Consider the following 72,089-nt stretch of genomic DNA (forward strand, 5'->3'; position numbering starts at 1 on the left):
ATAAACACAAATAACGATGTTTGTAAAATTTGGAGATCATACGTCGAAATCCTCGTTTTTACCAAAAACCGTAAAATCATCAAACCGACATTTCTACTTAGTAAAATTTCACAAATAAGTAGTTAAATTATACATAATAATGTAAACTAACTTTTTAGCAATTTAGTTTTCTAAAATAACTGTTGTAATCAAATTCCCCTTACCTTATACTCGAAATGAAACTTTGTACGAAAACGGTCCAAAACGACAACCCGAGATCCCAAAAACCTAAAACCATAGAACATAACCTTACTATGTTTTCTACTGCTATCCAAATATCCAATCAAAATTAGGATCAGATTCCTACCTCGATTCTTGGGAAAACCCGAAACTCTCCGAAATGACGATCCGATCCACTAAAAGTGTAGAGTTTCCTCTTCTGATCCACGCAGTACCCTCCGTTTTTGGAAACGGACGACGAATGACGAAGGATCTTAGAGAGAGAGAGAGAGAGAGAGAGAGAGAGAGAGAGAGAGAGAGAGAGAGAGAATGAGAGAGAGAGAGAATAAGAGAATTTATAGAATAAAACCTAACTTAGCCCTTAAGTAATCTAAATAAATATCTCCTCCACGATATTTATATATAAATATCTCAAAATATCTCTTTTCAAAATATCTTCTCCAAAATATCTCTTTATTTATTTTTTTATTTTATGTTTATTTATTATTTATTATTATTATTATTATTATTATTTATTTTATATTTTTTTAATTTTATTTATTTATTTTATTTTTTTTTCTCGGGGTCGGGTTACTACACTTTGGGCAAATCATCTCAACTTTTTAAAGAAGCATTCATCGACATATCTTGCAAGCAATCTGTGGTGATTGAGGTTTGATCAATAAGTGATTTATTCGTGGATTCTATAGATATATCAAAGGTTTTTCATCTCTCAAACTATTATATCTAATATTTTCATTGAGAAGAAAATCCTTATTTTATAACATAAAAAGTTTATTTGAGAAAAGTTTTTGCTAAAGTTTGAATCTTTGCAAATTTCAAGCTTATATTTTACACAAAGATTTCATCTTATAATATTATTGCAAAAACTTTTGATAAGCAAATCTTAAGGATTTTAAAATACATAGCCCTGAGAAATCATTCTGAAAAATACTAACTTGTGTTCAGATCTTTGAAGATATTTTATCATATATATATATATACAAAGATCATATATTTGTTGATACACAAATATCATTGAAAACATCTTACACACTCATGAGCTTCATGTTTTATCATATGAGTATGTACTAAAATATCTATTGTACTCATTAGTTTGATTAGAAGCATTTTGAGTTTTGCAAAAATTATAATTTGTATATTATATTCACGGTTAGGATTGTGAATCAGAGTTGAGGAGAAAGTTACGCCTCTTGTAAGCAGCAGGTTATAAAGGAAATTCTGTCCTAATTAAATGAGCAAATTTTTAGTGGAATCCTTGAGTGGGTTGCTCAAGGTGAGGACATAGGCTGGGATAGGCCGGACCTCGTAAAAATCGTGTTTGCCTTGTCTCTTCCCTTAACTTTTTAATTTTTGTTTGCATTTAAATTATCTACTGATTGTGTATGAATTGAGCATTTGATAAGGTTGTGAGTAATTGGGCAAAATTGTATGCTTGATTAAGACACGTTAAATTGATTAATTGTGAAACATTAAACTAGTTTGTAAGTAGCTTGCAAGTTTGTAATTGATTGATTTTAAAATTAGAACTTGTAAGACTTAATTTTTTAAAATAACCAAATCACCCCCCTCTTGGGATAACACCGAAATTCACAATGTATGTTGGCTAATCTCATGGCCAATCATCTGTTTTTGAAACAATAGTCACATTTCCATTTTGCAACTTCGTTCGATCTATCGTACTCATCAAGATTGGTGCTAATGGACGGAGGCTTGGGGCAGCTACAATCATTGGCTTGAGTTGTTTAAGTAGGCGATCCGCCTTCTCTGTGATTGGGGAAGGATATGTGCTACATTTTTATAGGCAACTTGAATTTTTGATTCATTTCATGACGGACTCCATCATTTGTTTGAAGCCTATTCAAAGGTCACTAAACATAGACCTCAATATAGTTGTTGTTTCTTGAGCAAGGAGCAGGAATGTGTTTTAGTTGTCCTCAAACATCTATTGCCAAATGGTCCAAAGTCGCTATAAAGGGCACTATTGAGGGGCATTTCCCTCATACTATTCAACCGCATTGTACCCTCTCTTAGCTATACAAGGATTGGATAAAAGCTTCAATGTTGAATGCTTCAAGTCCCATAAGGGTCAACCCTCTTTCGATCAAATGAGTTTGTTAATCTTCACATTAATGGAAGCTCCATTGATAATTCAAGAGCGTAAGTCTACAGAAACTCAAAATAAATCACTTCAATAAATGAATTGTACGATTTACATTTTGTTTTGGTTGTGCAACCAATGTGTCAAAAAGCTTCAAGAAATTTATAATGAATTTGTTTAATTGACTTTGAAAATAAGGTTTTAATAGATGGTTTAAGATCAGACTCCTAAAAAATATAATTAGCATTCAAATAATTGAAAGAGAAGATTAGATCACCCTAATTTAGCTCTAATTTTATATATAAAATCCTTACAATCCTTATTCAAAGGCACTAAAATAATGTGTTTATGATAACCAAAATGAATATAAAATAAGAGCCTCATGCGGCCTAATTATTTTTTTTCTCAAGAATTTATAATAATTGGCATATGCCATATTAGATTTGCAAGGACTTAGTGTGTTTCCTCATTATTCCCTTTGTGCAAAAAAACAAAAAAATCATTTGAAATTGACTCCTTGTTTCAAGTTGACCAAAGGGGCGTTGCATTGCCTGGCCCTGCCCCAGTTTAATCTTTCGAGTCTTTCTTCGACCCAAAGAAGGAAAAAAGAAAAGTCATGCCGGTGAACCACCGGCCGAATAGGTCACTGCCCGGACGAAAATGGGCATGTTGGTAAAATAAACACAGCCACAAGGGCATTTCAGTAAATAAACATAAATTTATATTCTCTCCACTACAAATACCAGAGACACGCCTTGGCGGCACTCCGCGTCTGCCGTGTTTTTGGATTTTTGTGCTCTCTCTCTCTCTCTCTCTCCCTCTCTGTGTTCGGGACTTTAGGGAGAGAGCGGTTTTCCGCTGCTTGTTTCTCACTCTACCACTGCCGTTCGCCTCCCCAAATGTGGAGTTTCAAACCCTAAAATCTCCATCTCTCTGCCAGTCCTTCTCGATCGCCTCAGCCATTTGCTCCCGCTACTCGTGCGGAGCAAGAATCACTCCTCACTTCGCCTGCAATCCATTGAAGATTTGGTCCACTTCGCGCCTGATTCTGCAATCTGTACCTTCTTGTTCTTTTTCTGCGTTTGTATTCTATGGTCTCGGTTTAATTTTCAGTTCTGCATGTGAATGCGCGACTGTCTGTGTGTGTTTTGGGGGGCGGGGGTTTTGGGGGTATTGGGAATGCTCGGTTTTACAAGCTTAAAGTAGGAGATTGGTTATATTATTACGCAAATGTTCAATGATTCGTGCTTGCTTCTGTCATCAGTGTGCGATTTTTAGTGTTCTATCTTCTTCACTGTGAGTGACGGTCCTATAATTTTCTGTATTGGGTTGCGACTAGGGATGCCTGCTTGGCTGCTTATAGTCTGTAATTGGATGTAATTCTTTTTTTTTTTTTTTGACTTTCAGGTTCAACTTCGTCTCTCCAAAAGCAGGTTGTGCATTCTTGGTTTTGAGTCATCATCTGTTAGTTTTAGGGCTCTGTATTCAACTATGGGTGGTGACGCTGGCGCGAGTCTTCTCAATGGCAATGGTAGTTCCCAACCTGATGTGCAGAGGACGTACCAAGTCGTCGTGGCTGCGGCTCAAAATATGGGTATTGGTAAGGATGGAAAATTACCCTGGAGATTGCCTTCTGACATGAAATTTTTCAAGGATATTACTGTGACTACGTCTGATCCTGTGAAAAAGAATGCAGTCATAATGGGTAGAAAAACATGGGAGAGCATTCCCCTTAAGGATCGGCCTCTAGCTGGTCGCCTCAATGTCGTGCTAACCCGTTCTGGGAGTTTTGATATTGCAACTGCAGAGAATGTTGTAATATGTGGAAGCATGACTTCTGCTTTAGAGTTATTAGCAGCATCTCCTTATTCCCTGTCAATTGAAAAAGTGTTTGTTATAGGAGGTGGCCAGATATTAAGGTTCGCGCTTTGTTTTTCATGGCTCTTATATGTAGTCTTTCTCTCATACCTTGTTTCTTTCTTTTGATTGATCATCTTTGCACTGCAGTGAATATCTCAACGCACCTGGATGTGATGCTATCCACATTACTGAAATTGAGATAGACATTGAATGCGACGCTTTCATCCCTGCTATCGATTGCTCTGTTTTTCAGCCGTGGTACTCGTCCTTTCCGGCTGTGGAAAACAATATTCGATATTCCTTCAATACGTTTGTTCGTGTGAGGAGTTCCGGAGTTGAACCCGCAAGACAGGACAATGGTTTGATAGTTGATACTAAGTCAGATTCTCTGAAGCTTGAGGTAAAGAACTTCTCTTTCCTGCCTAAGATGATTTTTGAGAGACATGAGGAGTACCTGTATCTGGATTTGGTTCAAGACATCATCTCAAACGGTGCTCTGAAGGATGACAGAACAGGCACTGGTACGCTCTCCAAATTTGGTTGCCAGGTAATGCTACTCTCAGATTATTTAGTCCTATCCTCTATCTAAAGGGGATAATTTCATTTTATTCCGTTGATGATCTCTCGTATCAGGTACTGATATACTGATATTTGTTGTTCTTTGCATTTTTATCCACAGATGCGATTCAATCTGCGCAAAACTTTTCCTCTTTTTACAACTAAGGCATGTATTAATGTAATGACATATTTATTTGCTAAATGCAATATATAATTAAATCAAATTTATGATGTCTTCTTGTGAATAATTTCTTTGAGCTTTAGCTTTTTGATGGACTAATGATGTAGTCCTTCCATGAGGTCAATAATTTATAAACATGGTATATTTTTAAATAATCTCAGATTATTTGGTTCTGTAGAAAGTATTTTGGCGAGGAGTAGTTGAAGAACTTTTGTGGTTCATCAGTGGTTCAACAAATGCTAAGGTAATAGTGTCTTGATTTAACCTTTTGGGACTTTGTACTTCAATTTCCATTTCCCTGCTCTTAGAGTATATTGAATTAGAATGGTGCCTGTTGATATTGTAGTTTGTTGACTAGTTTGGCTCATATAAATCTGTGAGAGACAGACTTTAGCCTGTTTGGCTCTCCTCTGTTTGGCTCATATAGCCTGTTGATATTTCCCTGCTCTTATTTAGGACTTATGCTCATACTATGAGATGCTCACGATGCACAAATATCATTCTCTGAGATTCTTAGACAAATTTTACATGCCTTGTATGCTTGTGCAGGGCTCCCATTGGGCTAGCCTTCACTGACTTGAAAATTCCAATCTCAAATGGGTCCAACAACAACAGGGCCATGCCTGAATTATTAAAATACTTTTAAGATGTCTATTGAAGGTGTCAATGACATAATCCTATGAAGAGATTGTTTTTCAGAGTCTCGGAAAGTTGAAAGAGACTAGAAGTTTTACATTCTTAGATGTTTGGACCCTTTATAAAAAACTTATTTGATAAATGATCAAAGGGAAATTGCGATACAAAAGAGAAGCCTCTATATTTGCATCTTTTATTCCCTATCAAGTGTATTTAAAATGAGGTAATCAAATTACTAATTGTTTGTGGATCTCCGAGTTTAAACAAGAGGATAAGGTTTATTGATACTAAATGAATTCAATCAATAGGATGTGTTCACAATTGAAATGCGGTTGACTAAATACGTCCATTAAATGTGGTTATTCTGATTTCTTTACGTATGGATCAAATGGTTATAATGCGAGCATCCTGAAGTTTATTGTTATTTGATATTATTTAATGTCTATGAAGCATGGTCATGGACACAGATTTCGAACACGATGTGTCAAACACTTTGACACAATATTAAAAGAACAAGATACGACACAGCAAGGACACATATTTATATTATATTTTTTAAATATATAATTATGTTAGTAGAAGGTTTTTTTATCCAATTGTGACCCATTTAGGGGAAAAAAGAAATTCAAACATTAAGATAATTATAGGAATAGTTTGAATTTTGAACTTGGAAGACAATAACTTGGTAAATGTTTCCTTTATTTTAATCATAATTTCAAATTTCAAATTTCAAATTTAGTATTTTGATAAATTGATGAGAATATTACTTGATAAGTATCATCTATTCTAAAAAGATATTTCTTAAAATTTGAAACTTTGATATTATTTCAACTTAATCCTTTCCTTCCCATTTTGATATTTTATTATTTAATACCCAAAAGTGTAGGATACTTCCATTTGCTGTGTCCAACACATTTCTGATGTTTTTGAAAAACTAAAAAGTGACTGGACAAGTCTCTCCCATGTCCAATGAATGTTGGGACTGTGTCAGAGCTGTAGCTATGTCTGACACATGTCCAACAGACATTTATTCCTGGTTGGAGTATCAGTGTTTTACGGTTTACAGTATCTTGTGTAAGCATTGAACTAATTTGACCTTACCTAGTTTGAGAATGATGGAACTTTTCCCTCCATATTCTATAATAAGTTTTCAGTGAAAAACAGTTTATATTGATTTATGGTGGATGCTGCTAAATATCTAGATTTCGAACTGCAGGGAAAATTCATTAGATTTTGTTTAACAATGTGGGATCTGTTTATTTAGTAGCCTTTGCCGGGTAATTTAGGATGTTTAAAGAAATGCAAGTACTATTTTAAAAAAATAATATGATTCCCTTTAGTTGTAGCTCCATTCATTTTATTGGTGCTGAGTTCTTTTCTTATATATGCATTGTTGCTCACAATTATTGATAAGCCAAAGGAGGGGGGTAATGCTTTCATTTTCATGAGGTGCCAAATGCCCCTCTGTAGGTTCCCTTATGCATTTGGTATTATATTTAAATATGGATAGTACTTCATTTAATAATGTTGATATTGTTAACAGGTCCTTCAGGAAAAGGGCATTCATATCTGGGATGGCAATGCATCTAGAGACTTTCTTGATAGGCAAGTAGCTGAACATTATTTTTTTTGGGTTTTAAAATGCTACTTTTTATACTATTTAAATTGAGACATGTATGGTTCCTTGTTCAGTATTGGTTTGGCAGATAGGGAAGAGGGTGATTTGGGTCCCATATATGGGTTCCAGTGGAGACACTTTGGTGCTAGGTTGGTGATTCTTTCTTTAAACAGCTAGATTCAGTTTTAATGAAGGACCTTTGCTTGAATTATTACTTACTCATCTTGCATTTGCACAGGTATACTGACATGCATGCTGACTATAGTGGCCAAGGATTTGATCAGTTGTTGGATGTTATTGACAAGATTAAAAATAAACCCAATGATCGGAGGATTATACTGTCAGCTTGGAATCCTTCTGATCTCAAATTGATGGCACTTCCACCTTGCCACATGTTTGCTCAGGTTTTTCAAAGAAGCTTTTTGTTTCTTTCGTCATTTCTTCCTTTCAAAGCATTGTTAATTTCTTTTTTTCATTTTTTTGCAGTTTTATGTGGCCAATGGGGAGTTATCTTGTCAAATGTATCAGCGCTCTGCTGACATGGGTCTTGGTGTACCATTTAACGTCGCATCTTATGCTCTTTTGACATGCATGATAGCCCATGTTTGTGGTATGCTGTTCTCCCAAAACCAAATCAACCAATAGTCAATTGTGTGCACATGTAAATCTGTTGGAATGTCAATATTTTTAGATGGGTTTGGACAAATTGTTAATTGAATAGTGTTCTTTAATACTGTATTCTGTGGTATTTTATTTGGGTTTGTGAGGATCAAGGTGCAGATGTCGCCATATGCACCCGATGGTTCATTCTGTGGGCAAGGACACTATATGTGCTAAAAAGCTTACTATAGCAAATAACTGGTTTAGTATTATTTCCGTGAATATGGCATTAAAAAATTTGTACAAAAGTAACAAGGACGATATAGTATCAAATCATTGATTTCCTGTGTCCAACTTCTTTGCTATATGCTGACTAGTCTTGGTGGCCTTGATCATCACTAATCATATTTTATGTTGTACAGATCTTGTTCCAGGTGATTTTATCCATGTGATTGGGGATGCTCATGTTTATCGTACACATGTTGTGCCTCTAAAGGAGCAGCTTCTGAATCTGCCAAAACCTTTCCCTGTAAGTCCTATGGTAGCAACATAATTTATGTTGAATTTAACTTCCAACTCCAGTGCAAATATATTGATAATTTGGAAGGAGCAAAGTTTTTTTTTTCTTTTCACATTCCCCAGTTTTCTGAACCTTGAACCCATATTTTTAATGCAGATTTTGAAGATTAATGCTGAAAAGAAGAATATAGATTCATTTGTGGCATCCGATTTTAAACTCATAGGTTATGATCCTCACCAGAAAATAGAAATGAAAATGGCGGTGTAGAGTTCCACTGTGTTAACATAAAGAAAACTTGGATCTGTTCCTCTTTTTCAGGCAATCTCTGCCCTTAATTCTGAGGCGAGTATTTGACTCTCCAGATTTTTTCACCTGAGATATCTTTCATAATTTGAAAATTCATTTACATGACTAGTATCTTCATTAGCTTAGATAAAGTTATTCAGTATGTATTTAAGAGCATATGCTTGGGGCTGTGCGTGTGGATATGACTAGTAACTTACCCTAGCCATGTAAATGGACCAACCATGCTGGCTAGTTGACCTTGTTCAGGCTTGGTTCAATGCAACTGTAAGAGTTTTCAACTGTGTTCAGCTTGAACTTTGTTCTTGGAAGTTTTCAAGGTTGGACTCAGCTTCTCGGATCAACTTGGATACCAATGCTCTCGTTGATGTAAGATGGGAAGCTGGCCATTGGATGGATTTATTTGACCCTATTTGGAGGCTGATTCCGAAGAATAGATCAAGGGCTTGTTGGGTCCTAAAATCAAAAGTATTATGTTTAGTTATTTAGTAGGCTTATATTTGTGTGGAGGGTTTATTTGTGATTAGTACGTCTAATGGATCTTTTTTTATTTATTTGGGGTTTTGTTTGTAATTTTCTTATCTGTCTTTTGTTAGACAACCTCTTACCTAAAAGCTCAAGCTGTTAGTTTGTGGGCCAACAATATATATCATACTTTAACACCCCCCCTGCACATGCAACCCTATAGGCTATAAGATGTGGAGAGATAAACACATGATAAATAACATCCATTATTGGGAATATAATAATTTTTAAACATCATGCGATAAACGTGGTTAGTGAGACTGGAACCCAGGATCTCCTGGCAACGAATTGTGGTACCATGTTAGAGAACCACTTTACCTTTAAGATTGAGCTATTAGGTTGTGGGCTAATAATGTAATCACCTTTAGCATCTTTCAGACAAACTAGCTGTAGGCACGCACTTTGTTTGTGCTCCGCTGCTTCTTTTTTAAATTTATATTTATTTTTTTGGAAGTAATTGTAGAAAAAATGAATAGGAGTTGAAGGGTATATACATTTTAGAAGGGCAGTTATGATTATTTATGAGGGTATTTAGGGATAGTTATGGGTGGTTATAAGGGTGTTTTGGGATGTTTAAAAACCAAGCTGTGATAGGAGAGTTCCCTTTCTTATAGTAGAGATACAAACTAGTTTGTTGTATCCCTTCATTTATCTTCTTCTTCTATCCCTCCCTTTTTTCTTTCTTCATCACTCATCTTCTAAAACAGGAACTTCGAAGGTGGATGTCTGTTCTAATTTTAACACAGAATTGCTTCACCTTTAGAGTCTTATATTAGTGCCCAAAGACAATGCTTTCTTATATTTTTAAAATGAAAGCCTTCTTTAGAAACGAAATGAATAGATCAAGCTTTACTAAGCAACTGAGTTTAGAATTTATGTTCATGTTTGGAATCTTTTGATTGGTATCTTTAATCAAGTTGAGAGTTCTTAAGTGGTTCATGATGTAGGATGGGTAAGGGTGGGCTAGTTTTACGGTTCCAACCCTCACACAAGCACATACACTCAAGACACTTTGATTTAAGAACTCAATTAACTAAACATAACACAATAAATCAAGCTTCATTTCACATGTTGAATTTTTAAACGGTGTATGATGCTGTTCAGATATAAGTTTCAAGAGTTCTATCACAAAGGAATCAAGTTATATGCAACAAATATGTTATTCAAAATTTCAAGAATTTATGCTTTATCGTTAGCAAGTAATATTTCCACAATTGATTTTAAACTAGCAAGTATCAATATTGAAGTCAATGGATTCGAATGTGGTATTCAAGTATGGAATTTTAGGCTTTCAAGCAAAGGCTTCAATATAAGCAAAGGTTTACAATATATAGCAAGGATTCAAATATAAGTACTGAAATTACCAAGAGAATTGTTTGGATGACTTGATGTTGTTCAACACTAGTCTTAGACCAAGCCAGAAAGTTCCTTGGAACAAGCTTTGAAACACCGAGACGAACGCAGCAATGTAATGGAGGGGAAGTGGCCGTGGGGGGGGGGGGTTTATTTTGGTGTGGCCGTGTGGATGCGCTGGAGGATAGTTAGAACTCGTCTGAAGTTCTTCGTGCACACTTTGAAATTTGGATATGTATGCAGCAAATGAAATGATGGATTGGTGGCCTTGGGGTGTAACTTGGTGATGGCCATGTGGGTGATGGAGGGAAGTCGTGAAGGTGGGATAGGGATGGAGTCGCTTGATAGAATAGTGGTTTCTCACCATCTGATCTCCGGGGAGAACGACGTAGCCTCTCACTACACAATCACAAGGATTAGACAAAGCTTAATAAGCTTCAACAAAGGAATTTCCTTTCAATATCAATACTTTTCTCTCTACATAGTTCTTACAATGAAGGGGTATATATATAGCTAGCATGGGGGGACAAAGACATTAAACAACTAACAATTCCCACACAAGCATGAGAGACACAAGTAATAAAGATACCAACTTACTAGAGACATTAATTACTCTTACAAGTTACTAACAAAATAAATGCTCCAACTTTCTAGACACAACAAATACTAAGCAAAACTTACTAACACTCCAACTCACTAGACATACTCACACAATTTCCTTACATACACATGCAAGCAAGTTGTCTTGCATGTTTACAAATTAAATACAAACAAAAGTCAAAGGGAGGCCCAATTTGTGTGGGCTCTCGATGGAGCTGTGTGGTGCCCACAAGATAGTGTGGGGCCCACATGGGTCTTGAGCTTGTACTTGCTTCGGCATCTCTAGTTGCGTCTTTCTTAGACTAGAAAGTCTTCAAAACAAGTCTTCAAATAATCCACTCAAAATCTACAAACAATTATGAACTGATGTGGACATCGAGAGGTCGTCCACGTGTCATCATGTCAACAAAGGAAATGTGGACATTGGGAGGCTGTCCACGTGTCACAATATCTGAAAATGACATATGTAGGGCATGCTGATCCCCATTAGTTTGGTTCCTTCAGTTCTACTTGTAGATTTTTGCATTACGTAGAGGAGAGTAGCATGTGTATATGTATGTATACATTGTTTTGGTTAATACGAACCAACCCCCCAGACAAAGCAAGAGAAGACTTTATGAGAAAGGCATGAAGGGTGCTTTTGTTTGATGGGCTACGAGTGGCTGGGCATGGCTAAGACACTCGTAGCCCATGTTTGGTGCAACAAAAAGTAGAGGAGTGTGTAAATTTTGGTTTGAATGCCCTTTCCATAGGGTTAGCTTTCATTATATAGAAGAGATTTACATAGTTGTTGCCATAGATTTACATTGTTGCAGGCATATTTTCAAGCAGGTTTTCAGCACCTAAATGTTGGCAGGTTTTCAGGAACATGCTGCCAGGTTTGCAGCATTATTTATAGTTGCTATATACAATATAAATATAAACAAAAATATTTTAACTAAGCTATTTACATCCTAAATTATCTCTGTTAACGTCCCCCCTCAAATTGATGTGGGTAGATCAAGAAGCATCAATTTGTCAACCAAGGACTGATGCTGGTGCCGAGATAGAGCTTTAGTGAAAATGTTTGTAGTTTGATGTTCGTTGGAAATGTGAGGAAGAGTAATCACTCGTTTGTCAAAGGATTCACGTATGGAATGACAATCGACTTCGATATGTTTCGTACGCTCATGGAAAACAAGATTAGCGGCTATTTGAATAGCACTAGTATTATCAGCATGAAGAGGAGTGGGATGAAGTTGAGAAAACCCAAGTTCACTTAGTAACCCGCGAAGCCATGTTATCTCAGAGCATGTAGAAGATATAGCACGATACTACTCAGTGGAGGACTTGGAAACTCTATCTTGCTTCTTACTATTCCAAGAAATGAGTGCATTGCCTAAGAACATGCACTAGCCAGTAACAGAGCGACGAGTATCCACACATCCGGCCCAATCAACATCACTATACCCCACCAACTGTAAGGAAGATTCCTTAGGAAATAACAACCCATGTGTAGTGGTGCCCTTTAGATATTGGATAATGTGGCGGACAACGGCTAAATGAAGATGTCGGGGAGCCTGCATAAATTGACTAACTTGTAGCACGACAAAAGAAATGTTAGGACGAGTAATGGTTAAGTAGTTCAAACTCCCAACAAGCTGTCGATACAAGGATGGAACTGTGATGGGGATTAGCATGCCCTACCTATGTCATTTTTAGGTGTTGTGACACGTGGACGGCCTCTCGATATTCACATTTCCTTTGGCGACATGATGACACGTAGATGACCTCTCGATATCCACATTGGTTTATAATTGTTTGTAGATTTTGAATGGATCATTTGAAGACTTGTTTTAAAGACTTTTCAGTGTGGGAAAGACCCAAGTAGAGATGCCGAAGCAAGCCTGAGTTCAAGACCCATGTGGACCCCACACGGTCTTGTGGGCCTCACACGACTCCATTGGGCTCACACAAATTGGGCCTCCTTTTTACATTTTTTGTATTTAATTTTTAAATATGCAAGACAACTTGCTTGCATGTGTTTGTCCTTAGTAAGTTGTGTGTTAGTAAGTTGTGTTTAGTATTTAATATGTTTTGTAAGTTGGAGAGTTGTAAGTTGTGTGAGTATTTATTATGTCTTGTAAGTTGATGTCTTTATTATTTGTCTCCTATGCTTGTATGAGAATTGTTAGTTGTTTAATGTTTTTGTCCCCCCATGCTAGCTAAGCTTATTAATGCTTTGTCCCCCCATGTTAGCTGTATATATCCCTTCATTGTAAGAACAAAAGCTATGTTTGTATATTGATATTGAAAGAAAATTCCTTTATTGAAGCTTGTTAGCTTTGTCCAATCATTTCGATTGTGTAGTGAGAGACTACGTCATTCTCTCCAGAGATCAGGTGGTGAGAGGTTACTAACCTACCTAGCAACTCCATCTCCATATCTTGCCTCCCTCACTCTCACGGCCACCACCAAAGTTACATCCACACGACCAACACTTTCATATTACCACACAGATACCATCAATCCTTTGCATTGTTGCGTTCAATTGGTATCTCACAAGCTTGATCTAAGGATCTACGGTGTGATCTAGCTGCGTGTTGAGCAACGTCTAGCATCCATTGAAACTCTTGGTAAATTATTTTCTGTTTGAACCTTTACTAAATCTTGTTAAAGCCCTATCTTCAATTTTCGAAATTTTATATTTGATAAGCCTTTGCATCCATAGACTTCAATATTTTTGCTTGCTAGCTTGAAATCAATTGTGGAATATTGCTGTGCTAAACTTAGAATTTTATTCTTGAAATAGTGAAATAACATCCTTGCGGCATCTAACTTGATACCTTTGTGAAAGACCCAATTGGGATTAAATTTTGGACAGCATCATACACCTTTTCAAAATTTCCCAACATGTGAAATTTCCTCTGTTTATGTTTGTTAATCTAATTCTTAATTTAAAGTGTTTCAAATGTATGTGCTTGTGAGGGTTGAACCGTAGGACATAGGCCACCCTTTACCACCCTACATCAATCTGATAGAAGCTTGCCTTCCTCCTGATGAAGCCTAAGATTTACCTCCAAATGGAATACGAATAGAGGTGTACCTGATTGGAGTCCAGCAAATGAAATCACTTCCTGCAAGTATTTGTGCTGGTGTTACAACATACCAGTTGGAGTAAGCTGCACCTCAATGCCAAGAAAGTACTATAGGGGACCAAGATCTTTCATGTGAAAAGAGGCCTTGAGATGCTGTTGTAATTGCTTAACCAATGCAGTATCAAAGCCAATAATTACAATGTCATCAACATATACTAGAAGCAATACAATTCCTCTAGAAGTCTTGTGAAGAAAAAGAGAGGAATCAAACTGACTTAGAGTAAACTGAAAATCAAGTAGAGTAGAGTGAAATTTATCAAACCATGCAGGCGGAGCTTGTTTCAGTTGATACAAGGATCGGCATAGCTGACAAACCTTTGAGGAAAGTGTAGCAAACATGCTGGGAGGTGGAGACATTCTTCACATCCATCTACTAGAGAGACCACCCTTGCGACGCAACAAGTGCCAAGATAGTCCGCACAGTAGTCATTTGGCAATAGGTGCAAAGGTCTCTTCATAATCAATACCATACTCGTGCCGGTTCCCAAGAGCCACGAGACAGGCCTTATATCTATCCAGTGACCCATCAGATCGAAATTTGACCGAGTACTCCCATTTACAACCAGTAAGTTTGACACCAGAGGGACAAGTTACAAGGTCCCCAGTGTGATTATCTCGAAGAGCTTGGATTTCTTCTTGCATGGCTTGTTGCCAACATGCTTGGTTGGCTACTTGGGTATATGAGTGAGGAACAAAAATAGTTTCGAGAGTGGCAGTAAGCGAGGTATGAGGAAAACCATACCCATTTGGTGGGAGTGTGACCCGAGTGGAGCGTCGAGGAACCACAAAATTAGATGACGGATTAGTGTTTGGAAGGGGCGTTGAAGGAGGAGGACGTCAATGATATACCACGCTTGGTTTAAATTGCTCAATAGAAGAAGACACATCATCAAAAGCAGGAACAAGAGTAATAGGAGTCTTAGAAATAACCTAAGACTGAAAGAAATAGAAAATCACATTTCGGGAGATCCAGAATTTATTTGCATGAGCATCATAACAAACAAATCCTTTCTGAGTAGGACTATATCCCATAAAGGCACACATGACAGACTGGGCAGCAAGCGTGTGACGCTCCACAGGTGGAAGATGAACAAAACAGACACACCCAAAAGTATGAAGTGTTTGATACTCAAGAGATATGCCAAATAATCGAAAATAGGGAGAATCATAATTTAGAGTGACATTGGGCAAACGATTGATCAAATAGACAACATTAGATAAAACTTCTACCCATAACTTAGAAGATATAGAAGATTCAATCAACAAAGTACGAGCGACATCTAAGAGATGATGATTCTTACGGTCAATGACTCCATTTTGTTAAGAGGTATAAGGACAAGAACGCTGGGAAATGATCCCTTTTTTGTTAAAGAAAATTCTGAAAAGGATGATATATGTACTCCCCCCCCCCCCCCCCCGAGTTAGAGCATAAAGTTTTGATGCAAGTACTGAGCTGTGTCTTGACAAACGCAACAAATTTTTGAAAGACAGAAAACATGTCAACTTTGGAGCGGAGAAAATATATCCAAGTGAAACGACTATAATCATCAATAAACGTCACAAAATAACGAAATTGGTGATGAAAAGTAACAGGATTCGCACCCCAAACATCAGTATGCACAAATCTCAAAGCAATTAGAAGCACGACTACCATGTGCAGGGAAAGGTAAAGTTTTACTTTTACCAAGACAAGTAGCACATTCAAAAGATACAGGAGAAGAAGAAAAGGAATCTTTGTTGCCCAAAAAACCATGTTTCATTAGATGAGCCAAGGCAACAGAATTAGGATGACCTAATTTCTTATGCCAAACTTCATTATTATTGGTAGTAGTTGTACAAGCAAGAGAAACAACATTAGGAATAGAAAACTGTAAATGAAATAAATGTCCCACTTTAGGCCCCTTCGCAAGCATCGTCCTTGACATCTGATCTTACACAAGACAACCACCACGAGAAAAATGAACATCATAGTTATTATCTACCAATTGTCCAATAGAAAGCAAATTGGTAGACAATATAGGAGACAACCAACAACAGTAATTGGAAGAGTACTACCATAAGCAATTTGAATATTTTGCGTGCCTTTATACTTATGAACATCATGGAGACCCGTCATATTACCAGTCATATGATTAGAAGCGCTCGAATCAACAATCCAAGAAGTTGACTTAGTAGTCGTACCTTGTAGGCCTAAGGCCGTAAAAGCAGACCCAATCATTTGTTTGGATCATTGCTGGTGTGAGAACAGATAAATTAGTGCTTACAGTGGGTGGCGCAGAAGAAGAAGAAGAGGATTGAAAAGCAGCCTGAAAAGCTTGGGATTGGTGATGTTGAGGCCGCACTCGGCATTCTTTGATGAAATGACTTACTTTCTTGCAGTAGTTACAAACTTTTTTAGGACAGTTACGAGCAATATGACCAAACTCCTTGCAACTGAAACACTGCAACTTGTTCCTCCCTTTTCCTTGTGCTACATATGCTACATTCACAACCTCAGAAAATACCTTCTTAGAATTCATACCTATTTGAGTGGATAACCGCTGTTCTTCACGCAACAAATCTCCCAAACAAATATCCGAAGAAGGAACCGGATTACGGTTCAATAAATTGGCGTGAACAAGCTCAAATTCAGGTCAAAGTTTCATCAAAAACTGATCGCATTGACTCTCAGTATGAACCACTTGAAGTTCAGCAAGTGTCGTAGGGGGTAACTTAGAATATTCAATAGAAGAATATTTGTTCCAAAGATTAATAAAATCCGAAAAAAAATTGTTCTATAGGTAAATTACCTTGACTGTTATTACTAATTTTTGACTCTAATTGGAACTTCTGAGCACTGTGAGCTTGGTGGTAAATACGGTGGAGATAATCCCACATAGCTTGAGCCGTAGTAAAACATCGAAGATTGGTCACAAGGTGAGACTCAATTGTCCCCAACAGCCAAGAGATTATCTTAGCATTCTTGACCTCCCATTGTGCAAATTCCTTTTCATCATCGGGAACTTGAGCAGAACTATCAATTTGATTTGATAGTTCGTTTGCTTTCAAGAACATTTTAAATTGGAATTCTCACGTTGGGAAATTCTTTCCAGTAAATCGAACAATAGTCTTTTCAACAAACATGATGAAAGGCACGAAGAAAAAAAATAAGTCCAAGCAGTCAACCAAACAAACGGCAAGCCTGCCCTGTGTATGTAAAATGACACAGCAGAGGAAGAGACACAGCACCTTCGTCGATCACACCAAGAGGAGTCGAAGCTGCTGACCACCACAGAAACTGCTGGCAGCCACAAAGATGCCCAGCCACCACGAAAAAAGACAAAACACCGAGATGAGTAGCCCGCAACCAAGGACACCCCAGAGCCCCCAAGAAAACTCCAAACCACCAACGTGGACACCCCAGAGAAGACCGACTCCCACAAAAAGCAAGATGGAACTTGCTGAAATTGAGAATGATGAAATCAGAAGAGGGGCTCTGATACCATGTCAATTTTGGTCTGAATGCTCTCTCCGTAGGGTTAGCTTTCATTATATAGAAGAGATTACATTGTCGCTGTCATAGATTTACATTGTTGCTGACATATTTTCCGGCAGGTTTTCAGCTCCTAAATGCTGGCAGGTTTTCAGGAACATGCTTCCAGATTTGCAGCATTTTTTACAGCTGCTATATACAATATAAATATAAACTAAAATATTTTAACTAAGCTATTTACATCCTAAATTACCTCTGTTAACAGAGTGGAGCTTAGGCTGAGGCAGAACAAAGGCATAAAAAAGCAGAAAGAAATTTTTTTTTGGCTCATGTCCTTGTTTCTATCCCTTTAGATGGCAGACCAAGATGGGATAATTATCATAACCAATCCAGTTAAGTACCATTTAGTCCAGTTCAGTCTTGCAAAACCTTGGTCTCTGTAACACGCTTCCAAAAGGATATCTAGGTGAGATGGGCATGGCCTTGGTTGATCCCTTCCCTAACAGCTTGGTGGGCTCATTGAGTGATGAGCCACAAAATGAACACTAGCTCCCCTGAAGGTGGAGGAAATATTAACAGGGGAGAGATTAGCCAAAGCATCCTCCTGTATGCTTTTGAAATTCCAATTAACAGGCGAACTTCCGGACTAGGCTTTAGTGACCATTTAGCATCCCCTTCATGTTGATCCTCCTACTGTTTTGGACTACACAGTTTCATTTTAGATTGGAAAATAACGTTATGATGAATCTCTCTTATTAGCGTTTTTAAAAGACGAACAGTTCCAGGTTGCCCTAACCTACAACATCTCCACCCAAGTGCAATCATGGTAAGGCTTGCCTTCTCTGGTATAATATTCTTAAGAATGATAGATTCATTTTCTAATGTTTCCATCTCTTCTTCAATGAAGTTTCTTAGGAGGTTTGGTTATCCCTATTTTTTGAGATGTCTCATGGCAACTCTTTTCTTGCTAATGGTTTTTTGAAGTTTGATGCTATTCTCTGGCTCCTTAATCATCACAACTAAATCTTCAATTTCAATCTGTTTTATAGTTCCCTCCAGCACACGAATTGTTTCATTGCAAGTGATCTTTTATCCGCATGGTACAGTCTTACAATTCTTCTTCCTTCATCATTGAAAGTGAGGCCAGTGCTGTTGATGGTTCCCAGTTCCAAGATTGATTAGTAGATTGTTTTAATATGCTCATTTCCAATCCGAGTCTCTCAAAGTTACTGACTCTGGTCTGGATGTTTGTGAATTTCTTCGGCAAGATGTCTTGAGCTCCTCTATGATGACTACTATTTTACCTTGTCTTCACTTTTCCAAGTGTTCAAAAAATATTGCACACCTCTATGTTCAAGTGCAATGAAAAATTTTTGTTCTCTACCATTCCATTCTCCTTCACCCTACATTGTGTTATGTGTGCATTTTTTCTTATCCTATTACTGGCATCACCGCATTACCTGGTAATTCATAGCTTGAAGATTTTTGTGCGGACTCTTGATGTGACATCCTGTGTGCTTCCTTCTCAGCATTTGTAGCGGCACTCTAGAAAATAGAAAGCTCTATAAGTAAAAGAAATTCTTAGTAGGTTGCAGTAATTTTGTTATGTATGAGTTTCTCTCTTAGCTACTTTTTCCACTTTCCAAGCCTCTGAATGGGATATTTACAGAATCTCCATGAATAGGATCAAACCTTATTCCATGGTATTTACATGAGATTCCTCTATACTTATTCTTAAGCAAGTCCCTGAGAGGGCTTAGTTTTTCCATGATTTATGATTCATCATTTGTTTCATTTTTATTTGTTTCAAGAAATACATCGATCAATCCCGATTCTTTCTTTGTTGATTCTTTTCTATGCTATTGAACTCTATATGCAGCAGCAAAGATTTTCCTTTTATTTTTATTTTTAATTTTAGGGAGAAGATATTCGTTTGTTGAAATTTGAGATCTTTCTTTATTTATTCTTTTCTGTGTTATTGAACTCTATAGGCAGTAGCAATGATTTTCCTTAAATTTTTATTTTTAATTTTAGGGAGAGGATAATTCATTTGTTGAAGTTTGCCCTTTCATGAGCAAGGAATGTTGTAATGGTCCAGGGCCCTCCTCTGGTGGGGTATTGTCCGTTTTGGTTCACTGGCCTCACAGGTTTGTCCTATAAAAGACGCCTCACTTAGTTGGAGCTCAAACCCTCCTTATAAGCTCTAGATCTCTCAAATACATATTCGATGTGGGACCATGACAAGTGTCCATACATAGGGCCGGAAGCTCAATACAAAAATCCTTAGCAGCTGCACTGGTACCAATTATCAGATGTGCCATTAAAATCTCTCCGAATGACACTTAAAACACACAAACTGAAACTGTTTCTAAGATTACTTGCCTTTTAAGCAAGATGAAAAGGTTGCAAGGAGGGCTTTTGTACTGGCTGTATTTTTTCTTCTGCTTTTATGTCGTGTTATGTGTGGGTGCTAACTTGGGTTTAATTTCTGGGTCTATGCCTGTGCTTCTAAGTTAACCTGTTCCAATCTATATTGAGAATAATATGACAGTAAAAATGTGAATGCTAGACTAGAGTGCTCGCAGATACATCTTAAAAAGTATTATATTGTCTTCCAAATTATGAACTGTTACTGAAGCAAACTTATATCTTGGTGATGTTTCAGGAACAGCCACAATAGACGGAGGTTTGTGTGGATATAAATACAAATAAAAAGAACTGCTAGTTGGATGAACTTAAAGCCTTATATATATATATGTGGTTAGTAATTGAGAATCCTTTGGTTCCAGAAAGAATGATGGTTCTGAGGTGATTTAGGACACATAAATTTCAATGTTAAGGTTGGTTGGTTGGTTGGTTTGTTTGTGCTCTTATATTATGTGGAGATTTTGCTTTTCTAAATGCTGCAACTCTGCTCTGATAAACTGCAGTTTATTATGTGAGAGTGAGACCACCAAGATTTATTGCTTAATGGCATTGTACTTTTTATTACTTTTAGCTTTAGAGCATGGAGTTCTGTGAAATGAACTTTTGATGGGTTTGGCAATCCAACAAATAACCTAAAGATCCAACTCTTATCCATAATTTTTTTTTTTTTAAATCCAAATTTATTCTTGACATATGTTTGTGGTATTATGGGCCGTGAGCCTCTGGATGGTTGATCAACAAATGGTGGATGGGTCTTATTTTATAGCCTATGCTTATTTGAACTGTCTGAATTACTGATTAAACTAGTGGGGAGGTTAAATATTATATTGCTTGATGGTAACTTTTAATTTTCTTAAAATCGATTTGATCTAATTAGGCACATGAATATGCTACATTTGGTTATTTTTTTCCCCATTACTATTTATTTATAAAATATATTATAAAAAAAAAACGGAAAATTCAAATGGTTAAAATTAAAATTATAATAATTTTGTCTAACATCAAATTATGTTTGTTTTTTAATTTTTAATTATTGAAGAAGTATATAACAATAGAAATCTTGTTTATTTTAAATTTAAAAACTTTTATTTATACAAATACCCCCTTTAATTTGATCAAATAGGGTTCTTTGAGGGTTAAATTATGGTGCAGTTAAAATTTAATGTAAGTTTATAAAATTAGATTTGAATTTATTATTTGATATACTCAAGACATTTTTCAAACTTATGTTTGGGAGCCTGTGTTTTAGATTTCAAATTTAAATCTTTGTTCATTTGAACAAAATTTAGGATAAATTAGATCGAGTACATCTAAATAAATGAACTTGGCCAACATGGCACCTTGAGATGTTTCATGTTAAATCAAATTATAGGGGAAATGAGGGAAGAGCAAAATTGTTAGAATAGGGATTGCGCATGGGATCATTGGGAGGGTCTACAGGATAAGATATTATTTGCAATAAAAAATTTCTATAATTGACAATTTATTACAATTTTCTATAAAGTATTTCAAAATTACTTGATAGTAAGTTTAAGAAATCAAAACATAATTCAGAATATAGTTAGCTTGTTGGTTAGTACCTAGTAGGTTTTTGACCTAAAAAAAAAAAAAGAAAAAAAGAAAAAAAGAAATCAAATCTATGTAGTTTGAATTGCAAAGTGCTCTGCAAGGGATAAACTGTTTTTAGCTTATTTATTTAACTATTATAATTAAAAATAAAATTAAAAAGAATGAAGAAAAGAAGGAAGAAGAAATTGCTATGTGCTCTTTCCCTTCGGAAAAGAGAGATCTCTAAGGAAAAAAGTAAAAAGAACTGCAAAGATAATGTAAAATTGTTATAGGCATGCAACTCTAAGCTCTTAGTCTAATTGTGAAATTCTTTGTTTGTTGCTAATCTCAATTGACCTTTACTAGTGATGAAAGAAGGAATAGTTTAAGCCTACTAATAGATAACTTAGGATTTGTCTATTAAGAATGCTAAGCTCTCAAAGAGCTTTCAATTTTAAAGGAAGAGAGCTTTCAAAAGATGCTTAAAAATTGAACAACATGTTGCCCTCACTTTGATGCATTTAAGCTAACTAGACCAAATTTTGTAACTATTGTAAAAGTAAGTTGTTTGTAAAAATCTTAAGTAGGTAAAGTCCATATTCTACCATACAAGTAGGATCATAGGATTGCCATCCTACTAATGATTCACATAAGATCCTATTGATATCATACTTTATTAAGATTATTTAGACAAATAAGGTAAGTACGGATTAGAATCTCACGAATTTTGATAACCAAGGGGATGAGGAAAAGCTTAAGTGCTCCGACAACTGCAGAATTCTGCCGAGAGCGATAATTTGGGGAAAGAATTGGAAACTCAATTAAGTGATAGATATGTAGTATGAAATAAATGATTGTGTTGTCTGCAAGAACATCATATCCATTCCATTCTACATGCATTCTTCTTTTCAAGCAAATGAAGTAGTACCTAACTGAGGTCTATGGGATTGACGGCCGCCTACTTTCATTAAGCATGTGCACATTGCTTTTTCCAGCCATTAGTTTGGATTAAGGATTTATTTCATCACTTTCTTCGATAACTAAATATAAGAGAGTATAATCCTCCTTATTTTTCTTTCCTTTCTTCAATATTTTCTTTCCTAAATTCCATATGGACTAGGGACACCAACCAAGCCTGAATGCATCTTCCTCCTTTTTATTTATTTTTTAACCTTTAAAACACCTCAAATTTGATTTAAGTACTGAAAAACCAAAAACCCTAAAAAACCCCGTCCAAAAGTTCTGTGCCATTATCTTCTCGGTTTTATTTTTATATTACAGAACCAGGATTGAAGCCATCCATCCCATTGCCCACAATGCTTATGGTTCCTTCCCCCAAAAAACCAAGCCCGCAACTCCTTCCTCTGCTCACGCCCCCACTCCCCCTATTGCTTCTCTCATTCACAACTTCTTCTTCTTCTTCTTCTTCTTCTTCTTCTTCTGCTTTTCCATCACTAGCTCTGCCCTCATTACTCTCCTTCTCTTGCTTCACCCTCTCTTTCACCATTCACCCCCCCTTCTTTCTCCGCCACACCCTTCTCTTCTTCCTCTCTTGCCGTTCCTGGTTTCTCATCGCCCCCTTTCGACTCTTCGCTTTCTTTCTTCTCCTCGAGAAAGTAAACCAGGCCCCGGAGAGCAACTTCGGGGTCATCGCTCTTCATCAGCTGCTCCCCTACCTCTGCAGGACTCACCTTCTTGGTCTGCATCAGGTGCAGGAGGTGGGAGAAGGAGGGGTGGTCTGTGATGCCAAGGTAGTTGGAGGCCAGCATTTTGAAGTCCGAGGGGGTGCAGTAGGACATGTGGACGTGCACGTCCATGCGGCCCGGGCGCAGCAAAGCCGGGTCTAGCTTCTCCTTGTGGTTCGTCGTGAACACTATAATCCGCTCGTCGCCGCAGCTCGACCACAGCCCGTCTATGAAATTTAGCAGCCCTGATAGTGTCACCTGAATTAGTTCCAAAGAAAACATCTTTAGTACAATACAATAGCTAGCGAAGGCACCAGAGTGCCCATTGCGTTATATATTTTAAATGGAATTTGTAGTAGAACACTCTGAAGCTAAAACAACTCTGTGCCTGTGATCCTCGATTGGAGCGACGAAAGGGATTCAAATCCTTTTCTTTCTCTCTCCGATTATGGAACTCAATCGAGCAATCGATGTCCTCCACCACCAGAATCGACCGATTCGCCGTCGAAATCAGCAACCTCCTCAGATCGGAATTGCAACGGAGATCCGTCAGCTCCAGATCATACACATCGAAGTTCAGGTAGTTCGCCATCGCCGCCACCAAGCTCGACTTCCCCGTCCCCGGCGGCCCGAACAGCATATACCCCCTCTTCCACGCCTTCCCTACCTTCCTGTAGTAATCCTTCCTCCTCACGAACCTCTCCAGATCCTCCACCACCTTCCTCTTCATCTCCGCCTCCATCGCCACCGTCTCGAACGTCGCCGGATGGTCCAGATTCACCGATTGCCACGGGCTCCCCCGCCTCGGCCGCATCCGATCGTATTTTAGGGTGAATAGCTTCAGAGTCTTCTTCTCCTCTTTCGCGGCCTTCGATTCCTCTGTTATGTGCCGCAAATAGGCGTTCAGAATCGTGTCTCTGTGCTTCTTGTGGAAGTTCAGTTCGAAGTAGCGGATCTCGGAATAAGCGTTGCAGGAGTAATCACTAGGGTTGCTAACGAATTTGGTGGGGATCTGTTTGGAAACCAGTCGCCATTTGAGGGGAATCCCCTTGAAATTGTCGACGATTGCGTCGTTGCGGTCCAATGAGACGCTGACGTTGTGGTCGTTTGGGGCGAGGGAAGCTCTGAATCGCTGAGTGGATGTGGAGGGGGAGAGTTTGGTGCCGAGATAGGTCTCGGCGGCGGCGAAGAGGTGATTGAGGCCGAAACCGTGGAACTCTTCGATAACGAGGGTGACCTCCGGGGAGAAGGAGGCGAGGAGGGCGCGGAGCTTGGAGAGGAAGAGGTGCTGTATCTCGTGGGGGACGAGGTCTCCGGCGATGGAGCGGAGGAGCACGGCGGAGGCGGCGAGGGATGCCGCGGTGGTGATGGCGGATTTGGCCGACGGCACTTGGATGGTTGTGGGGAGGAGCATGTTGTGGGGTTTTGAAAATGGAGGGGTAGGGAACGGGGGGAGGGTTGTTTGGTCTGGTAGAAACTAGGGGTGGGAAAATGCAGTGATTACTGAGAATGGGAGAGAAAATGTGGGGGGCGTTTAAAGATTTTCTCGAGAGAGAGAGTTCCAGTAGTAGGAAACTTCCAGGGGGGCTGCGTAAGGGTAACAGGGCGTGTCTGCAAACGACGTCGTTTATGAAGAGGAAAATGCTGTTTCTCGTCGGAAATGGGAGTTGACTACAGTGGGGAGTGGCTAAAACTTAGGAGACGATTCGTTGACCACGGGGTAACTGTTATGGTGTGCTTGGATGCACGCATACGGTCATCCCGCCCCATCTTACACGATAATTTTGTTGACTGGATTGGTTGATAAACGATGATGACCGGCCATGGGAGTCAACAAAATAAAAAATGACTTGATTAGGCTCACCCCTAACCAATGGAATTTTACTTTAAAAATGTTTGGATGCACGAATTAAAAATTATTTTAAAATTAAGTACAATTAATGTGATGAACCAACTCTGTCATGACCTCTAGTTCTCCTTGGACACCGATAGCGGTTGTGACCTTCTTTGTGGCAAAACTCGTACGACATCCTTTGATTGTTTTCTCGTATATCCATTTTGTTACGCAGTCTCGTACATCAAAATTTAGTTAATTCAGTTACCATATAATGTTGGCACCACTAAATATGTCTAATATTCTTCATGGAGGACGGGTGTAAGAACCTGAACCGTGATATAGGGAATTAATTAATTAAGATAAAATTAAATTAGTAATTAAGCAAGCTTCGTTGATGAAGTCAAAGTTCGTCGTCAAAATCTTTGTAGTTCTCAGCGACGAAGTGCAGAGTCTCGTCGATGAGGAGTGACCGGGTCAAAGGGTTATAAATAGATATTTTCATTACTTTTCAGTTAAGAAAACTCAAATTCTTTCTCTCTATCTCTCTAGAAACTCAACCTACTCTCTCTCTCTCTCTAGATTTCTGCGTCATATGTTGCGGGAATCGCTGATTCGACGTTACCACGAGGATCAGCGACGGATTCTTTACAAGTTCTACGGATCAGATCATCGTTTAAGGTATTCTCAGGTTTTGGCTCGAAATCGAGGTAAGATTCGATTTTCAATTCTGATCTGATCGTTGTGTAGAGAATAGGTTTGTGAGCATATTCTGTATTGTGGTATGTAGGTTTTGGAACTCGGTTCGCTATTTAGGGGTCTTGGAGTTCGAGATTTGTCATTTGGGGAAAGGTAAGGGGATTCGGTTTATGTCGGTTATTTTTGAAATTGGACTTGGTAGAACTATAGTTCACGGTCCTATGTGTGTTTTGGTTATTCATTTGGGGAAATCTAATAGGTAAAATTATGGGTTTTTCATATAACAATTTTTGGGAAAAAGGGGTACTGGGATGTAATCCCTAGTTTTGTTGGAAAACCTTTGGTATATTGTGTTATGTATTGTGCTAAGGATGACCATGCCTTGACTTTATTAAACTGTATACGCTTGGAAAATCATGATTTATAGATTACCAAATGGGTGTGATTTGTTTGGTTGTATGAGCATGCATGGTTGTGTTTTGATAAAATGAAATAGGAATTGGGTTTCAAGTTGTTCCAAGTATTAAAAGAGTGTCCAGCTCTATATTCGAGGGCGTGTGTTTATCGCTTGCCATGTTTGACAAGAGTGTCCGACTCTATATCCAAGGGCGTGAGGCTGATCACCGAAGGGTATGGATCCACCGATTTGTACTGGTACGATGCCATGGGAGCCTGGGGTTTGTCATGTGCCGGGGACGTCGTGTATTGCGGGCCAACTACAGGCCGACGCTGGGTATTGCTGGCTCATTTCGGGCTGAAGGGTGTGATGACACTGGGTTACTTGATCATGTGTGTGTGCGTGTATGCACTGTTTTGAAACTGTTTGTGGAAGTATTGGAAATTGCATTTAACTGTGTATGTTTTGCTGTCATGATAACACTCAAATGCCACACACCAATATAACCTGTATCTGCCCTTATTGAGAGGTGTCTCACCCCTGCTGTACGTACAAATTTTCATGTCCTTTGAGTAACAGGAAATAGCGTCCTGGTGTTGGGAGCATAGTGGTTGGTCTACCACAAGAGGTACTTGGGTAAGTACTAGGATTGTATCGGGTTAACTTTTGTGGTTATGGTTGTCACCCGGGTTGTGTTATATTTTTGTGAAGTTTGACTCCTTTGTATAGACTCTGGTATGACACAAATTGTGTATAGAAAGACTTATCTTCCTATGTGTTTCTATTGTGTATGTGAATGTGTATAGGGTGCCTGGGAATCCCACAGGGTCGGACCCTCATTCATTGCACTGTATCTTGATTTTGGTGATACAGGGACAGGTTAGGTTACTTTTTCACCCTCGTGTCCAATTATTGGGTTCAGGGCTCGACAGTTTAGTATCAGAGCTAACCAGGTTGTTAGGTCTTGCAGACTTGGTTAGGTATAGCGGTGTGTACATACCAGAGCATATGAGGTTGGATATAGGTAGAGTTGGTTGAGGGATGTTCTGTTGCTAAATCGGGACTCGTTGGTGGTGTTTTGTGTTTTTCTTGGAATGATGGTTTTAGTAAAATTACGACAAACTATTGATGACTTTCGTGTTAGTGTGATAGGACAGACCTGGACCTGACAGGTGATAGTTAACATGATTAGGGTTAGATAATTGTGTAAACTGTACATGTTGTGGAGTCTTGATACAACTTTGTTGTACTTTCAGAATGAAGCTCAAGGATAATGACCTGGGAAGTGGCTCTGAGGAGACGGCGAGTGATGAGTCTCCTACTGTGCCTCAAGGACTGATGAGACAAGTCCTGCGGGAGATCGGGCGGAGTGTCAGGAGATGCGAATGTTCTCCTACATCTGTGGGATGTACCATTGAGAGGTTCACACACATGCATCCTCCAACGTTCTTAGGGGGACATGACCCGACGATAGAAGATGACTGGGTTGAGAAGATTGAGAGGATCTTGGAGGTCCTACACTGCACAAACAGGCAGAGAGTTCTTTATGCTACCTTCCAGTTATCTGGGGAGGCAGGGCGATGGTGGATTGCCCTAAGTCTACTGGAGAAGCAGAGGGCTAGTCCTGTGGAGATGTCTTGGAGCCGTTTCAAGGAAGTGTTCTTTGACAGATATTTCTCGGCTTCTATACGTGACGCTAAGGTAGATGAGTTTTTTGCGCTGACTCAGGGGAGTATGATGGTGCAGGGGTATGCTGTTCGGTATATAGAGCTATCCCGGTTTGGGCTTTGTTTGATCTCGAATGAGTACGAGAAGACTTGGAGGTTCGAGAAGGGCCTAAGGAAGGATATCCGCAGATTAGTGGGTATGCTTCAGATCCGTGAGTTTTCGATTTTGGTGGATAAAGCCACTGTGATTGAGACTGGTATTCGAGAGGACGAGGTGGATCAGGAGTCGAAGAAGAGGCCAGTACCTTCTGGTTTTTTGTCTGGATCTCGTCAGGGATTGTGGAAGAAGAGGAACATGGGCTTGGGTTACTGACAGAATACCGAGCATTAGGACTCTTAGATGAGCCAGGTCGGTGATCGTTGTACCAGGTGCCGTAAATGGCATAGCGGTGAGTGTCAGCCGTTTGGGGGTAACTGCTACAACTGTGGCCAGTCAGGTCACATGGCTCGGGATTGTCATGTACTAAAGAGGGGTACGCATTCTTCGAGTTAGAATCGGGGGAGGAATCAAGTATCCAAGGGAACCCACCAGACGAATATAGCTCCAACGAGGGTGTACTCGCTTACTCCAGCGAATGTTGAGCATGCGGGGAATGTGGTGACAGGTACTATGATGTTGCTTTTAAATAGAGCTGTGGTTTTATTTGATTCAGGTGCGATCAATTCCTTTATATCTGTTAATTTTGTGAAACTCTGTGGGGTGGAGACCCAAGTCATGGAAGAGGAATTGTCTGTAGCCACACCATCTGGGGGTATATCATTTTGTAGGAGGATGTTGGAGGACTGCCCAGTGGTAATCTAGGGGAAGCTGTTACTAGCAAACCTTGTAGTATACAACATGTCAGGGTTTGATGTTATATTGGGAATGGATTGGTTATTCTCCAAATATGTTGTGATTGACTGTCGTAGGAAGGTGGTAGTGTTCATACCTCCTAGGGAGTAGGAGTACGAGTTTGTGGGATCGTGCGTGCATTCAATGCCACAGATTCTATTAGCATTACAGGCGAGGAGATTACTCTTGAACGGATGTCAAGGGGTACTTGGCTTGTGCGAGGGAACCACTGCGGGATGAGTTGAGGCTCGAGGATATTCGGGTAGTCAGCGAGTTTCTGAATGAGTTTCTAGATGATTTACCCAGTTTACCTCCAGATCGTGAAGTGGAGTTCGCGATAGACTAGTAAGGCACCGATCTCTAAAGCTCTGTAACGAATGGTCCCAACAGAACTTTGGGAATTGAAGGAACAGTTACAAGAATTACTGGACATGGGTTTTATTTGACCTAGTGTTTTGCCTTGAGGAACTCCAGTACTGTTTGTGAAGAAGAAGAACGGGTCGATGCGTATGTGCATTGATTATTGTGGGATTAACAAGATAACTGTGAAGAATCGCTACCCGTTGCCTCGTATTGATGATCTCTTTGACCAGCTGTAGGGTATGTAGGTCTTTTCGAAGATTGACCTACAGTAAGGATATCATCAGGTGAGGGTCAGATCTGAGGATGTAAAGAAGATTGCTTTCCGTACCAGATACAACCACTACGAGTTTCTAGTCATGCCATTTGGGTTGACGAATGCTCCAGCAGTGTTCATGGATATTATGAGCAGGGTTTTCCATAAGTACTTGGACCGGTTTGTGGTGGTGTTTATTGATGATACTCTGGTATACTCGAGGAGTATGGAAGAGCATGAGAATCATTTAAGGTTAGTATTACAGATTCTGCGAGAGAAGAAGCTGTATGCTAAACTAAAGAAGTGTGAATTTTGGTTGAATCAGGTGGCATTCTTAGGCTATGTGGTAATTGGTGATGGTATATCAGTTGATCCTTGTAAGATCAAAGCTGTGGTCGACTGGGTGAGGCCAAAGAGTGTGCAGGAGGTTTAGAGTTTTTTAGGACTGGCTAGTTATTATCGTCGGTTTGTGGAAGGGTTTTCTAAGTTGTCTAGGCCTCTGACTCGATTGACCAGGAAGGGGGTAAAGTTTGAATGGACCAGTGATTGCGAACAGTGTTTTCAGGAGTTGAAGCATCGACTGATTATTACTCCAGTGTTAACCATTCCTTCTAGGGATGGCGGTTTTGTGATTTATACTGACGCGTCTCTGAAAGGTTTGGGTTGCGTGTTTATGCAGTACGGTAAGGTAATAGCTTATGCTTCTCAGCAACTGTAGGATTATGAGAAGAATTACCCTACGCATGATCTGGAGTTGGCTGCTGTTGTATATGCACCAAAGATCTGGCGACACTATTTGTATGGTGTGTAATGCGAGATTTTCACTGATCACAAAAGCCTCAGGTAATTTTTCATGTAGAAGGAGTTGAATATGAGGGAGAGACGGTGGCTTGAGTTGATTAAGGACTACGACTGCACCATCAGTTATCACCTGAGAAAAGCTAATGTGGTAGCCGATGCATTGATTTGGAAGTCGGATCACGTGGCAGTATCTACAGTTGTAGCTCAGCATCACATCAGACAGGATCTGGAGAGCTTAGGTATAGAGTTAGTGCGTGGTGATCATCATACTTTCCTTGCTAGTTTGGTGGTCCAGCCGACTTTGTTTAAGCGTATAAAAGCCGCGTAGGCTAGTGATGCAGAGTTGACAGAGGTTGTGGAAAAGGTGCAGTAGGGATTGGCTGCAGATTTTAACATCTCTAAGGGAGGTGTGTTGAGGTTTGGGACCAAACTATGTGTTCCGAACGACGACGAGATCAGAAGGATAATTTTAGAGGAAGCGCATCGCTCTTTGTATACGGTACATCCAGGTAGTACAAAGATGTATCGGGACTTGCGTGAGACCTTTTGGTGGAGTGGTATGAAGAGGTAGATTGCTTAGTTCGTGGAGCAGTGCCTAACGTGTTAGTAGGTAAAAACTGAACATCAGAAGCTGGCAGGGCCGTTACAACCCTTAGCTATTCCGGTGTGGAAGTGGGAGCCTATTTCCATGGACTTTATAACCGTACTGCTGCCAACACTTCACGGGTAGAATGCTATTTGGGTGATCATAGACAGGTTGACGAAATCTGCTCACCTCTTGCCGATGAAGGTTAGCTACCCTTTGAGTAGGCTAGCAGATATGTATGTGTATGAGATAGTTAGAATACACGGGGTACCGGTGTCTATTGTATAAGATAGAGACCCGATATTTACTTCTCGATTCTAGACAAGCTTATAGGAATCATTGGGGACGAAGTTTACTTTCAATATAGCGTTCCACCCCTAAACTGATGGACAGTCGGAGAGGACGATACAGATCTTGGAGGATATGTTGCGGGCTTGTGTGTTAGATTTTGGTGGTAGCTGGATACAGTTTATGCCACTAGTAGAGTTCGCTTATAACAACAGCTTCCAAACTAGTATAGGGATGGCACTGTTCGAGGCTTTGTATGGTCAGAGGTGTCGATCTCCTCTGTATTGGAGTGAGGTTGGTGAACGTCAGGTGTTAGGACCTGAACTTGTGCAGCAGGCATCTGAGAAGGTAGGTTTGATCTGAGGAAGGATTAAATCAGCTCATAGTTGGCAGAAGAGTTACGTAGATGTTCGCCGCCGTGAGTTGGAGTTCAAGATGGGGGGTAAGGTATTTTTTGAGGATCACTTCGATGAAAGGGGTGATGATATTTGGGAAAAAAGGCAAGCTGAGTTCGAACTACATCGGACCATTCAAAGTTCTTGAGTGAGTGGGTCTGGTAGCCTACATGATTGCACTTCCCCTAGCACTCTCGAGGGTCCACGATATGTTTCACGTATCCATGTTGAGGAGGTACATGTTGGATCATTCACATGTTATTAGCTACGAAAATGTGGAGATTGGGCATACTTTAGCGTATGAGGAGATACCTGTTCAGATTCTGGACCATAAAGTTCAGAAGTTACGTACCAAGGACATATCTTTGGTGAAGGTATTGTGGCGGAATCATGAGGTTGAGGAAGCTTTTTGGGAATTGGAAGCAGAAATACGCCGAAAGTATCCAAAGCTTTTCTAAGTTATGTTCATTACCCTACTTTGTATTGGAATAGGTGGTTGGTCTTGAGGAGTGTGTATTTGTGAACTCTTGAGACGATTTATGTTTGTAACCACAGTATTCCTCCGCCATAAGTGAGGGTATATATATGTTGTGACGGGGTTGTGTTATAGTAGTCGCCGGTTTTCTTCCTAAAGTCGAGTGTATAATTGATTTCATGAATGAGTTTATGAATAAGAGATATAAAATTTCTAGGACAAAATTTTTGTAAGGAGGGGAGGTTGTAAGGACCGAACCGTGATATAAGGAATTAATTAATTAAGAGAAGGGTAAATTGGTAATTAAGCAAGTTTCGTCGATGAAGCCAGAGTTCGTCGACGAAGTCTTTGTAGTTCTCGGCAATGAAGTGTAGAGTCTCGTCAACAAGGAGTGGCCAGGTCAAAGCGTTATAAATAGATATTTTCATTACTTCTCAGCTAAGAAAACTCAAATTCTCTCTCTATCTCTCTAGATTTCAGTGTCATACCTTGCGGGAATCACTGATTCGATGTTACCACGAGGATCAGGGAAGGATTCTTTACAAGTTCTACGGATCAGATCGTCGTTTCGGGTATTCTCGGGTTTTGGCTCAAAATCGAGGTAAGGTTCGGTTTTCAATTATGATCCGGTAGTTGTGTAGAGAATAGGTTTGTGAGCATATTCTGTATTGTGGTATGTAGGTTTTGGAACTTGGTTCGTTGTTTAGGAGTCTTAGAGTTCAGGATTTGTCATTTGGGGAAAGGTAAGGAGATTCAGTTTATGTCGGTTATTTTTGAAATTAGACTCGGTAGAACTATAGTTCACGGTCCTGTGTGTGTTTTGGTTACTCATTTGGGGAAATCTAATGGGTAAAATTATAAGATTTTCATGTAACAGTTTTTGGGAAAAAGGGGGTACTGGGCTTCAATCCTTGGTTTGTTGGAAAACCTTTGGTATATTGTGTTATGTATTGTGTTAGGGATGACTGTGCTTTGAATTTATTAAACTGTATACGCTTGGAAAATCATGATTTATAGATTACCAAATGGGTGTGGTTTGTTTGGTTATATGAGCATGCATGGTTGTGTTTTGATAAAATTTAATAGGAACTGGGTTTCAAGTTGTTCCAGGTATTGAAAGAGTGTTCGACTCTATATTCGAGGGCGTGTGTTTATCACCTGCCATGTTTGGTAAGAGTGTCCGGCTCTATATCTGAGGGCGTGAGCCTTACCAACTGATCACTGAAGGGTGTGGATCCACCAGTTTGTACCGGTACGATGTCATGGGAGCCTGAGGTTTGCCATGTGCCAGGGACGCCGTGTATCGCAGGCCGGCTACGGGCCTACGTCGGGTATTGTGAGCTGGCTTCGGGCCAAAGGGTGTGACAACACCGCGTTACTTGATCATGTGTGCGTGCGTGTATGCACTGTTTTGAAACTATTTGTGGAAGTACGGGAAATTGCATTTAACTGTGTATGTTTTACTGTCATTATAACACTCAAATGTCACACACTGATATAACCTGTATCTGGCCTTACTGAGAGGTGTCTCACCCTTGTTGTACGTACATATTTTTCAGGTCCTTCGAGTAACCGGAACTAGTGTTCTGGTGTTGGGAACATAGTGGTCGGTGTACTGCGAGTGGTACTTGGGTAAGTACTAGGACTGTATCGGGTTGACTTTTGTAGTTATGGTTGTCACCCGAGTTGTGTTGTATTTTTGTGAAGTTTGACTCCTTTGTATAGACTCTGGTATGGTACAGATTATGTATAGAAAGACTTATCTTTCACCGTGTTTCTATTGTGTATGTGAATGTGTATAGGGTGCTTGAGAATCTCACGGGGTTGGACCCTCATTCATTGTACTATATCTTGATTTTGGTGATACAAGGACATGTTAGGTTACTTTTTCACCATCGGGTCCAATTATTGGGTTTGGGGCGTGACAACAGGGATGAAGTCCATCGCATAAACTCCTGCACCGTGAAATAAGGGTCGATATGGTGACTGTACCCCAATCTCCTTGCGCCACAGACAACTAAAAGGTGTGAACAAAGATAGTGTAGATTTTGTCACTTCCCACATTTACACTGTTATCCCTTTACGATAAATGACAAGTTAGTAATGAAATGGATGTACGAGAGGGCAGTCGGAGGATGCAGTATGAGTTTTGCCATGAAGAAGGTCATAATCGCAATTAGTGTCCAAAGAGGACTGGAGGTCATAACAGAGCTAGCCCATCACATTAACTGTACTTAATGTGTACATTAAAAATACTTTTTTTTTTAAAGTCGTGCGTTGTTGTTGAATTTGAAGTGAAATAAGAAAAATCTATATATTTTTTTTGAATCATTTTTTTTTGTTGAAGTTACTTTTTACCTATGCTAATTTATTTTTAAATAAATTTAAAATTACCAATAAAAAATTAAAATAAAATTTATGTATTACAGATTTTGAATAAAAAATAATTAATTTTGTATAAAAAATAACAACAATTAAATTTATTAATTATTAGAATTTAATTCACATTTTTCATTCCTGCATGCATGCATGCTGTTAGAATCAAAGAGGAGTAAAAGATTGGGAAAAGAAAAGACTTTCATTGAATCATTAGGATTCTACAAAAGATAAAGATGACTTATATAGCCTACAAGGATAAAAGGGAAAAAGACTATTCTACCCTGATATAATGCAAGAAATTATTATGATTAACATCCCCTCTCAAATTCACGATGTGGCCGTAAGAAGTATCGAGAGTTTGTCAACCAAAAAATAAAAACGCTAGATGGTGTAAGACTTCGTATAGAAGTTAGCAACCTGCATGGAGGAGGGAACAAAGGGCAAAGTAATAGTCCTTTGCTGAAGGTGGTGTATGGTGACATGACAACCAATTTCACTGTGTTTGGTCCATTCATGAAACACTGAATTCCTTGCAACTTGGATAACACTCCTATTGTCACAATAAAGAGGAGTAGGAGTAGAAAATATAACACCCACATCAGCCAACAACCAACGTAACCACACAATCTTAGTAGTGGTTGACACCATCGCACGATATTCAGCCTCGGTGGAAGAGCGCGAAACAACTGCTTGCTTCTTACTTTTCCACGAAATAAGGGAATCACCTAAAAATATGCAAAAACTAGTAGTGGATTTTTGATCAGTAGGATTAGTAGCCCAATTCGCATCAAAATATGCACAAAGCTTTAACGATGAGGTCGAAGAGAATAAAAAACTTTGATAGAGAGTCCCTCGAAGATATCACAAGATGCACAAAACAACCGACTAATGCACAGATATAGGTGAAGCAACAAATTGACTCACGAAGTGGACAACATAAGCAATATCTGGGTGAGTAATAGTCAGATAGACCAAACTACCAACAATAGTATGATACAAGGTGGGATGAGGTAGGGGAATGCCATTAGTGGGAGTGTAGCGGGCATTAACCTCAGGAGGAATATCAACAATCCAACTATCAGTGAGACGAGTGCAGTCAAGAATATCTGCAACATACTTTGATTGGGAGAGCAAGTAACCTTTGGGGGAGTAGGCTACTTCAATTCCCAAGAAGTAGCAGAGTGACCCCAAATCTTTTATGTCACCCATAATAATCATATCATCAACATACAAAAAAAGAATGATATGGCCAGCAGAAGTGCGCTTAACAAATAAAGCTGAATCATGAGCACTAGAAGAGAAGTCAAGAGAAGTGACAACCATTGAACACTTCTCAAACCAAGCTTGAGGGGCTTGTTTGAGGCCATTTAAAGCCTTCTTGAGTTTGAAAACCTCACCTGGGTTATGAGAGACACTAGGCGGGGGTACCATGTAAATTTCCTCCTTTAAATCCCCATTCAAGCATTTTTACATCCAACTGAGAAATAGCCCACCGACGAACAAAAGCTACAACAATAAGAGCACAAACAATTGTCATATTGGCAACTGGGGCAAAAGTCTCCTCATAATCCATACCATACTCTTAGGTAAAACCCCTAGCAACCAAATGAGCTTTGTATCGCTCAATAGAACCATTTGATTCCATTTTGGTCTTGTAAACCCAATGAGAACCAATCAATTCCTTACTAGGAGGGAGTGACACCAAGTCCAAAGTATGAGTTTTATGCAACGTAGAAATTTCCTCATCCATAGGCTATTGCCAAAGAGGATCACAAGTAGCTTCCTTGTATGAGGCAGGTTCACAAAGTGGGTGAATAGTTGATAAAAAAGAAGTGAAAAAACCTGAATAACAAGAATAAGCAAGATCTGGTAATTGAGTGGACTTACGAGCACATTGGGGATAACAAGACTGATGAGAGTCTAGAACCATATGAGATTCTTGGGGGACCACAAAAGGGGCATTATTATCACCACCATTTTCATCGTCATCACCACCACCATCGCCACCATTTTCATCATCAGAGAAAGGGTCAATACAAATAAGATTTGGCTGCGCCATATAAGGAGAGCTAGTAGGAACAGTAAAGAAAGGAATGTGTTTGAGGAAGACAACATGATGAGAGACATATAGTTTCTGAGCAACAGGATCAAAACATATATAACCCTTTTGTCCCTCTCCATAACCAAAAAAGACATACATGCCAGAACGTGGCGATAATTTAGTACGTTCAATAGTGGGATAGAGGACAAAACACAGGCTGTTGGCCTAACTGGGTCTTTCAATCTTGTTTTGAGGATAACAAATGAATGATAGTTTGATATGTGTTGTTCAGTGACTTTATTTCAGGTCTACGTAATAGGACACTCATGGTTAATCGTGGAAGTAAGTTAGAAATCAAATTCAATCAAGTGAAAGCTTCTTAGTATATTGAAGCAATGGATGACAAATGAAGAGCTTTAAGGCTAAGCAGGTTTTGAAGTAAAGATTGAACCTCAAGAGGCTACAAGACTTAGTGATTAAGGAGATCATGCTTAGAAGGATATTTTTAAGTACTTCAAGTCATTACTATTTAGATATATGAAACTCCTTAAGATACAAAGACTTAGAGACCAGCACTTGAAAAAAAATGTTTTTGAAAAGTTGTATTTGAGTTTTTCAAATAAACTAGACTTTAAAAATCAGAAATAAAAAAAATATTTGAAAAGAGGGGACTACCCAGTTAATTGACCATTTTGAACATGGTTCAGTCAGCCGACTGACCCAAGTTATTTTTTGAAAACCTGTTTAGCCAACTGACCTTTCTGAACTAGAAATAGTCAACCGACTGACATCCTTGCCTTCCCAACCGACTGACCATTTTGAACGTGGTTCAGTCAACCGACTAACATTTTCTTGAAATAAATTTTTTGGCAAAAAGAATGTCCTCAGTTGCCTATCTAGCTGATTGACCAATACAAATGTTGACTTAGTCGAGTGAGTCAGCCGATTGACTCTACAGAGATTTTGAATTTTAAACTATACAGGAAGTTTTTCAAAATTAATTATATGATTTAATATCTTTTGAAAAGTTACCTAAATACTTAATATCAAGTTGTTAAATGAGGAAACTTTTCTTTAAGAAGTCTATAAATACCTCTCGTACTCAATGAAAATATATGCTTAAGCAATACACGCTTTCTACTCTAAAGTTCTCCTAAAGCTCATGCTTGCTCACACTCTTGCTGGGGAAAACTCTACGAAATTGCTGATTGATTAAAAAGCTTTGGTTCTGATTTGCAACTAAAATCTCTATATCAATAAGAAAGAACTATTGGTGACTTCTAAACCTTGAGCTTCACATTTTTTATTTAGTTTTGGTTTTGAAGTACAATTAGTGATTTAACTTGTACAACTTGCTCTGTGTTTGAGAGTGTTTTTGTACGCAGATATCCATTCCTTTCTACTAGATCCTTGATGGTTCAAGGTATAGTTGGATCGTTGCACCAAGCATAGGTTGTTGCTTGGAGAGGTTTCTCTTCCTGAAAAAGAGGTTGGTTATTGTAAAGGCTTTTGTTTCACCTAGAAGGAACAAGGTATAGTGAAATCCTTAGGTGGTTGAACTAAGGCGAGGACGTAGGCTAGGGTAAGTCGAACCTCGTAAAAACTCCGTCTCACTCTCTTTAAATTCCAGCAAAAATATAAATTGTGTGGATATTGTAATTCTTTCAATCATAAAAACAATGTACATTGGAAATTAAATAAACCAAATTTTAATTTGTTATTGAGTTTGCGGAAACCGAAAGGGAGTATGTTAGTTAATCAATATTTTGTAGAAATTATAAGAGAGTACGTTGATTGGTTAACAACACAAAACCTATTAACTAAAGTTTTATTTGAATTCTAAGTTATTGAAAAGAGTGATTGGATGTTATTTAATTTTTAGTTCAAAGGCCAACTACATGACTTGCACATTCATATACAGGGTTGCTGAATATTGCAAAGCAAATATTGATTACTTGTATTGTGTTGTTTGGTTTGAACAATCAATCAAATTGTTGTGTATGTTCTGGTTGTGGATTAAATAGAAGAAGTAAATGTTTGTGCGGATTGCCTAATCAACGAGAATATATGAAGTTTTTAAAAGAATTGTAAAAAGTCAAGAACTCATAAAAAGACTCTAAAGAGTTTTAAATAACCCAATTCACCCCTCTCTTGGGACTACACCTTAGGTTTCAATTGGTATTAGAGTCAGGTTATAGCAAATCCTAACAAGTAGCTATATAAAGATGTAGATGACACAAAAAGGAGTAGATCCCTTTGGTGAGGGTCAATCCTTAACTAGACCACCCATTTTTTGTGGACTCAATTACACATTTTGGAAGTAATGAATAAGAATCTATCTTCAAACAATGGATTGGAAGGCATGAAATGTTGTCAAAAAATGGAAATCTGATCCCTACTAAACTAGTAGATGGAAAATAAGTACCTAAAGAAGAAAAAGAACTAATCGAATCAGATTACAAAATGCTGCAAACTAACTCAAGTGCAATAAACGCCCTATATTGTGCACTTGATGCAAATGAATTCAATAGAGTAATGGAGTGTAAAACAGTTAAGGAAATTTGGGATAAATTAGAAGTAATCTACAAAGGCACAACAGATGTTAGAGATAGTAGAATTGATATGTTAACTAGTGAATACGAAGCTTTTAGGATGAATTCCGATGAAACCATAACAAGCATGTACACTAGGTTCACACATATCATAAACTCACTAAGTGCCTTAGGAAAAACATATTCCACCCATGAGATGATTCGCAAAATTCTAAGAGCACTTCCACCTATTTGGGAACTGAAAGCCACAACCATAACTGAAGGTAGAAACCTCAAAACAACTTCATTAGATGAACTCAAAGGATCACTTCTAACCTATGAAATGGTTTTGAAAGAAAGAAGCACTGAAAATAAAAATAAGAAGTTTATAGCTCTAAAAGTCTTGAAAGAACATTCAAGTGAAGAAGATAATGAATCCAGTGAATTAGAAGATGAAGAATTAGCTTTCATAACTAAAAGAATTGGAAAATTCTTCAAAAGAAACAAAAAATTCACTAGAAAATTCAACAGAACAAAAACTAAAAAAGGTGAAAATAATAAAAAGGAATACAACAGCAAAAATAGACCTCCCACTTGCTATCACTGTAAAAAGGCTGGACACATCAAGCCGGACCGCCCACAACTCAAGAAAGAAAAGAGGAAAAAGAAGCATGCAATAAAGGCAACTTGAGATGACAAAAGTTCAAGTGAATCAGAGAGCGAATCAAACGAACAAAAAGTAGCAAATATGTGCTTCATGGCACACAATGAAGAGGTAAACTCTTACTACTCTTTCTCAGAAGATTCGTGTGATGAATCATGTAATAATTCATGTGAAAGCATGTCTTCTTATAAAGAACTTCATGCTGAAGTATTCTCTCTTCATAATAAGTTCATTAAGGTCTTAAAAAGGAACATAAGCTTGAAACAACAAAACGAAACACTTAGAAATCAACTTGAATCTTCAAAAAATTTTGAAAAAGAAAAGGACCTAAAGATTGATGAGCTTGAGAAGAAAGTAGATAACATGTCTCAAAAATTAGCTAAGTCTAAAGTGAATGAAGATAGCAAGAGAGAGCTAGAAATAATTGATCTTAAAAACCAAATTCAAGATAAGGAAAACGTTATTTACAACTTTACCAGAGGTAAAGAAAACTTTGAAAAAATGATAGGACAACAAAGGATGGCTAACAATAAAGAAGGAATTGGTTACAATGGAATACCAAACAAAAGAAAGAAAAACTTGTTTATGAGATATTTTGTAAATCAATCTAAACACTACGCAAGTACTTCATCAAAAAACATTTATAAGCATACTACTTGCTACATGTGTAAAAATAAAGGACATATAATGTTTAATTGTCCAAGCAAGAAAAAAGTACATCAAAGTAAAAAATGAATGGAAGATAAACACCAAAACTAGACAAGACTTAAAAAAAGTTAAGAAAGTTTGGGTTCCAAAAGTAACAACATAAATCCTTTCTTGTAGGTTTGCTTTAGGTCCACTTCGTCTAAAGAAAAATGGTACTTGGACAGTGGATGTTCAAGACATATGACGGGAGATAAATCTAAGTTCACTAGGATGAAGGATATGTAACCTTCGATGACAATGCAAAAGGCAAGATCATCGGAATTGGTAAAATAGGTAAAGACTCTTCACTCACCATTGATGATGTCTTGTTAGTAGATGGTCTAAAGCATTAGTCAACTTAGTGAAAAAGAATTTGATATAGTGTTTAAGAAAGACAAATGCATAATACAGAATTCTAAGGATCATAAGACACTATTCACTGCACATAGAATGTATAATGTGTATTGCATAAACCTTGATAGCTTGATCTCTCAAGATATAACTTGCTTAGCTGCCATGAGTGAAAATAGTTGGCTTTGGCATAGAAGATTAGGACATGCTAGCATAGATCTTATATCCAAGCTTTCTAAAAATAATTTAGTTAAAGACTTGCCTAATACCAAGTTTATCAAAGATAAAATTTGTGATGCTTGTTAACTAGGAAAACAAATCAAGACAAGCTTCAAAAGGAAGAAACATATATCAACTAGTAGACCCCTAGAACTCATACACTTAGACTTGTTTGGTCCTACTAGAACTCAAAGCCTAGGAGGAAAATAATATGCATTTGTAATTGTTGACGATTACTCTAGATACACATGAGTATTGTTTTTAGCTAACAAAGATGAAGCTTGTAATTTGTTAATCACTCTATGCAAGAAGCTTCAAAATGAGAAAGGGTATAATGTATCAAATCTAAGAAGTGACCAAGGAAGAGAATTTAAGAATCAAGATGTTGAAAAATTTTGCAATGATTATGGCATAAGTCACAATTTTTCAGCACCTAGAACCCCTCAACAAAATGGTATCGTTGAGAGAAAAAATAGAACGCTTCAAGAAATGACAAAAAACTATGCTAAATGAGAATAACTTACCCAAGTATTTTTGGGCTGAAGCTATAAATACAACTTGCTATATAATTAATAGGGTTTCTATTAGATCAAGTCTAACCAAGACACCTTATGAATTATGGAAAGGAAGAAGGCCTAACATAACTTACTTTCATGTTTTAGGGTCTAAGTGTTTTATTCTCAATAACAAAGATAACTTAGGAAAATTTGATGCTACATTGGATGAAAGAATTTTCCTAGGATACTTTACAAATAGCAAGGACTATAGGATCTATAACAAAAGAACACTCACCATAATTGAATCAATTCATGTAGACTTTGATGAATCAAATCCTTTTTCAAGAGAAGTCAAAAATGAAGAAAAGGATGATATTTTCAAAAAGGAGGATAAGATAGAAATCAAGGAAGAAAAGGAAGTAAATGAAGAAAACCCAAAAGATGAATCTATAGAAAATCCGGAATTACCAAGATAATGGAAGTATAAAAAGATCACCCTTAAGATTAAATTATAGGTGAACCATCTAGAGGTGTAACTATTAGATCTTCTTTAAAGAATCTATGCAATCACTATGCATTCCTATCTCAAGATGAACCTAAAGTTGTTGAAGAGACCCTTAAAGATGACTATTGGATAATTGCTATGCAAGAAGAATTAAACCAATTTGATACAAGCAAAGTATGACAATTAGTACCCAAACCTGAAAATCATTCGATCATAGGAACTAAAAGGGTATTTAGAAATAAAAAGGATGAGAATGGTATAGTCATTAGAAACAAAGTTAGGCTTGTAGCTAAAGGGTATAACCAAGAAGAAGGGATTGACTATGATGAAACCTTTGCCCCTGTAGCTAGAATGGAAGTTATAAGAATGCTATTAGCTTATGCTTCCTACAAAGAATTTAAGTTATACCAAATAGATGTCAAAAGTGCATTCTTAAATGGGTATATTAATGAAGAGGTATATGTTGAACAACCCTGGTTTTGAAAATATAGAAAATCTTAATAATATATTTAGACTAACTAAGGTTTTGTATGGATTAAAACAGGCCACTAGGGCTTGGTATGAAAGACTTAGTGGATTTCTATTTGAGAAGGGGTTTTCGAGAGGAAAAATTGATAGTACCTTGTTCATTAAAACCAAGAAAGATGATAAGAAAGATGATATACTCCTAATTCAAATCTATGTAAATGATATAATATTTCGTGCTACTAATGAATATCTATGTAAAGAATTTGCAAAATCTATGCAAGAAGAATTTGAAATGAGCATGATGGGAGAGTTAAACTATTTTCTTGGACTTCAAATTAAACAAGCAAAGAATGAGACTTTTATAAGTCAATCCAAATACATGAAAGAAATGATACAAAAATTCGGTATGGAAAATAGTAAACCCATAGGAACACCTATGAGTACCTCCATCGACCTAGACAAAGATGAAACGGGAAAACTTGTAGACACAAAGTATTATAGAGGTATGATTGGAAGTCTACTATATCTAACATCTAGTAGACTCGACATAATGTTTAGTGTATGTATGTGTGCACGTTTTCAATCAGCACCTAAGGAATCACACCTAATAGTTGTTCAGAGAATCCTAAGATACTTAATAGGCACCATGGACTTAGGACTATGGTATCCTAAGGATTCCAGATTTGAAATAATCAGTTATTCAGATGCGGACTATGTAGGGTGTAAAATAGATAGAAAAAGTACAAGTGGCACATGCCACTTCTTAGGAAGATCTTTATTTTCTTGGTTCTCTAAGAAACAAAACTCCGTGACTTTGTCAACTGTTGAGACTGAATATGTAGTAGCTAGGAGTTTTTGTGCACAAACACTGTACATGAAACAATAATTAAGAAGTTTCAATTTGAAACACACAACTATACCAATTAAGTGTGATAATACGAGTGCGATAAACATATCTAAAAATCCTATTTCACACTCAAGAACCAAGCACATTGACATAAGACATCACTTCCTAAGAGATCATGTTCAAAAAGAAGACATCATTCTAGAATTTATCAATACAAATGATCAATGGGCTGATATCCTCACTAAACCTCTCTCAAAAGATAGATTGATAACCATTAGAAGAGAGTTTGGTCTACTACATAGTAGAGAAACTAAGTGGAAGGACAAAGCCTAAAGAAAAATCTACAGTCAGCTGACTGACTGAAGTGGTTTTCCTAGAAAATAGGCTAGTTAGCTAACTGACTCTGAAGTCAGCCGACTGACTAAATTATTCTTCCTGGACCAGAGAGCAGTCAGCCAAGACGGAAAACCCAAGGCTCATTTATAAAACCCAAGCCGTTTGAGTCGTCAGTCAACTGACCTAGGGTTTGCTCTCAATTTTTTTTTGACAAAACACTTAACTTGGTTGCTTTGCTAGTTTTTTTCCCCTTGTTTTTTTAAATGATGACCAAAGGGGGAGAGGTTGTGAAAAGCAAAGATGGAATATGATGTCTATGGAATATTTATGATGAATATGATGTGGTTGGAATATTTATATTGATAATATGCATAAAATATGAAATATTTATATTGATAATGTGTATGGAGTATGAAATATTTATGATGAACATGTTAAACAATGTTGAGCATATTGTTATCCTTGACTTTAAGCATATTGAACATTTTCACACGCTATACATAGTTAATGTCACATGTTAAAGAATGCTTATAGTAAGGGGGAGCTTTTTCATAGGAATCCTTATCTTTGCTCCTCGTTTGTCATCATCAAAAAGGGGGAGATTGTTGGCCTAACTGGGTTTTTCAATCTTGTTTTGATGATAACAAATGAAGGATAGTTTAACATGTGTTGTTGAGTGGCTTTATTTCAGGTCTAAGTAAAAGGAAATTCATGGTTAATCATGAAAATAAGCTGGAAATCAAAGTCAATTAAGTGAAAGCTTTTCAATATATTGAAGCAATGAATGAAAAATGAAGAGCTTAAAGGCTAAGCAAGTCTTGAAGTAAAGACTGAACCTTAAGAGGCTGCAAGACTTAGTGATTAAGGAGATTATGCTTAGAAGGATATTTGTAAGTACTTCAACTCATTACTATTTAGATATGTGAAACTCCTTAAGATACAAAGACTTAGAGAACAACACTTGAAAAATCCTTGAAAATGTTTTTGAAAAGTTTTATTTGAGTTTTTCAAGTAACTAGATTTTAAAAATCAGAAATAAAAAAATATTTGAGAAGAGATGACTGCCCAGCTGACTGACCATTTTGAATGTGGTTCAGTCAGTTAGTCAGCCGACTGACCCAAGTTATCTTTTGAAAACCTATCCAACCAACTAACCTTTTTGAATTAGAATCAGTTAGCCGACTGACATCCTTGCCTGCTTAGCCAATTGACCATTTTGAATGTGGTTTAGTCAGTCGCCTGTCCAGCTAACTGACCAATACAAATGTTGACCCTATAGTGACCCGAAGAATAATAACATTTTAATAATAAAAAGGGAGAGAAATAGAAACAGAAACAGAAACAGAAGGAGGCCGTAGACTTCGTCGACAAAGGTCTAAAGGATTTCGTCGACAAATACAGGGCTTCGTCGATGAAAAAATACCGAGAGACGGTTTTGGGCTGTTCTGAATTTCGTCAATGAATACAAGGTTTCATCGACGAATTTAATGAAGTACTCATCGACGAATTTGGCCCTATAAATAGCTAAAAACAGGATTTTTAATCACTTTCAGCACTTCTCTCTCTCTTCTCTCTCTCTCTCTCTCTCTCTCTCTACATCACTCTCTCCCTTCTCTCTTCGATTTCAGTTCCTCCAGTCACCGGATCGACGATCTGAAGCCACCATGATGCTCTTGACGAAGTTCTCTACAAGTCTATCGGAGCGGATCGTTGGGCAAATGATGTAGGATATCATCCCAAATTCAGGGTAAGACCTTTTAACCTATTTTTGGCCTTATGGTAGTCATAAGAAATGATGTAGGTGAAAAAATATTGATATTATGTTATGGCAAATATTGTTTTCAAGGTGTTTTATAGGAGGCCCTGCGGGTGTTAGTCTAGTATACCATAGGGGCTTTTCAGTAGTCAGGTAAAGGAAATATGTTATGCTAGGTATTTAAAAAAAAATATTATACAGATTATTAAATGATGAAAATTATGTATTACATCATCGTGTGGCTTGTGAATATGAAGAGTATATGCTTTGATGCCAGGTGATGCAGAGGCTGCTACGGATGTGGTGACAGGTACATTTACTATTTCATCATATCCAGTTATTGTCCTTTTTGACTCGAGTCCTACTCATTCTTTCATTTTTGCGTCTTATGTTAAATTATCTAAGAATGAGACCCAGTTATTAGATATATCGTTGTCGGTAGCTACACCATCAAGGTCAGTGATTAGATGTCAGAGGGTGATTAGGGGCTATCCGATAGAAATTCAGGGAAAGGTATTTCCAGCAGATCTTATTGTGTTTGATATGTGTGGGTTCGATATAATATTGGGTATGGATTGGTTGGCTGCCAATCATGCCAGCATTGATTGTTTTCAGAAAGAAGTAATTTTCAGACCTCTTGAAGAGCAGAAATTCAGATTTGTTGGTTCATGGGTACGTGCTCCAACACAACTAGTATCCGCCGTGCAGGCAGGCAAATTACTCCTGGATGGAGGTCAGAGGTTTATAGCATTTGTGAAAGAAGTATCTGAAAACGAATTGAAGATTGACAGCACTCCAGTAGTACAATAATTTCTAGATGTTTTTCCAGAGGAGTTAGTAGGGTTGCCTCTTGTGCGTGAGGTAGATTTTCCTATAGATTTACGTCCAGGGACTGCGCTGATCTCTAGGGTCCCGTATCGTATGACTCTAGCTAAATTGGGAGAATTAAAGGAGCAGTTGCAAGATTTTTTGAACAAGGGGTTTATACGACCCAGTGTATCGCCATGGGGAGCTCCAGTGTTGTTTGTAAAGAAGAAAGATGGGTCCATGAGGATGTGCATTGATTACAGGGAGATAAACAAGGTTACTAGTAAGAATAAATATCCTCTACCCTGTGTAGACAATTTGTTTGATCAGCTCCAGGGTACACGGGTATATTCAAAGATTGACCTCAGATCCGGGTATCATCAAGTGAGAGTAAAAGCGGAGGACGTCGCGAAAACAACCTTTAGGACTAGGTATGAGTACTATAAATTTCTCGTTATGCCGTTTGGTCTGACGAATGCCCTGGCTGTGTTCATGGACTTGATGAACAGAGTTTTTCACCAGTATCTATATCAGTTTGTAGTAGTTTTCATTGATGATATACTGGTGTACTCGAGGAGTTTTGGGGAGCATGAGGTGCATTTGAGGCAAGTGTTGCAGACTCTCAGGGAGGAGAAGCTTTATGCTAAATTTAGAAAGTGTGAGTTTTGGCTTGAGAAGGTGACATTTTTAGGCCATGTGATCTTAGGAGATGGTATAGTAGTGGATCCCAGCAAGATTGACGCGGTGGTAAATTGGTCTAGGCCGAGAAATGTGCAGGAAGTCAGGAGCTTCTTAGGACTGGCAGGTTATTATTGTCGTTTTGTTGAGGGGTTTTCAGCCTTGTTAGGTCCTCTTATGCGGTTGACTAGGAAAAATGCCAGATTTGTGTGGGATGAAGAATGTGAGCAGAGCTTCTAGGAATTAAAGTAGCAGCTCGTCACTGCACTAGTTCTGACGATTCCATCGGGAGGCGATGGTTATGTTATCTACAGTGACGCGTCTTTGAAAGGGCTCGGTTGTGTGTTGATGCAGCAAGGTAGGGTGATGGCGTATGCATCCAGGCAGTTGAAAGAATATAAGAAGAACTACCCTACTCACGATCTAGAATTGGCTACGGTTGTACATGCATTAAAGATCTGGAGGCATTACCTTTATGGTGAGAGGTGTGATATATTTTCTAATCATAAAAGCCTAAAATACATCTTTACATAGAAAGAGCTGAACATGCGACAGAGGAGGTGGTTGGAACTCATTAAGGATTACAACTACACCATTAGTTACCACCCAGGTAAAGCAAATGTGGTGGCTGATGCTCTGAGCCGTAAATAAGGAGACATAATACAGTTAGCAGCGATAGTTCAACATCCAATTCAGATGGACTTAGAGAGACTTGGTGTGGAATTAGTGGAGGATGATCCTCAAGCACTTATGGCCAGTTTGGTTGTACAAACTACGTCATATGAGAAGCTTAAAGCTGCTCAAGAGATGATCCAGAGTTAGTGGAGGTGATAGCTAGAGTACAGGATGGTCAGGGGGAGGAGTTCAGTATTTCTGATGATGGGACTCTGAGATTTCGTACCAGATTGTGTGTGCCTGCAGATGATAGCATTAGGAGGACGATTTTAGTGGAGGCACACAGGTCTCTATACACAGTTCATCCTGGTAGTACGAAAATGTATAGGGATCTGCAGGATTATTTCTAGTGGAGTGGTATGAAGAGGGAGATAGCAGAATTTGTACGATAGTGTTTGACGTGCCAGCACGTTAAGGCCGAGCACCAGAGGCCGGCTGGTCAGTTGCAGCCACTTTTCATTCCCGAGTGGAAGTGGGACCACATATCCATGGATTTTGTTATTGGGCTGCCGCCAGTGGCGCATGGTCAAAATGCCATCTAGGTGATAGATTGACGAAGACAACACATTTTCTGCCTATTAAGATCAGCTACCTTATGAACTAGTTAGCAGAGATTTACATACAAGAGATTATTTGATCCCATGGAGTGCCGGTATCCATAGTTTTAGATGGTGATCCACGTTTTACATCACGGTTCTGGAGGAGTTTGCAGGAGGCACTAGGGACTCAGCTAGCATTTAGCACGACTTTTCACCCTCAGACCGATGGTCAGACTGAGAGAACTATCCAGGTATTGGAAGATATGTTTCGTGCCTGTGTGCTAGACTTTGGAGGTAGCTGGATTCAGTTTTTGCAGCTAGTTGAATTTGCTTATAATAACAGTTATCAGGCTAGCATTGGCATGGCACCCTACGAGGCATTATATGGTAGGAGATGTAGATCTCCTTTTTTTGGGATGAAGTAGGTGAAAGGCGAGTTTTGGGTCCATAGATAATTCAGCAGGCATGCTATAAAGTCCGACTTATTCGAGATAGGATCAGTGTAGCGCAGAGTTGGCAGAAAAACTACGTGGATACTCGCCACCGAGAACTAGAATTTGAAGTGGGTGATTATGTATTTCTAAGAATAACTCCACTGAAGGGGATCTTGAGATTTGGGAAGAAGGGTAAATTGAGCACTAGGTTTATTGGTCCTTTTGAGATACTTGAGAAAATTGGGTCAGTAGCCTATCGGCTGACTTTATCGCCATCTCTATTTCGAGTTCATGAGGTATTTCATGTTTCTATGTTAAGGAAATATGTCCCATATCCTTCCCATATCATCAACCATGCAGAATTGGAAGTCGGTGAGGCTTTAGCGTATAAAGAAGCTTTAGTACAGATTTTATATAGGAAGGAACAAGAATTGCGCAATAAGAAAATACCACTAGTGAAAGTTCTATGGAGAAATCATGAGATTGAAGAAGCCTCATAGGAGCTTGAAGATGAAATCAGATGAAAATATCCCTATTTATTTGATAAAATATAGTATTAATGTATATGCTTCGATAGTAATTTTATTTTGTTGAGTCTAGTGTAATTGTAATGTAGAGTATAGGGTAAGTAGTATTTTGTTTTGGGAGAAATTTTCTTTTATGGTTGTAATCTCCTAGAACTACTCATGTAACCACAGTATTCCTCCGTCATAAGTGAGGGCAGGTAATAAAATAAGTAGACCCTTTTCTTTTATTGAATGATGGAGAGTATGGGTAAAGATACATTTTGGAGAATATAATAATTTCATGGAAATTGCCAAGCTTTGTCGATGAACACAGGGTTTCATCGATGAAGGTCTAAAGGATTTCGTCGACGAATACAGGGCTTCGTCGACGAGAAAATACCGAGAGACGGTTTTGGGCTGCTCTGAATTTCATCGACGAATACAGGGTTTTGTCGACGAATTTAATGAAGTGCTCATCGATAAGGTGATGTGTTTCGTCGACGAATCTGGCACTACAAATAGCTAAAAACAGGATTTTTAAACACTTTTAGCACTTCTCTCTCTCTCTCTCTCTCTCTCTCTCTCTCTCTCTCTCTACGTCACCCTCTCCCTTCTCTCTTCAATTTCGGCCCCTCCAGTCGTCGGATCGACGATCTGAAGCCACCATGATGCTCCTGACGAAGTTCTCTATAAGTCTGCCGGATCGGATCGTTGGGGAAACGAAGTAGGATTTCATCCCAAATTCAGGGTAAGACCTTTTAATCTATTTTTGGCCTTATGGTAGCTATAAGAAATGATATAAGCGGAAAAATACTAATATTATATTCTGGCAAATATTATTTTCAGGGTGTTTTGTAGGAGGCCTTGTGGGTGTTAGTCTAGTATACCATAGGGGCTTTTTAATAGTCAGGTAAGGGAAATATGCTATGTTAGGTATTTAAAAAAAATATTATATAGATTATTAAATGATGAAAATTATGTATTACAGTATCGTGTGGCTTGTGAATATGAATATAGTATGAAAATATGTTTTACGATATTTCAGTATTCTGATTTTACGATATTTCAGTACCATGATTTTATGAATCTCAGTACCATGATTATACGAATATCAGTATTATAATTATGCAGTTTCAGTGTTATGATTATACAGTTCTTAGTATTACGACGTATGAATTACAATACAGTTTATGCAGCATCAGATAGTTGTATATAGAAATACATTATATAGTATCAGACCCTGTTGGACTATGCAGTTACAGAGCACGGTACCGTTGATATAGATATTATGTTACTTTATGAGTGCAACCATCTATTTAGATAATATGTGATAAGGTCGATCACCTAGGCTTTTGAAGAGGTTAGGCTCCCCATCCAGATATGGGTTGAGGTGGGCAGATTGACTGACGGAGTATAATGATTTATTCCTGGTTGGCCAGCTAGGGTAAATCCCGCCTACGGGCCGCACAACTTTGTCATGAGGGGGTAAGTCATGACACACAGAAATCCACAGGGGAACTTTTTTAGTTAATATTACGTATGTATAGATTTGCTGAAACAGGGAACATACTTACTTATACTAGAAGTACTTTGAATTATAGCCCATAATACTGTTATCTTAAGCAACATGGAAAGGGGTGGTGTATTTTATTACTTGTACTGTACTTTTGCATCCAATTATTCATGATTATATGAAAATAGATTTTCATAGTATAGTAGTTTATTTGCCACACACTAGTAATAGCATATTTCGTCTTATTGAGCGTTGGCTCATCCTAGTGTTGACTCATTTTTCAGGTGATCTAGGTAGGTGAGCAGATTAGGCTTGCAGATAAAGGGGCTTCTGTGGTGCCCTATCAGTAGAGAGTGAGTACATTTTGGGAGTGTTTTTGTATATCGCAGCATAGTTGAGGGAATTTTGGGAAAACAGATATATGTGTATATTTTGGAAAACATGTAGTACTATGGTATTGGTTTTGTATTGTGTATATATTTTCATATGGTTATGTCTATGTGATTTATGCTTCTCACTGCTTAGGTCAATGATTGAGTTTATCCCCAGCATGTATCAGAGCATGTAGAGTATTATTGTATAAAAAAAAAAATAATATATAGTAATTAAGCAGGTCGTTACAGACCCAGTCGAGTGAGTCAGCCGACTGACTCTACGGAGATTTTGAATTTTGAACTATACGAGAAGTTTTTCAAAATTAATTCTATGATTTAATATCTTTTGAAAAGTTACCTAAATGCTCAAGGTTTCTGGTGTTTTATGTATTAATTACTACTAGCAACAAGGTTTCTACTATTTTTCAAGTTGTAATGCATGGCCATGGTTTTAAATAACGGCTGTTACATTGGCCGATATGTAATGTAAATCAAAGGCTCTGAAACCGATACGGGCTGATAATGCGGTTTGGAAAAAATTCACAGCCGTAAAGGCCCGTAACGACCGTTTCCACAACGTTACACTTTGTAACGGTCCGTTACGGACCGTTACATGCCGACATCTTGCAGAAATCTGAATCGCCTTTCTGCTGTAGCGCTCCTTTCCCCCTCTCCCAACCACCCATCTACCATTCAATCTACTAAATCTAACATTCAAAGAGCAAACAGGAAAGTAAAAAACTTACCTTGAAATTTTGTTGGCCGAAGCAATAAAAAGGCTCACTTCTTCGAAGCCTGAGCAGATCTACTCATCTTCGTAGCCTTCATCTAGCCTTCCTGATCCTAACTAAGTTCTTTGAAGCCTTGGAGTGGCCTTCGGCAGCTTCCTCTGCCAGTCGTTGCACTCGCCACCACTAGCCAACCCTCTGCCAATCATTGCACGGAGCTTGGAGTCATCGATTGCCCTTTGGCAGCTTCCTCCACCAGTCGTCGCACTCGCCGCCACCAGCTAGCCCTCCGCCAGTCATCGCACGAAGCTTTGAGGCTCCTTAGAGTCCCCTCCCCTCTCTCAGTCTCACTCAGACTCTCTGCTCATCTCAGCGTATGAGATAAGCTTTAAAATTTCAGTTAACACTCAACACCCACATCTTAAACTTCTTATTATGTTTTTTTTTTTAAAATTATAATTTGTTGTAGATTATGTTTGTTAAATTGAATTAAAAAAAGAGTAATTTAATAGAGTAAAAAATTAGAAAACAATAATAATTATGTAAAATAAAATTTTCTTAATTTATAAATATTTTAATTGTCTTATATTTTTTGAAAGGTAATTAGGAAAATCTAGTTCCATCACATATTTCCTGTTTATAAATATTTTTTAAGTTTTAAAACATCATTTTGACCTTAAATTTAAAATTAGGTAAAATAAATCTTTATATGATCTATTTTTTGTTTTTAATTATCAAATAAAGTAAAAATTGATAACTTAATAAAAAAAAATTTAACCTAATAGTTAATACATTAATAATTCAGATTTTTACTAATTACTACTGGAATTTGTAGAGAAAAATTATTTTAATCCATATACTGAGAAAATGCTTAAAAAGTTAAATAGTCAATTTGTACTGTATGGATCTCTATTAGTGATGCTGTGATATATATGAAAGTAGAGCAAACGTCTTTTCCACCTTTAAAATTACAATGTTAATTTCTTATAGTTATAAATGAAAATAAAATCAAGTTATAAAAAATAATGAAAATATCTTTTTAAAGATAAAGGAATATATATTTTTGTAATAAAATATCTAATATTTTATAATTTTGTTTATTCAAATATAAAAATAAATTAAACATTACTTATTATTTTTAATCAAATATTATATTTTATTTTTACGTAATAAGTATTTAAAATTAGAAGGATTATTTAGTACTTATTATTTAATATTTACTAAATTAGTAATTATAATATTATTCCTATCATTTTTTTAGAAATGTTGTAACTTTGTTCTTTCTCTATGTTTTGTGTAGAGATCATCAAATTAAGTCTATCAATATGTCACGTGATAGAGGAAATGAGAACTTACCTAATGAGGATATTGGATGACATTTTGGTACTGCGGTGGACGGTAATAGACATTTTATTATGTGTAAGTTATGTGGGAAGATAATTAAAGGGGACATTACACGCTTGAAACAACACTTGACACATAAAGGGTCAAGTAGCTGGATGCTCAAATGTGACCACACAAGTAAAAGAACAAATGATGAAACATCTACAATAGTATGCTGAGAAGAAAAGAGATAAACAAAAAAGGTAAGAAGAAGCAGGAACCCAAATTAGAGGAGATTTTGAGAATTTGAGCGATGAAGAAGACTTGGAAAAAGAAAGTATGAGATTTGCTCGACAAGAAAGCATACGATTACAACAACAATGGGAAGAGAGACAAAGATTTCAAACAAGAACAACTAGAGGGGGTAATATTTATGAAGAGGGATGTGGTTCTGGCAATGGTGCTACCAGTGGTTTCAATAGAGCAGGAGCTCGATCTTATAGTGATTGAGAAGATGGAGGTAGTGGACGACAATGGATCAATCCTGATACCCCTAAAGTTAGACTAAAGACAATGGATCCTATTTTAGAAAGAAGCAAGAGTGCGAAACAACCAAAAATCAACACTAAGTTACTGAAAGGTTTAAGAAGTAAATTAGGAAAAGCAGTTGGAAAATTCCTAATTTATAATCGGATTCTAGCGAATGTAGCTAACTCTCCATTTATGCAGCCTATGCTTGATATTGCTGTAGAAGTTGGAAAGGGGGTAAAGGGTTTATTACCCTATGAGATATCTGAAATTTATTTGGAACAAGAGTATCAAGAAATGAAAAATTATATAGCTTCTTTTGCTGGAATTTGGAAAGAGAGATGTGTAACCCTTATGTGTGATGGTTGGTCAGGACCAACTAGAAAACATATCATAAACTTTTTAGTTTATTGCGATAGAGGCACTGTGTTTCATAAATCAGTTGATGCCTCTGATGTGCCAAGCAGAACAGCTGAATATTATTTTCAGGTAATTTTCTAATTTTAATTGTATATGCAAATAGTATTATGAACTTGCATGTTTTTAATTAAATAGTAGTAATTATTGAATCTATAATTTCATTTCAGATTAATGGAGGAGGTGGTTGAAGAAATTGGAGAGGAGAATGTTGTCCAAGTAGTGACTAATAATGAAGCTGCAATGAAGGTAGGAGGAAAATTATTAATGCAGAAGAGGCCTAATCTCTATTGGACAGCATGTGCAGCTCATTGCATAGACCTTATTCTTGAAGATGTTAGTAAGAAAAGTAACGTGAAGAAGGTCTTAGAAGATGCAAGAACAATAACCTCATTTATTTACAACCACACATGGACATTGAATTTCATGAAGAAATTTACAAATAATAGAGAGTTATTTCACCCTACCATCACTCGATTTGCCACAAATTTCATTGCTTTGGAGACTATTGTTAGGCATAAATAAGTATTAAAGGACATGTTTACATCTGATGCTTGGAAAAACTCAAGGTTTGGAATGGCAAAATCAAGCCCATCATATGATTCAAAGAAAATTATCTTAGGCAAAGAGTTTTGGTAAAAGATCTCTAATATAATTAAAGTGCAAGAACTCTTAGTGAAAGTTCTTAAATTGGTTGATGGTGATGAAAAACCAACCATGGGCTTCATATACAAGACAATTGATAGGGCGAAGTTGGCCATTCAAAAAGATTGTCGGTTTTACAAAGACTATTAGAAAATTATTGACAACCGGTGGAGTTTTCAGTTGCACCAAGATTTGCACGCTGCTGGTAAGTGTAAATTAAATACAATTTCTTATTATTTTAACTTTTAAATTATGCATAGTTGCATTACAAAACTATTGATGAATATGTTTCTAAATTTAATTGTAAGGTATTTTTGGAACCCACAATTTCTTTATGGTGCCCCACCCTCTTCTGAAGTTGCTAGAGAAGTCATGGATAGGGTTAAAAAAGTGATAACCAAGTTGGTACCCGATATAGATACTCAAATTGGGGCTATTAATCAAGTAAGCATTGGTTCCATTAAATTGAATAATGAATTGTTCTAGTATTCTGTAATACTTTCAAGAATAATTATTAATACATCTAATTAATTAATTATATTTCATAATCATCCTTTTTTAGTTCTTTTGGAACCCCGTTGGCTCAAAGGGCAGTGAAACAAACAAATCCTGGTAAATATGGCTATATAGCTAAATAATGGATGAATGACTCTATTTTCTCTCTTTATGCTCAAATTTGACTTTTGAAATATACGCTATACTAACATAAAACTCTTTTTAATTATTCATATAGCTGAATGGTGGATTCATTATGGCTTGTGTGCTCCTGAGCTCCAAAGAATAGCAATTAGAGTTCTTAGCCAGACCACATCAGCTTGGAACTGTGAGTGTAATTGGAGCACCTTTAGCCTCATCCATATGAAAACAAGAAATACATTAAAGTACATGAGACTACAAAAACTTATTTTCGTACATTACAACATGAGGTTAAAGTTAAGACGTACAATGACAAGAAGCCAACGAGAAATTGAAGAGGGTTTTAATCCTATCAATTTGAACTACATTTTCGAAGAAGATGATCCTTTAAGTCAATGGTTAGAGGAGAGAGAGACACCATTACTTGATGGTCAGGACAATTCAAATTGGTTAAACGAAGAAGTTGGTGGTACTAGAGAAGGAGGTGATCAACCACCAATAAACGCGCATGATGATTCAAGTTCAAGCCCTGAATGTATACAAAGTGATGACAATCTTGGTTTGAGCCCACCAAGTGATGATGATGGTAATAGTGGTGCTGGAGCTAGGGTTGGGGGGGGGGGGTGGTAGTGGTGGTGGTGGAGGCGGCGGTGTAGAATATAATTATGGATATGACACAGGGACATCATTTGTAAGGGATATACATCCTTTTGATCCTTATGGACTACATGACATACCTAAAAATTATGACTTGACTATTCCTCCAGGGAACCAATCTTCACAACCCAGGAGAAGGAGTGCTCGTGGTGACCCTAGTGATTCTACTGACTCACTCGAAAAATGAGCAACTCGAAAGCTATCCCTAGTATAGGAGTTCTGTCGTGTAATATTAAGCCCAAGGGCTAGATCGTCTCCTCAGGGAATGCGTTTTAATCTCAGATTTTACTTTCTTTCAATCGAAATTAAAAAGGTACTGAACTCAGTTCAGATTCGGGTTTTCAAGATTGTGGAGACTTAAACAGAAACTTAAATTAAAGTCCTAAAACTAACATGCTTCAATTTAAAGAGTACGTAGGGATGGAAACTCTAATCTACCTAAGGGAACATCGAAACACGCGCTCATTAAAAATGGTAACATTGATCATGGAATCAAAGCACATAATGGAAACTCAATTAGACACAAACGCACATACTAAAATCGAACCTTTAACAAAACTACGAAAATTAAATCAAGCATCATGTTGTAAACACAAACACAAACTCAACGAGAATTCAAAACACACAAACAATACGGAGCGCGATAAAAATATAAACTTAAATAAAATGGACCCTAACTAAACCGGAACTCAACAAAAAGATTAAACTTTCTTGAAAAAAAACAACTAATTAAATTCTTTAAAACAAAGAAAAAAAAACACTTTTATTTATTTATTTATTTATATTTCATAACGAACCCAAACTTAATCTGATTAAACAAATAACTTAAACAACAAAAACTAAATACTAAAGCAAAACACACTAACATCATATTAATATTTAGTCAAAAACTAATTAAAGAACAAAAGATAGAGAAGCAAAACTAATATCTTAAAAATTAAAATAACAATCAACTACATAAAAAATTAAGAGAGAGAGAACAGAGAGTGGCTCGATTGTTTTTGAAAAGCCTGGGAAGATGATGGCCTCTACTGCTATGTGTAGCTTATGAGGCAGGTATGAAGCTGTGGAGACTGGAGCAAGATGCAGGAAACAGGGCTGGTGCTTGGCAAGCTGCTGTTGGTGAAGCTACTGCGAACAGGAACTGCTGTGCGGTGGAGCTCGGCTGTGCTCTGTGGTTGTAGCTGGCCGGGGTGAAGTTGCTGATGGTTCTGCAAGGTGGCGCTACTGCTGCTTGCTGGTATTCTGGTCGAGGCTGTTGTGGCACTGCCGTGTGGAGTTGCTGGCTGTGCAGAGGGCTGAGGAGGAGGCTTGCTGTGGTGGGTGTGTCACGGGTTGCAGCAGAGGGGCTGCTAGTGTGCCACAAAGCTGGGGCAGCAGGTAAGGAACAGGGAGAGGGAGAGACTGCTAGAGATTAAGGAAAACAGGGGAAGAAGGGAAGGGAAACAGAGAAGGAGCAAAGCAGCAATTGAAAGAAAAAAAATACAAAACCAAAGAAGAAGAAGAAGAACAGAGGAGAGCCGAGAAGAACTTGGTGCACAGGGCACGGCTGGGAAAGAGGGAAAGAGAAGAATAAATAGAGATTGGGGAAAAAAGCCCTAGACCCGGATCCAGCCAACTTGACCCGGCAACTTGACCCGAATTGTTGTACTTTTTTTTTTTCATTTTTTTCATTCTCTATTCATCACAAATCTGACCCTTTTGGAGCCCGTATCTCAAAAAACTCAAAACATGAAAGTTGTAGATGATCCTTTCCTCTTTTCGCAAAAATTTGAATCGTCTCAATCGAAGCTCAGACGGAAAAGTTATGCATGAAATACGAACAAGTATCGATTTTGGTTCCCGGGAATTTTCCTGCGACAAAAAATTACCAAAACTTCATAAATAGTGCAATAAAGTTCAAGAATGATGATTTTGGCACTTTATTAAAATATTGGACAATTTTGAATATTTAATTAAAAATATAAACTGTAAAGCCCGGGTTAAGATGCCCAATTACACAGTTTTGACCCATAATCATCTACTGAAGAATCATATGGTGTGGTTCATAGTTTTAGCGACTTTGGTTTAGATGGTTCATCATCACAATCATATGGATCTCATCCAGCATATCCACATTATGCATATCGTGACTCAATTTTTATCCTTGTGGATCAGGAATCTTAGGATCTAGTGAGTCTTCTTCTACACACTACCCAGAGCCAGCCCCTGCCCCAACTTATGGACATTATTCAGGAGGATTTTCACCACCAGTACATTTTCAAGAGGAACAAAAAAATGACGCAAACTTGGGTTTATTCAACTATGTATTTCCACAAGGATGGGGAGATTATTTCCCATCCCAATCTCAAGATACAAATGTAAATTATAAAGACCCTCCACGTCATTCTTTTTGGTGGTGACATGTGTTATGTTATAAATTTGTAATATTGTATTAATGTATTTTCAACTATTTATTGATATTTGATATTAATCACTTTTTAAATTCATGTATGTGTAATGTGTATATTGAGTATTGAGTCTATTGATTCATTTCTAGTAATTTTTTGACTTTAATTAATTGGTTCTTACATTTCTACAACTTTTTTCTCATTTAAAGTAATGTAAATTATAAAAAAAATATGTTTTTTTTTTTTTTGGTAAACAGCGCACTAAAATTAATATAAAAATCATAATGCCTATTAAAAAGCATTTGTAAGTTGATTGAAAACTTTCAAAATTCATTAAAAATCATGTATTAATGGATTTCATGCTTATTTTTCGATTTTGGCATGCTTGTGCATGCGTGAAAAAAATTCACGACCGTTATGCCCGCTTCCCGTTACGTAACACCCGCGTCTCCCGCGGCCCACGACACTCGCGACTGTTACGCGATGTTACCCACAACTGCGATTTCGAACCATGTGCATGGCAAATGGAAAAATAGGTGGATAAGTGCTATGGTGGAGGAAATGGAGGTATTGCATAAGAATCAGGTGTGTGAGTTGGTGAGGCTTCTAGTTAGGAAGAGGGTGATAGGATGCAAGGGAGTGGTGTATCTGTTGTGTGTGAATGACATGTTATTGGTTGGGAAAGCTTTGACTGAGGCTGATCAGTTGGGAACTTTGTTGAAGTCTTTGACATGAGCATGTTGGGTACGACCAAGAAGGGTCTTGGTTTGAAGATTCGCATGGACAAGGCTACAGGGAGATTGGTGTTATCATAGGGTGGCTTTGTGGACAGAACTATATGGAGACTTCATTTGTCGTCTCAGAGGGGTTCTGTGGAGAATCGATGTGAAATGTCTACCGCTAGGTACCTAAGGACGGGTTGTGATGTTTAAAATATGTCAAAGGTCCCTTATGATGGTGTAATGGGGTGTTTCGTAAGGCAACAAAGTGGACCGTCAGTTGTGAGATTTGTTGAAGACTATGCAGGGGGATTTGGTGATAGAAGGTTTGGAGTAGCGTTTGTGTTTACTTTTGTGGGAAGGCCTTGAAAGAAGCCTAGAGCGAAGTATCAGATTGTTGCATCTACAACTGAATTGGGGTTGATGGTAAAAGCCGAAACTATCATTGGTAAGTTCAAGCGGCGTTGCTTGGACTTGGTGTTTGTCTCTAGTTGCTAAATGGGAGATAGTCCCAACCTAACGTCCCAAGTTTAAGGTGGAGTAGTGAGTTTATGTTTTCAGTTTCTCCTAAGGGGCGTATGTTCGCTAAGGTGGAGTTTGTTGTGATTTGTGGCTCACATTCTAAAGGAATGCATGAAGGAAATCAGGGTGCAGTAGTGCAGCAAGGCAAACCATTGGTTTGGGGGCTGTATTCTACTTTGTCTAAAATCGTTGACGTTTTGGTTCTAGACAACTAGCGCAGATTTCAAATTTTGAATAAATGGACGTTAATACGGTTGGGTTTTAGGGGGAAACTTCCGAAGAGACTTATATATACATAGTATACGTTGTATGTAGTGAGTAAAGTGTGGTTGAGACTATTATTGAGAGGGTTCTTGTATTGTTTTTGTAATTTATACAAGAAGATAGTGAATCCTTACCGTTTGCTCCCGTGGATGTAGGCATTGCCGAACCACATAATTCCTAATGTCATTGTTATTGTTATTACTTTATTTACTTGTTGTGGTTGTGGAACTTTTTTGTATTCACCATTTAGATTGCTGCATTGTGTGTTTGATCTTTTACACAAATATGTATATTCTACTGTGCATAATTGAGGGTTTTTTTTTACACAATATGTGTTTTTTGTTTTGTTTTTTTAATATTTTTGTAAAAAACTCAACCTCTCTCCACAGTAAGCTCATGATGAAACAAACAATTATAATAAATAGTATTACTTAATTGTGATAGGTACATATAAACACAAAGGATTATACTTGCATCTTTCTTTTCATACATTAATAAAAATTGTATTAATTAAATGATTTAGGTCTAGGATGAATTGGAGTTTTTCTTTTCCTTTTTTTTTTTTTGAGAAAAAAATCTATTAGAGGCCCATTGGCCCTTAAAAATACAATAAAATATACAATAACGTCATGCCTCAGAGATACAGATAAGTGTTGGGGTGCTCCTAATTAAACTTGGTAAATAGAGTTGATTGAAATAATATTAAAAAAATGACATAATGAACTAAAATAGAATATGTTGGGGATGTGACTCATATTCAGAGCGGATCATATGTACCAGAGAAAGCTACGTGACGCGATAGATAAAGGGAGAGAAGCTAGGTGCAGCCATGGAGGGCAAACCATCGACAGTTTCAGGTACTACTTGCAAGGTGTTTTCTTTTGCTCTAAATCATCAACAGTTTCTATCGGCGCATATTACGTATTTTCAAATTGGGGGCTTGTAGATTGGGCTTATCTGGAGGATTTTCCTTCGGTGGATCACTATAGATGTAGTTTAGGTTTATTAGAACTCTTCTATAGGCATTAGGTTCATACTTAAACAACATTGTAACCCAAAGATTGTAGCTTTGACATTGATCATATTGGAAATCCAAGTGCTGCTCTTGTGGACGTAGGCTATTGACGAACCACGTAAATCTTATGCGTTCTAGTTGTGTTTTTGCTTCTTCTTATTATTGTTTGATTTCTTCTTGAATATATTTCATCATCGAGTGATTGCATTAGTGGTTGTTGATTGTTTTGTATTTGATTGTGTGCTTCCACTATGCGTGTTCAAGTTGAACAAACATCAACAAGTGGTATCAGAGCTATTGGTTCAACAATGGCTGGGGTCTCTTCAATTAAGTTCAATGTGAACAAGTTCTATGGAACTGGTAATTTCGGGCTTTGGCAACGAAGAGTGAAGGACTTGATAGTGCAGTAAGGGATGACGAAGGTGTTATACGAAAGAAGTCGGATGACATGAACGATGCAAGTTGGAAGGAGCTTGAAGCAAAGGTGGTTTTCACGATCAGGTTATGTCTGGCCGATGACATATTGTATCACATCATCGATGTGGATTCGTCGGTGGCGGTTTGGTTGAACTAAAGCGCCGATACTTGTCTAAGTCGATTTCAAGCAAGGTGTATCTTAAGAAAAAGCTTTATTGGTTTAAGATTGCTGATGGTTCGGACTTGACTCAACATATCAACACATTTAATCAGATCATTAGTGATTTGGGGTGAGTTGATGTGAAATTTGAGGAGGAGGATAAGGCATTGATGCCACTGAATTCCCTACCTATGTCACCTACATACGAGAATCTAGTTACGGTGCTGACTTAGGGGAAAGAAACCTTAGAGTCGGAGGACATCACGAGTGCATTGTTGGGGCTTCACCAAAGGAAGAAGGCCAGCGATGAGGGTTCACATGGTGAAGGGCTCGTGCCAAAGGGTAATCAGGATTGTCGGAGAGGCAAGTCCTGGAGTGGATTGAGTGGTAATAAAATGCAGTCTAGGAGGAAGAAGGATGTTCGTTGTTTGAGGTGCGGGAAAATAAGACACATAAAATCGGAATGTTTGGAGTAGGAGAAGGGAAAGGCAAAAGCTCAAGGGGGTTCATCAAAATTTGTGAATATAGTTGAATACAAGGACTCGGGGAGCAGTGATGGTGAGATGCTTACTATTTCATCAGGTTCAGAACACCTCACGGGTCTTGGATCCTAGACTCGGGAAGTTATTTTCACATAATGCCCAACAAAGCCTAGTTCATCACTTATAGATTGGTGAATCATGGTTCCATTCTGATGGGAAACAGTGCGGTTTTCAAAATTATTGGAATGGGGAATATCAAGATCAAGATGTATGATGGTGTGGTAAGGACATTGTGTGGGGTAAGGCATGCACTCGATCTAAGGAAGAACGTGATATCATTGGGTGCTTTGGATTGTGATGGGTATAGTTACTAGTCCAAAGGCGGGACATTGATGGTGTGTGATGGCGTATTGATGGTGATGAAGGGATAGAGGATAGTAGGGAATCTATATGCACTATAAGGTAACACAGTTATAGATGGAGCTACAACTAAGAGTTTTGAGTTAGGAAATACTGTTTTGTGTAATGTAACTACACACAAAATGGTGGATATTCTTAACTACATTGGTGCGGATGTTTGGGGATTGGTGAGGGCAGCATCATGGGTTGGACATGGGTATTTCGTGAGGTTATCACGAAAGGTCGGGGGTATCTTATGCGACACAAGTTGGAGTTGTTTTCTAGGTGTAATTTGTGGCTAAGGTGGAGTGTTAGATTGGGAGGGAGTTCCTTCGGTCACATGTTGTTGATGAGTACGCTGGTGTTCAAGAAGTTTTGTGAGCAAAGCATTGTGTATGCAAGGGACTTTTAGGTGAAGTTAGCGAGTATGGCGTGTTTCTATGTTAATCGATCGCCAAAGGTATCACTAGATAGGAGAGTTGCAAGACAGGCTTGGACTAGTTATGTTGTAGACTTTGGAGGTCCAGCTATGCACATTTTTAGTGAGGTGAGATCTAGGCTTGGTATGTTTCCAGATGGTGCATCTTTCTAGTATATAAAAAAGATGGGCTCAATTTGGGTGATCCAATGGCAAACAGGGTAGCGATTGGTGGAGACATGATTTTAGGTGTTAAAATCATAAGACAATGTACTTATGTACATGAAAAGAAACAAGTGCTAGAAAGCTGCAGTAGCAGCAATAAGGATGTTGTGCAGGTGGAGTTAGAGACTCAGGGCAGGAGTGCAGGGAGTTCTAACTCAGGACACTTGCGATATCAAAGGATAAATTGGAGCAGAAAGGAGATTGTGATGCAGGTGGAGTTTCAGACTCAGGGTAGAAATGCAGGGAGTTCAAACTCGGGAGACCAGTAGGATTACAATGGGCTCAAATGCACTCTTAGGCCACTGCTCAGGTGTGATATGGTGTCTTATGAAACCATTACTACTAGGAAGGATCTTACTACCTTTGAAGAGGTAGTGCTCGGCTAGGAGAAGGGTAGGTGGATAGGTGCCATGGTGGAGGACATGGAGGTACTGTATAAGAATCAGATGTGGGGGTTGGTGGTGCTCTCAGAGAGGGAGAGGGAGATAAGCTACATGTGGGAAGTATTCTATTGTTTTATGTGAGTGACATACCGATTGCTGGAAAGGTTCCGACTGAGGTAAATCAGTAGGGAACTTTATTGAGAAAGGAGGTTGCCATAAAGGTGTTGAGTGCTGCCAAGAGTGTTCTTAGGTTGGGGATTCACAAGGTTAAAGTTACAGAGAGATTGGGATTATCTCAGGGAGACTTTGTAGCTGTGGGGAGATTGGAGTTATCTTAGGGGGGCTATGTGGACAAAACTACATAGAGATTGTGGTTATCTTAGGGTGGTTTTGGGGAACAAGTGTTGATGAGGTTTAGCATGGTTGATGTTGAACCTATCACCGATACACCGTTGGTGAATCTAAGTAGATAGTCTACCGCTCAGTACTCGAAGACGAATAGTGATGTTCAGGTTATGTCAAAGGTTTCCTTCACTAGTGTAGTTGGGTGCTTCGGTAGGCAACATAAGGTTCTGTCAGTTGTGAGGTTCGTAGATAGAGACTACATAGGGGGCTTGGATGACAGGAGGCTTGCAACGGGGTACGTTGTGGGAAGGCCTAATTGTTGGAAGTTCGGGGTATAGTTTCAGGGTGCGCTAGTTACAATTGGATCGAAATTCTTTGCAGAGGCAGAGGCTGCCAAGGTGGCACTATGGTTTAAAGGATCGTTCAAGGAGCTAGGTGTTTAGTTAGGTGAAGTTCTTGTTACCACGGTCAAGCTAAAGCGTGAGTTGGACTTGGTTTACGTCTTAAGGTGTTAGAGGGGAGACGGGTCTCGATCTATAGACCCGAGTGGAGCAGCGGTTATGCTTTTAGATTTTTAAGGTGATGAATATTTGCCATGGTGGAGATTGTTAGGGATGTTGCTTATATTCATAGCGGATCATATATAATGGAGAAAGTTACGTGATGCGAGGGTTTCAGGCAGTAGCTGCAAGGTGTTTTCTTTTGCTCCAAACTGTCGACAGTTTCCATCGGCACATATTATGTATTTTCAAATCGGGGGCTTGTAGATTGGGCTTATTTGGATGATTTTCCTCCGTGGGATCACTATAGATGTAGTTTAGGTTTACTAGAACTCTTCTATAGGCATTGGGTTCATACTTAAACAATATTGTAACCCAAAGATTGTAGCTTTGACATTGATCATAGTGGAAACCCAAGTGTTGCTCCCGTGGACATAGGCTATTGTTGAACCACGTAAATCTTGTGCGTTCTAGTTATGTTTTTGCTTCTTCTTATTATTGTTTGATTGCTTATGGAGTATATTTTATCATCGAGTGATTGCATTAGTGGTTGTTGATTGTTTCGTGTTTGATTGTGTGTTTCCACTACGCGTGTTCAAGTTGAATGAACATCAACTAAATACTTAGATGAATGTTCACTTTTTAAGAGATATGGGTATGCTTTTAAGACTACTTTTTTTTTTAAAAGTTTTTTCTCAAAATACATTTTAATAGTTAGTGTGACGACCCAAGGAATAATGGTATTTAAATAATAAAAAGAAAGGGAAATGGAAACTGGAAACAGAAGGAGGTAGTCGACTTCGTCGACAACATTGCATTTTGGTAAGGATAAATCCCAAGGAATTTTTCAGCTCCTCGTCAACGAATATAGGGGACTCGTTGACGAGGGTATAAAGGGAGCTCGTCGACGAGGGTTGGAGTTCATTGATGAAAATATAATTGAGCTCGTCGACGAGGAAATACTAAGGGGATGATTTTGGGTTTTCTGAATTTCATCGACGAAGGGGAGAGTTCATTGATGAATTTTGTATTGATCTCGTTGACAAGGTGACATGGCTTGTCGATGAAGGCTACAGTTTAAATAGGCCTAAACCTCATTTTTTGTCGAAATTTCTTGCGTAGCACCTTTCTCTCTCCTACCCTTCGGTCCCTCCTCCTTCTCTCTTCGATTTCAGGCCAGATTTTCGCCGATTTGATGATCTGAAGCCACCATGACGCTCCTGGGAAAGTTCTCCACAAGTCTACTAGAGCGGATCGTCGGTGGGGTTGAAGTGGAAACCATCCCAAATCCAGGGTAAGGGTTTCTACTTAGTATTTGGATTTTTGGTAGTTGTAGAAAGTGTTATATGCTTAGAAATACTGAACTTTAGTTCTGGGGAATATTGTTTTCAAGGTGTTGAGTAGGGAACCTTGCGGGTGTGGGACAGATTTTCTTAGGGGCTTTTCAGGAATAAGGTAAGGGGATAAACTAAGTTAGTTCTTTTTTAAAAAAATGTATGTATATATATAGCCTTTGATTTTAGGAAAGTAAATATATTCCTATATATGATTTATATTTGAGAAAACACTGTTGAAAATGATGGTATGTTGAATATGCGGAAAACCTGTTTAGTGTGGCATGAGTAGAAATTAATATGAAATACTGTTTCTGGGAATGTGTTAATGATATGGATTTTTATAGTGGAAAATCGGCGCACGGGCCGAGATTTTTATATATATATATATATATATTTGTCGGCGTACGGGCAAAGATTTTTATATATATATATATATTTGCCGACGTTCGGACCGAGCTATGTGTATGATTTGCCAGCGTACGGGTTGTGCTATGATTTTTCGGCGTACGGGTTGAGTTATGGATGTGATTTTCTAGCGTACAGGGTGTGCTATGATTTATCGGTGTACGAGCTGAGCTATGGTAAAATGTGAAATATCGGCATACGGGCCAATGATTTTCATGATATACGTATATATGCAAAATGATATGATTGATTTGATAATTAATGATAAGAGATATCCATGTATCACAGTTTCAATACATGTTATATGATATCAGAACCTGGTTGGCTTGGTCTAGGCTAGCACTTGCACGGTACCATTGCTATGTGTCCATGGTCATCATGATTATGATATCTGTGTTAACGCCACTGTACAGAGTGGTATGAGATTGGATGGTCGATGTGGTTTTTTAAGAAGTGTGTGAGCGCCCCTGGTGTACGAACCAAGTCTGGCAGACCCATCAGACTTACAGACTGTACTTTTGATTTGGTAGTGGTATGCCGACCATTGTCAGGTCCCGCCTTCGGGCTACACAATCCAGTCATGTGGGGGTAATACATGACAATAGCCAACTAACCTACAAGGAATGTTTTTGTATTATTATTATATGAGATGAAATATGTTTATGAAAATGCAGTATGTTCTGCCATATTTTGATGATATATATGTTTTCCTAAATTTGACAAAACAGTTACTGAATATGTTCTGTATGGTATATGTATAACATGGAATACTCATGTTGCCACATACTGGTATTAGTTTATTTCCCTTACTGAGAGGTGTCTCACCCCAAAATTTTATAAACTTTTCAGGAGCCCCTGATAGGAGAGCGGGTAAAGCCCCGCTGATCTAGTACGGTAGATCTGCCCTTCCAGAAGGGTAAGTATTTTGATAGGGTCAAATGTATTTTTTGAAAATGGCCCTAAGATATCTTTTAGGTTGTGTATTGTGTACATATTTATACAGTGATTGTAGTAACTCTAGTATTGTGATGTATGGTATATTGAGATGTATATGATTGTATGTTTCTTACTGCCTAGACTTCCGTTATGTGTGCTGATGTATCCCTGGTACCCACGGGTTCAGGCGGATTGTGATCTGCTGAGTTGGGATTTGTGTTATTGATTTTGTAATATGAAAAAAAAAAGTGAAAATTAAGCAGGTCATCACAGTTTGGTATCAGAGCCTAAATTGTTAGGTTTTGTAGACTTTAAAATGCAGTGGAAACAATACCAGAGTTTAGGAAATAATTTAAAGTTGTTCTACAGTCTAGAGGCAGGACTTCCGTGGTAGTTTCTGTGCTTTTCCTGGGGTGACGATTTTAGGAAAACCATAGTAAACTATTGTCGGGTTGTGTTCCTAGAACGTAGGACTCGAGATAAGAAATGTGTTAGAAATGTTGAGATAAGTGGCGAGGATAGGTGAGTAAATTATAAGGATAGGATTTCTGAGTTGTGTTTGTTGTTTTCAGGATGGATTTAGGAGGAAGTAGTGCCCATGTGAGTGGCAATGATGGAGCAGGACCATCAGGTGTAGCTGGGACCGACTCTGACGCGGTATTACGTAGCGTGGCTCAATAGGTTATGGCTGAGATTGCTAGGAGCTTGAGGGAGCAGAGTGGTCCATCTGCAGGCCATGGGTGCACTATAAAGAAATTTACAAAGATGAATCCTCTGACGTTCTCAGGTGGAGTTGATCCTACACCTGCTGAGAAGTGGATGTAGGAGACCGAGAAAATTTTTGCTGTATTGCAGTGTACTGAGGAATAGAGAGTCTTTTTCGCCACCTATAGACTGAAAAGAGAGGCCGAGAGGTGGTGGACTGCGGTGAGACTATTGGAGCAGCAGAGGGTAACTCCGATAGCCATGACATGAGATCGGTTTAAAGAATTGTTCTTTGATAGATATTTTCCAGCTACTGTCAAGGAAGCTAAGGTAGAAGAGTTTTTGAGTTTGAAATAGGGACAACTATCCGTCCACCAGTATGCAGCACATTTCATCGAGCTCTCTCATTTCGCCTCGTATATTGTTCCTGATGAAGTAAAGAAGGCGAGGCAGTTTGAGAGAGGTTTGAGGCGGAGTATATTCAAGTAGGTAGTCGACAGGGCGGCCTTGGCAGAGATTGGTGAGCGTCTCGATGCGGAGGAGCAGGGACAGAGGAAGAGATCTGCATCTACCGGCTACCAGCAGGGTCATAGACCGGGTTAGTGGAGGAGAGGAAACTATGGTAGAGGGCAGAGGTAGGAGATGGGAGGATGCGAGGTGCAGGCAGGCCAGGGTCCTCTAGTCTGATCAGACTTGTGGTAGGAGGCATTAGGAAGAGTGTCGAGCTGGTGGTGTGGTGTGCTATCGCTGTGGCAAATTGGGGCACATGGTGCGAGACTGCCCTACCCCACCATATGTAGTTCTAGCTGCCAGACCATATCGAGGAGGTTATCAGGCGCCACTTGGGGGCCAGCAGAGGAATACGGCTCCAGTCAGGGTGTTTACTCTGACACCGGGTGAGGCTGAGATGGCAGGTGACGTGGTGACAGGTATGGTTATTATGCTTTCTTTTAAAGTTATTGCATTATTTGATTCAGGATCTACACACTCGTTCGTGTCTTTGGGGTGTGTTAAATTATATGAGGCTGAAACACAATCATTAGATGTTGAATTGTTGGTATCTACGCCGACCGGGTCAGCAGTAAGGTGTAGTAGGGTGCTCTGAGGTTGTGCAATTGATATTCAAGGAAATACTTTGTCTGCTGATCTGATAGTGCTAGACATGCACGGGTTTAATGTTATATTTGGCATGGATTGACTAGCAGCTAATTTTGCCAGCATAGATTGCCGAGCATGAGAAGTGATAGTTAGATTTTTGGGGGAAGCAGAATTCAAACTTGTAGGGTTGCGAGTGCAATCCCCGCCTCAACTAGTTTCAGCTATCCAGGCCAGAAGACTACTGCTGAGTGGTTTTTAGGGGTTTGTCGCTATTGTGAAGGAGATGTTAGAGAATGAATTGAAACTTGCTAGCACGCCTGTAGTAAAGGAGTTTACAGATGTTTTCCCGGACAAGTTACTAGGCTTGCCACCCGATCTTGAGGTAGATTTCCCTATTGATCTACCTTTCGGTACAGCGCTGATTTCTAAAGTACCTTACCGGATGGTGCCAGTAGAATTGGCATAATTGAAGAATCAGTTGCAAGATTTGCTTGATAAGGGCTTTATACGACCCAATGTATCTCCGTGGGGAGCTCTAGTTTTATTTGTGAAGAAGAAATATGAGACTATGAGGATGTGTATAGACTATATGGAGATTAATAAAGTGACAATCAATAACAAGTATCCTTTACCCCGTATCGACTATTTGTTTGACTAGCTCCAGGGTACACGGGTGTATTCGAAGATTGATCTTAGATCCGGCTACCATCAGGTAAAAGTGAAAGTAGAAGACGTCTTGAAGACGACCTTCAGGACCAGATACGGGCATTACGAGTTTCTTGTTATGTTGTTTGGTTTGACGAATGCTCCTGCGGTATTTATGGACTTGATGAACAAAGTTTTCCACCAATACTTAGACCAGTTTGTTGTTGTGTTTATTGAAGATATACTGGTTTATTCAAAGAGCTATGAGGAGCATGAGACGCACTTGAGGCAGGTTTTGCAGACACTTTGGGAAAAGAAGTTGTACGCCAAGTTTAGTAAATGTGAATTTTGGCTTGGGAAGGTCGTGTTCTTGGGATATGTTGTATCAGGAGACGGTATTTCTGTGGATCCTAGTAAGATTGAGGCGGTAGTGAATTGGGCTAGACCGAGAAATATCTAGGAGATCAGGAGTTTCTTGGGGCTAGCTGGCTATTACCACCGTTTTGTTGAGGGATTCTTAGCTTTGTCGGACCTTTGACACGAATGATAAGGAAGAATGTCAGATTTTAGTGGGACGATAGCTGTGAACAGAGTTTTCAAGAATTGAAGCAAAGATTAGTCACAACACCAGTATTGGTTATCCCATTAGGGGGTGAGGGGTATGTCATTTACAGTGATGCGTCCTTGAAGGGACTTGAATGTGTATTGATGCAGCATGACAGGGTAGTGGCGTATGTGTCCAGGCAGTTGAAAGAATATGAAAAAACCTACCTTACACATGATCTTGAATTGGTTGCAGTGGTACACACATTGAAAATTTGGAGGCATTACCTGTACGGCGAGTAGTGTGAGATTTTCTCCGACCACAAGAGCTTAAAGTATTTCTTCATGCAGAAGGAACTGAATATGAGGCAGAGAAGGTAGTTGGAGATGATTAATGATTTTGATTGTACCATCAGTTATCACCCAGGGAAAGCAAACGTGGTAGTTGATGCGTTGAGTAGGAAATCCAGGGAACCAGGGTTAGCGGCTATGGAGATCCAGTATCCGATCATGATGGATTTAGAGAGACTCGACATAGAGTTGGTAGAGAGTGATCCTCCAGTGTGTATTGCCAGCATTGTAGTACAACCTACCCTATAAGAAAAAATTAAAACCGCTCAAAAGGAAGACTCAGAATTAGTAGAGGTGATGGATAGAGTGTAAAATGGTCAGGGGGAGGAATTCAGTATTATAGATGATGGAGCTTTGTGGTTCCGTTCCATATTATGCGTTCCTGCCGATACTGAGATCAGGAAGACTATTTTAGAGGAGGCTTATAGATCTTTGTATACAGTTCATCCTGGCAGTACGAAGATGTACAGGGTTTTGCGAGAGTCATACTGGTAGAGTGGTATGAAGAGAGGGATTGCCGCGTATGTAACCCAATGTTTGACGTGCCAGTAGGTAAAGGATGAGCACCAGAGGCCGGCAGGGCAGTTGCAGCCATTATTTATCCTAGAGTGGAAGGGGGATCATATATTTATGGGCTTCATGTCAGGACTGCCGACGACATTACATGGCCAGAATGCCATCTAGGTGATTGTTGACCGTTTGACTAGAACCTCCCACTTTATACCTATCAAGATCAGCTACTCCCTCAACTGTTTAGCAGAGATCTACATTCAGGAGATAGTTCGTTCTCATGGGGTGCCAGTATCAATTGTGTTAGATCGAGACCCGTGTTTTATGTAACGTTTTTGGAAAAGTCTGCAGGAAGCACTAGGGTCTCAGTTGTTATTTAGTACGACATTTCATCCTCAGTTAGATGGGTAGACTGAGAGAACGATACAGACATTAGAGGATATGCTCCGAGTGTGTGTATTAGATTTTGGGGGTAGTTAGACTTAGTTCATGCCGTTGGTAGATTTCACGTATAATAATAGTTATCAGACCAGCATTGACATGACACCGTGTGAGGCTTTATACGGTAGGAGATGTCGTTCTCCTTTATTTTGGGATGAAGTGGGTGAGCGGCGAGTAGTGGGGCTAGAGCTTATGCAACAAGCGCGTGATAAGGTTCGAATTATCAGAGACAGGATCAGTGCAACTCAGAGCCGACTAAAAAGTTATGTTGATAATCGCTGCAAGAATCTAGAATTTGATATGGGTAATCATGTGTTTTTGAAGATAGCTCCGTTGAAAGGGGTTATGGGATTTGGAAAGAAGGATAAACTTAGTCCTAGGTTTATCGGTCCATTTGAGATTCTAAATAAAGTGGGACCAGTAGCCTACAGGCTAACTTTACCACCTGTGTTGTCCAGGATCCACGATGTATTCCATGTTATTATGTTGTGGAAATATATCCCAGATCCTTCTCATATCATCAGTTATGATGAATTAGAGCTTAGTGATTCACTGGTATATGAGGAGGTACCCATACAGATTCTGGATAGGAAAGTACAGGAGTTACGTAACAAGAAGATTCCTCAGGTAAAAGTTTTGTGGAGGAATCATGCAATTGAAGAGGCTTCTTGGGAATTCGAGGAGCAGATGAAGCAGAGGTATCCACATTTATTCTAAGAAGTTTGATTGGATAAAATGTAAGTAGTTAGGCAGTATTTCTTTTGCAGGTACATGTAATGGTTTAATTATTGTAGTATTTTAGTTTTGGGAGAATTTTTTCTTTTGTTTATATGTAATCTCTCAGGACTCGGAATGTAACTTCGGTATTCCTCCGTCATAAGTGAGGGTAAGTAATAAAATAAGTAGACTCTTTTCTTTTAAGGGATGATGAGTTACGTGAGTAGTAAATTTCGAGAACGAAATTTTATAAGGAGGGGAGAATGTAATGACTCGAGGAATAATGATATTTAAATAATAAAAAGAAAGGGAAATGGAAACCAAAAACAGAAGGAGGCAATCGACTAGCATTCGTCGACGACATTGCATTTTGGAAAGGATAAATCTCGAGGAATTTTCAGCTCCTCGTTGACGAATACAGGGGACTC

The 72,089-nt window shown here is 38.4% G+C and overlaps 2 protein-coding genes across 6 annotated transcripts; one reads left to right on the forward strand and one right to left on the reverse strand.

The window, feature by feature from the left end:
• Positions 1 to 3,078: 3,078 nt before the first annotated feature.
• Positions 3,079 to 20,686, forward strand: LOC131156495 (bifunctional dihydrofolate reductase-thymidylate synthase-like). 4 transcript variants are annotated; one of them, XR_009137011.1, is made up of 12 exons: positions 3,079 to 3,377; positions 3,728 to 4,239; positions 4,328 to 4,727; positions 4,860 to 4,904; positions 5,098 to 5,163; positions 7,099 to 7,160; positions 7,248 to 7,322; positions 7,412 to 7,577; positions 7,660 to 7,783; positions 8,196 to 8,302; positions 8,450 to 8,635; positions 20,349 to 20,686. XR_009137011.1 is itself a non-coding variant. In XM_058110222.1 (11 exons), exons 2-11 carry the CDS (start codon positions 3,812 to 3,814, stop codon positions 8,558 to 8,560), a joined length of 1,584 nt encoding a protein of 527 aa, XP_057966205.1. In that variant the 5' UTR covers positions 3,099 to 3,377; positions 3,728 to 3,811; the 3' UTR covers positions 8,561 to 8,701. The 4 variants fall into 4 exon arrangements, 1 of the variants encoding a protein (XP_057966205.1); XR_009137010.1 differs by having other exon boundaries at positions 3,087 to 3,616; XR_009137012.1 differs by having other exon boundaries at positions 3,094 to 3,377; positions 20,355 to 20,686.
• A 2,104-nt stretch (positions 20,687 to 22,790) lies between these two features.
• LOC131156496 (AAA-ATPase At3g50940-like) lies at positions 22,791 to 24,974 on the reverse strand. Of its 2 annotated transcripts, none has more exons than XM_058110223.1 (2): positions 23,732 to 24,974; positions 22,791 to 23,601 (listed from the first exon to the last, which is right to left on the reverse strand). In XM_058110223.1, the coding sequence occupies exons 1-2, from the start codon at positions 24,755 to 24,757 to the stop codon at positions 23,128 to 23,130; spliced, it is 1,500 nt and encodes a 499-aa protein (XP_057966206.1). In that variant the 5' UTR covers positions 24,758 to 24,974; the 3' UTR covers positions 22,791 to 23,127. The 2 variants fall into 2 exon arrangements, with proteins under 2 accessions (XP_057966206.1, XP_057966207.1); XM_058110224.1 differs by having other exon boundaries at positions 23,725 to 24,894.
• Positions 24,975 to 72,089: the final 47,115 nt, after the last annotated feature.

This window comes from Malania oleifera, chromosome 5 (assembly GCF_029873635.1).
Source record: "Malania oleifera isolate guangnan ecotype guangnan chromosome 5, ASM2987363v1, whole genome shotgun sequence".
In the NCBI taxonomy this organism is placed as follows: domain Eukaryota; kingdom Viridiplantae; phylum Streptophyta; class Magnoliopsida; order Santalales; family Ximeniaceae; genus Malania; species Malania oleifera.

Excerpts from the sequence above, each read along its gene's own strand:
- LOC131156495 (XM_058110222.1), top strand. The coding sequence starts at position 3,812 with ATGGGTGGTGACGCTGGCGCGAGTCTTCTCAATGGCAATGGTAGTTCC. Across the intron at positions 4,905-5,097 it reads TTCCTCTTTTTACAACTAAG|AAAGTATTTTGGCGAGGAGT; the intron begins GCATGTATTAAT and ends TTGGTTCTGTAG. Across the intron at positions 5,164-7,098 it reads GTGGTTCAACAAATGCTAAG|GTCCTTCAGGAAAAGGGCAT; the intron begins GTAATAGTGTCT and ends TATTGTTAACAG.
- LOC131156496 (XM_058110223.1), bottom strand. The coding sequence starts at position 24,757 with ATGCTCCTCCCCACAACCATCCAAGTGCCGTCGGCCAAATCCGCCATC. Across the intron at positions 23,602-23,731 it reads GCTCCAATCGAGGATCACAG|GTGACACTATCAGGGCTGCT; the intron begins GCACAGAGTTGT and ends GAACTAATTCAG.